This window comes from Coenobita brevimanus, chromosome 42, assembly GCF_032717465.1.
Source record: "Coenobita brevimanus isolate Jiangsu-jjx chromosome 42, ASM3271746v2, whole genome shotgun sequence".
Taxonomy (NCBI): domain Eukaryota; kingdom Metazoa; phylum Arthropoda; class Malacostraca; order Decapoda; family Coenobitidae; genus Coenobita; species Coenobita brevimanus.
The window spans coordinates 1,094,765-1,166,853 of record NC_136995.1 but is presented as its reverse complement, the minus strand read 5'-3'; the positions used below and the strand labels follow the sequence as shown (position 1 = coordinate 1,166,853).

The 72,089-nt window shown below is 42.9% G+C and overlaps 2 protein-coding genes and 1 non-coding gene across 3 annotated transcripts; all 3 read left to right on the top strand.

The window, feature by feature from the left end:
- The first annotated feature begins 14,742 nt into the window (after positions 1-14,742).
- LOC145397624 (uncharacterized) lies at positions 14,743-45,693 on the top strand. The gene is made up of 12 exons (XM_080270664.1): positions 14,743-14,889; positions 18,958-19,382; positions 25,832-26,010; positions 27,791-28,058; positions 28,485-28,675; positions 29,009-29,187; positions 29,326-29,519; positions 30,949-31,093; positions 39,351-39,410; positions 40,939-41,049; positions 42,612-44,474; positions 44,835-45,693. Exons 1-12 carry the CDS (start codon positions 14,802-14,804, stop codon positions 44,837-44,839), a joined length of 3,708 nt encoding a protein of 1,235 aa, XP_080126790.1. The 5' UTR covers positions 14,743-14,801; the 3' UTR covers positions 44,840-45,693.
- An 11,138-nt stretch (positions 45,694-56,831) lies between these two features.
- Positions 56,832-70,322, top strand: LOC145397654 (serine/threonine-protein kinase Kist-like). The gene is made up of 9 exons (XM_080270693.1): positions 56,832-56,957; positions 59,510-59,628; positions 60,897-61,039; positions 65,207-65,354; positions 65,809-65,963; positions 66,887-67,023; positions 68,038-68,174; positions 68,273-68,442; positions 70,093-70,322. The coding sequence occupies exons 1-9, from the start codon at positions 56,832-56,834 to the stop codon at positions 70,320-70,322; spliced, it is 1,365 nt and encodes a 454-aa protein (XP_080126819.1).
- Positions 65,454-65,572, top strand: LOC145397704 (5S ribosomal RNA). The gene has a single exon (XR_013897019.1). It is a non-coding gene; the product is annotated as a 5S ribosomal RNA (ribosomal RNA).
- Positions 70,323-72,089: the final 1,767 nt, after the last annotated feature.

Below are 72,089 nucleotides of genomic sequence, written 5' to 3'. Positions count from 1 at the left end.
TCCCCCCCTCATTTCCCCCTCACTCTCCCTCCTGTCCCCCTCCCTGCCTCCTCCTCTCTCTCTCTCTCTCCTCTCCTTCCCCTCCTGTTCTCCCTCTCCCCTCCCCCCCCCTCAGCCTCACTAGGCCTACAAGCGGCATAGTAACAACAGATTCACTGGGATTGACCTCCTGTCTTTATCTCCCCCCCATCCCCCCATCCCCCCATCTCTCCATCCCTCCATCTCCCCATCCCTCCTTCCCCCATCCCTCCGTCCCCCCATCCCTCCATCCCTCCATCTCCCCCATCCCCCCATCTCTCCATCCCTCCATCTCCCCCATCCCTCCTTTCCTCCTCTCCTCCATCTCTCCATCCATCCCTTCTTCCTTCCTTCACCTTCCCTCTGTCTATCTATCCATCCCTTCTTCCTTCCCTCACCTTCCCTCCATCTATCCCTCCCTCTCTCCTTCCTTCCTTCCCTCACCTTTCCTCCATCTATCTATCCATCCCTTCTTCCTTCCCTCACCTTTCCTTCCTCAGTCTTTGATTCCAGGCTTCCTTCCCTCCCTCCCTCTTCATTCATTCCTCCCTTCCCTCCCTCTCCATCCATTCCTCCCTTCCCTCCCTCTAGTCTTCCTTCTTTCCTTCCCTCCCTTCCCTCCCTCTAGTCTTCCTTCTTTCCTTCCCTCCCTCTAGTCTTCCTTCTTTCCTTCCCTCCCTTCAATCTTCCTTCTTTCCTTTCTTCCCTTCTCCCTTCTTCCTTCCCTCACCCTTCCTTCCCCAGTCTTTTACTCCAACCTTCCAGCCTTCCTTCCCTCCCTCTTCATTCATTCCTCCCTTCCCTCCCTCCCTCTTCATTCATTCCTCCCTTCCCTTCCCTCCCCTCCCTCTGGTCTTCCTTCTTTCCTTCCCTCCCTTCAGCCTTCCTTCCTTCCCTTTTTCAAGTCTTCCTTCATTTGCCTCGTTCTGACCTTCCTTAATTCTCCTTCACCCTCCTTCCTAAGTTCCTTCCTTCCCTTTTTTCCTTCCATCCATACTTCCTTCTTTCGTTTTTCTAGTATTCCATCATTTCACCTGTGTGTGTGTGTGTGTGTGTGTGTGTGTGTGTGTGTGTGTGTGAGAGAGAGAGATAGAGAGAGAGGGGGAGGGAGGTGAGTGTTAAGTTAATGACTACCCTTATCATCACTAATAAGTGTTTGGTCACTGTTAATGAGCCGTAATATTACCCTACCCTCTAATTACTCTCTAATTACCTCCACTCACCTCTTTGTGTAGTGTAGTAGTAGTAGTGGTGGGGGGGTTGAGAGGTAGGTAGGAAGGTAGGTGAGTGGGTGTTGGTAGGTAGGTAGGTAGGTTGATGAGTGGTTGGTGGTTGGTAAGTACGTAGGTAGGAAGGTAGGTGAGTGGGTATTGGTAGGTAGGTGAGTGGTTGGTAGGAAGGTAGGTAGGAAGGTAGGTGAGTGGGTATTGGTAGGTAGGTAGGGAGGTGAATGGGTGGTGGTAGGTAGGTAAGTAGGTACCGTAGGTGAGTGGGTGTAGGTAGGGAGGTGAGTGGGTATAGGTAGGTAGGTAGGTAGGTGAGTGGGTGTTGGTAGGTAGGTAGGCAGGTGAGTGGTTGGCGATTGGTAGGTAGGAAGGTAGGTGAGTGGGTGGTGGTAAGTAGGTAGGCAGATAGGAAGGTAGGTGAAGTGGGTGATGGTAGGTAGGTGAGTGGATGTAGGTAAGTAGGTAGATGAGTGGGTGGTGATAGGTAAGTAGGAAAGTAAGTGGGTGGTGGTAGGTAGGTAAGTAGATAGGTGAGTGGGTGGTGATAGGTGGGTGAGTGGATGGAGAAGAAGAAGAAGAGAGGAGAGGAAAGATTTTAGTAATTATAATAAAAAATCCAGTAATGATAAATTGGTAAGGCTAAGGTGAATAAAGAAATAATAAGCTGACTAATGCAACAGTAAATAAATAAAGTGAATCACGACACTAAAGGTAATGATTCAGTAAGTTTGATGTGACTTTAACTTTCAATCTCTCTACCTGGAATGCTAATTTATAACATTTAACACTAGAATATGGTGCTAGTCACGAAGAAGTGCTACGGAAAGGGTGTAGAGCCGTAGCATTATCTTGTTCTACCACTGACCTTTGCGCTGCCAAAGGACGAAAATGTGGGCCAGTTTAAGGTGAATGAACTATAGTGCTGGTAGTGAGAGAGAGGGAGAGAGAAAGTAAACAAAAGGTCGTTCCTGATATACTGTACCTTACCTGTGCTGGAGATAGGAGGGAAGGAGAGAGGAAAGTTTTCTCTCCTTCCCCTCCCTCCCTCCCGTTTCCTTCCTTTCTCTCCCTCGTTTTTCTCGTTGCTTTCCCTTCCCCTCCCTTCCCTTCCCTTCCTTGCTTCTTTTCCCTCCCTGTCTCCTCCTCCTCCTCCTTTCCCTTCCCTTCGCTTCCCTTCCTTGCTTCTTTTCCCTGCCTGTCTCCTCCTCCTTCTCCTTTCGCTTCCCTTCCCTTCCCTTCCCTTCCCTTCCCTTCCCTTCCTTGCTTCTTTTCCCTCCCTGTCTCCTCCTCCTCCTCCTTCTCCTCCTCCTGCTCCCTTCCTTTCCCTTCCCCTCCCCTGCTCTCCCTTCCCTTCCCTTCCCTTCCTTTCCCTTCCCTTCCTTGCTTCTCTTCCCTCCCTGTCTCCTCCTCCTTCTCCTTTCCCTTCCCTTCCCTTCCTTGCTTCTTTTCCCTCCCTGTCCCCTCCTCCTCCTCCTCCTCCTCCTCCTCCTCCGTCCTTCCCCTTTCCTTCCTTTCTCTCCCTCATTTTTCTTACTGCCTTCCCTTCCTTTCCTTTCCCTCCTCCTCCTCCTCCTCCTCCGTGACGTCAGGCAGCGTTGTCACCAGTCATGTCTCCCAGGTTATAAAACATTGAACCTCCAACTGTTTTCACTCAGCCGCCAAACAAAGCCCAGAGCCCTGACATAGCGAAAAACCTCACCTGTGTTGATGCTGTGCAGGGAAAACACTGACACGCGCTGAGTAGGAGAGTGTTCGTGTTCTTTAGTTCATTCATCCGTGTTCTCTAGTTCATTTAAAAGCGTCCGTGTTCTCTAGTTCATTCATCCGTGTTCTCTAGTTCATTTAAAAGAGTCCCTGTTCTCTAGTTCATTTATCCGTGTTTTCTAGTTCATTTATCCGTATTCTCTAGTTCATTTATCCGTGTTTTCTAGTTCATTTATCCGTATTCTCTAGTTCATTTATCCGTGTTTTCTAGTTCATTCATCCGTGTTTTCTAGTTCATTCATCCGTGTTCTCTAGTTCATTCATCCGTGTTCTCTAGTTCATTCATCCGTGTTTTCTTGTTCATTCATCCTTGTTTTCTAGTTCATTTATCCGTGTTCTCTAGTTCATGTATCCGTGTTCTGTAGTTCATTCATCCGTGTTCTGTAGTTCATTCATCCGTGTTTTCTAGTTCATTCATCCGTGTTTTCTAGTTCATTCATCTGTGTTTTCTAGTTCATTTATCCGTGTTCAGTAATTCATTCATCCGTGTTTTCTAGTTCATTCACCTTAAGCTTATGGAGATTCTCGTCCTTTTGCACTTATATTTCTGTCTGTCAATTGCCAGACGCCTGAATTTCGTAAGGGGTGGCTACAGTCAGATCACCTCCACGTCACCTTGTCCTCTGTCATTTGGCTGCCCTCCCTCCATCTCATCCTTGGTCTCCTCCTCCTTCCTCTTTTTCCCACTTCAGATCAGTAATGCTCGCTTCCACGTCACCCTTTCCTGTCATTTGGCTGCCCTCCCTCTTCTCTCCACGCCACCACTCCATCTCATCCTTGGTCTCCCCCTCATATTTCAAGACGTGTTAGGGAAGTAAAAGTTTTGTGTTTTCTTTAGTTGATTCACTGTAACTTGGCTGAGATTTTCGTCCTTTTGTAGCTTATTTCATGTAGCTCAGTCGCAGAAAGACAATGCTACGGCTCTAAATCCTTTCCATAGCGGTTCTTCGTGACTAGCACCATGTTTTAGTGCAATACTCGTCCTTAAGGAGTCAATACTAGAGTTTTCTCACGTAGCTCAGTGGCAGAAAATGACAGTGCTCTAGGTCATTATTATAAATACTAGTAGTAGTAGTGGTTGTCATAGGATATTATCGTTGTTATTAGTATTAGTAGTGGTAGTAGTATGATATTATTATTATTATTAGTGTTAGTATTAGTAGTAGTAGTAGTAGTAGTAGTAGCAGCAGCAGCAATGAGGAGTAATAGTAAGTGTAGTAGTAGTAGTGGTTGTCATAGGATATTATCGTTGTTATTATTAGTAGTAGTGGTAGTAGTATGATATTATTATTATTATTAGTGTTAGTAGTAGTAGTAGTAGTAGTAGCAAAGAGGAGTAATAGTAAGTGTAGTGTAGTGGTAAGGTAACCATCATCATCATAGCTCTTATGTTGTTAATTCTATGTGCCATTTTTTCCTGTACACTACTGGTTGTCTGTGTGTGCCAGTGCTGCCCTGGTGGTACACAGGTCTCACTCTCTGCACTGTGACAGAACTGGTCTAAATTACTGGGGTGGTGTAGGAGTGCCTCACACCAGTTTAGGCCGGTGTGGGTTATCGGGCCGGTGTGGACAGCCTACATCGGTATAAAAACTCACCATGATGCCGCCAATTGTACTCAGGGGCAGTGGAGGCGGCTGGCGATCCCGTAACACATCTTCCATACCGACCTATTCTGCATGTAACATCCCAGTGTCCTCCTGTATAACGGAAGCATTGTCGTTACTAAAACTATAAATCACGTATATATAAGAGAATGTTCATAAACCACGTAAGTATAAGTGAACTGAACGTGTATTAAAGAAGATAAATCGCTAAGGGAGAGGCACCACGAATCCCCCACTGCACCCATGAATACAGCTCTAAAAGTAGTGTGACAAGGCTAAATTTCACACACAAGTGGGATATAACACCACGTACAGTTGGCATCATATCAACGTGGTACAGCGTCAGTGTGTAGCAGAGGTAGTGAAATGACAGAGGCCCCTATGTCAGTTAAGCAAGCTCCCTGACACCTCCTCCGTAGCGATTTATTGAGAATTTAATCACATGCATGTTGGTGGCACTGACATGATTGAAGGTGTTAAAATATTTATTGAAGTGACCTGTATTGGGTGTTAAGCAAGCTCCCTAACACCTCTTCCTTAGCGATTTTTTATTTATTTATTTACGTATTTTGTATATGGCTGTTTAACCTTTTCAACGTTCTCTCTCTCTCTCTCTCTCTCTCTCTCTCTCTCTCTCTCTCTCTCTCTCTCTCTCCTTTCTTCCTTCCTCACTTAACGTGGTCTAGATTTTCGTCATTTTTCAGCATAATTCACGTAGCTAAGTGGCAGAAAGGGCAGTGCTACGGCTCTACATCCCTTTCCATAGCGCTTCTTCGTGACTAGCATCATGATCTTGTGCTATTCACTCGGTACAGCTCAGCATGCAAGATTGAGAGACGGCAATTTTAGGCCAAGTTCGAGTAAAAAGAGTATAGCAGTGTGTTGTAGTGTTAATCCCCTGTCACATCTCAGGAGGTAGGATGGAGAGATGGCAGTTTTACGCCAAGTTAAAGCGAACAGGGTAGAGGTTGGTCAAGTTTGTGTTGGTGAGATGGAAATGCCTCGAAGATTACTGAGAACCGCAGAGAGAGAGAGAGGGCGCTTTATGTATGTGTACTGGTGTTCAAAAATAACTTACGGTTCGAATATTTTTTTTTTTTTTTTTTGAGGTGAGGGGAGTAAAAGATCATTATATCTCCCCTTCCTCTCCCTCTCTCCCTTCCTTCTTCTCTGTGCTTGTCTTTAGCGGACGGAATAGTTTTGCTAGTTACAACCTTCCCTGTACCACGCAGCCACGAAAGAAGCAATAGGTTAGTTGCTGTTGACTTTCCTATATACTCTTTTATACACCACTTCTCTCCCTCCCTCCCTCCCTCCACCACTTCTCTCCCTCCCTTCCTCCACTTCTCTCCCTCCCTTCCTCCACTTCTCTCCCTCCCTCCACCACTTTTCCCTCCCTCCACCACATCTCTCCCTCCCTCCATTTATCACTTCTTTCCCTCGCACCCTCTTCATTATTTTTCCTCCCCTCTACCACTTCCCTCTTCACCTTCTATCTCCCTCGCCTCCACCACTTCCCTCTCCACCTTCTTCCCCCCCTCGCCTCCACCACTTCCCTCTCCACCTTGTCCCTCCCTCCCCTCCACCATTTCCCTTCCTCCCCTCCATCATTTCCCTCTCCACCACTTCCCCTCCCTCCCACCCCACCACCTTCTCCCTCCCTCCCACCCCACCACTTTCTCCCTCCCCCTCCCTCCCTCCCACCCCTCCGTCTCTCCCCTTCCCCACCTAATGTAGGCCTATGGAGATAAGAAGACCCTCTGATGATATTAATCCCCCCTCCTCTCTCTCTCTCTCTGTCTCTCTCTCACACACACACACACACACACACACACACACACACACACACACACACACACACACACACACACACACACTGATATATACTGCACAGTATATTAGTTATGTTAAGAGCGAAGAAATTTAAGTTATCGTACAGAGAGAGAGAGAGAGAGAGAGAGAGAGAGAGAGAGAGAGAGACTCGGTTAGGATGTCACTATATTTTGCAATCATCATCATCTCTATTTCCTACTCTTGTCATCGCCATAATAATAATCATAATAATAATAATAATAATAATAATCCATCCATCCATTATCCAATCCTACTTTGCCCCATTAGAAGCATAAGAGCCCGGGGCTAGGCAAGTTGGTCCTGACATTTAAGATGAGATTGACCAGCCCCACTCATCCCTGAGTGGCATTACTTGAGCAGTCAACCCCAACCACCCCTTGGATATAAACCTTCACCGGCTAAATCCAATTGAAGCGTCGTTATTACCCACTAAACCACCAGGCGCCAAAATTTGGTTATATGGTTACCACCCAGCGTAGTAAGGTTTCCTGGTGTACAGGAAACCATTTGGCTTGTCACTCAGTGTAGAGTCACCCACAGGCAGAAGGAACAGGAAGGAATGAAGGAAAGAGAGACAGAAGAGGGAGTGTAAAGTCAGCCGTAGACAGAAGGACGAAGAAAAATGAAGGAAAGACAGAACAGGAAGGAAGGAAAAGAGGGAGGAGGGGAAAGGGCAGACACCTGAGAGCAGCATTACATCGAGTGAGTGGATGGTGAGCGTCCCCACCTACCACTATATAATAATAATAATAATAATAATAATAATAATATTATTATTATTATTATTATTATTATTATTATTATATAGCCCCGGGTATTTTTTTTTTTTTCAGTCGCATCTTATCTCTCTTCTATCGCTACCTCAGTGGTCACTGCTCCTCTGAACTGTCTGCTTGCATTCCTCCACCTCTACGACGGGCGCGTAGCATCCTCTAGCAGCAAACTCTCATCCCTTTTCTATCCAACTGTCTAATGCAAGGGTTAACTGTTACTCCCAGTCCTTCATTTATGCAACAGGTCAACTTTGGAACTGTCTCCCTCTGTCTGTATTTCCCACTTCCTATGATCTCCAGTCTTTCAAACGCAGTGTGTCCAGGCATCTCGTAATTAACGGATCTTGAACTTGGCTGTCTTTTATATTTTGTTCTTTTCTTGGAAGGAACGGTTTATGGGCGTCTGGCCTTCGATTCCTTCTTCCATGCATAAAAGAAAAAAAAAATGTCTTTATTGTCTGCGTGTCAGTCCGTTAACAACTTCACGCGAAAACTACTGGTGCGATTTTGACTAGAATTGCAGGGATGATGGGCTATGACCTTCAGATCACCTAGTTAAATTTTGGGCCAAATTGGGCCAAGGCCCAGGCTGTAGGCCCCAAAAATGTAAAAAAAAAAAAAAAAAGAGAGAGAGAGAGAGAGAGACGGATAACTCCTTTCAAATTCGTCATATCAACATGAAATCAAAACCTAAAGGTGCATCTTTCAAGTCTGCATCCTATAACATGCCTCAGTACATCAGGGGGGTCAATCTCCACTTAGCGGTAGCAGGGTCAGTGTCAGGTGGGTCGGGCCTAGAATTTCAAGTGGACATAAATTCGTCAATTTTCACCTGATTTACTCCAAATCTGATACGTGACATCTTTGACTAGATATCCTGTTGTGTTTATACGTCAGCACTAAAATGACTGCCGGGGACGGGTTTGCTGTGCCTTGGCACCGATTCTTGTTACTATTGATTATTATTATCATCATCATCTCTGTGTACCACTTATCCTTATTATTATTATTATTATTATTATTACTACTACTATTATTACTACTACTACTACTACTACTCGTATTATTATTGTTATTGTTGTTGTCATCATCATCATCATCATCATCATCATATTCTCTATGTCCCACTCTTATCATCAACACCACCATTATCATCGGCTATTCTTGCTACTCTTTCTCCCGCCATCCGTTCTCTTACTCCCTGTTATAATCATCATCATCATCACCACCACCACCACCATCATCATCATCATCATCATCATCATCACCACCACCACCACCACCACCACCACCACCACCACCATCATCACCACCACCACCACCACCACCACCACCACCACCACCACCACCACCACCATCATCACCACCACCACCACCATCATCATCACCACCACCATCATCATCATCATCATCATCATCATCATCATCATCATCATCATCATCATCGTCTATTCTTGCTACACTCTCTTCCGCCATCCGTTCTCTTACTTCCTGTTGTAATCGTCATCATCATCATCATCATCATCATCATCATCATCATCATCATCATCTTCCTCTCCAGACCCACCCAAACCAGTCTGAACTCCCTGAAGGCAAGAGAGAGGGAAGGAGGGAGGAGAGAGGGGGAGGAGGAGGGGGAGGGGAGGGGAAGGGAGAAGCGAAGGGTCAAATCTCTCCTCCCTTCTCATCTCTCTCTCTCTCTCTCTCTCTCTCTCTCTCTCTCTCTCTCTCTCTCTCTCATCTTTATTACGAAGTTGTGCATGACATTCGCCGAGCCTTTGTCTTGAGGTAGGAATGAGTCTTCTTGGTTACTAGCCAAATCCACCGTATAATCTGACAACACTTGGTTTGGGATCTTTGTCATATGAAAATTAATGCCTATTACTACACCACCACCACTACTACTACTACTACTACTACTACTACTACTACTACTACTACTACTACTACTACTACTACTAACTTGCTACCACTATCATCAGTATCACCTACTACCATTACCACACTACCACCACCACCACCACCCCAATCACCACCATCCCAACCACAGCCACCACACCACCACGACCATCACTACAACTGCGACCACCGCCAGCATCACCACAACTACCCCAAGTACCACAACTGCATCATGATCATGCAACACAGCTGGTTTAAATGGCTATTAATGGAGAGAGAGAGAGAGAGAGAGAGTGTGTGTGTGTGTGTGTGTGTGTGTGTGTGTGTGTGTGTGTGTGTGTGTGTGTGTGTGTGTGTGTGTGTGACCTGTTCATTACGCTGGTGTGCGTTCATGTGTAACCCCGCATGTGTATAAATGTGTGTGTGTGTGTGTGTGTGTGTGTGTGTGTGTGTGTGTGTGTGTGTGTGTGTAAAGTCAGCATAATACCGCCAGTAAAGCATTTCTCTCTCTCTCTCTCTCTCTCTCTCTCTCTCTCTCTCTCTCAGTACGTCCAAGAAGTAACAAGATACATGATACATGTATGTGACTTGAAAATAGAGAGAGAAAGAGAAAGAGAGAGAGATAGTGGACAGTTCTTTGGCTCAAGAGTTGGGCGCGTCCCCCTCACATGGCTCTTAGCCAATACTACACACACACACACACACACACACACACACACACACACACACACACACTACATACGTACATGTGGACATGGTTATATCCTTACGGGTATAATTACACTGTCGAACATGCATGGATACGTGCGTTAATACATGCATTCACTAGCATGTATGGATATATACATACATTAAAATTGCTGTACACACACGGGTACACACACCTATCCATACCCTTCCATGCATGCCTACATACATGCTTACATACGTACTTACCAGTACAAGCGTGCCTATACAGTGAACACACTTTCATAAATAAAAAAATATGCATTTACGTTTAGGTTACCTACATACATAAAGTACATACAGTAAGAAGGAAATAGAGGAGGGGGAGGCACATACAGCACTAAAACACACATGTAAAAACACAGTATTCGCGCGCACACACACACACACACACACACACACACACTAGTGTAATGACCTCTCCATAAGTGCAGTGGTAAACCAGACGCCCCGTCATTACAAGTGCAGTGGGAGAGGAGACGAGAGGAGAGGACAAGACTGAAGTGGAAGAGACGAGAGAGGAAAGGAGAGAAGTGGAAGAGAAGAGGAGGTGAGAGGGGAAGGAAGAGGAGAGGAGACATGGAGCAGAAAAGAAGGGAAAGGTGGGGAGAAGGGGAAGGAGTGGAGAGGAGATGGGTGAAGAAGAGAGGGAGGAGGAGAGGAGTGAAGCAAAGAGGGAGGAGGAGGAGGAGGAGGGGAGAGGTGGAGGGAAGGTTAAGGAGAGGAGAGGGGAATGGAAGGAAGGACGAAGATTAAAGAAAGGAGAGGAGAGAAGGATGGTTGAAGGAGAAGAGGGAAGAAAAGAGAAGAAGAAAGATTAAGTTTGAAGAAGAGAGAAGAAAGGAGTAGAACGAAATCGATGGAGAGAAAAGAAGAGACAATGAGGAAAAGGAAAGTTGAAAAAGAGAGGTGAAGCGAGAATGTGCAGAGTAAGAGAAACGAACAGGAGAAGAGAGAAGAAGGGAAAGGGAGAAGTAAAAATGAGGAAAGAGTAAAGGAGAGAGATTGAGATGGATGGAAGAAAGAAAGTATGAGAGATGTGAGGAAATGAAAGGAGGGGATGATTATATGGAGAAATGAGGAGAAGAGAAAGAGAAAATAAGGAAGAAAAGGAGAAAAATCATAGTGGAGGAGGAATTTTAGAGAGAGAGACAGACAGACAGACAGAGTGTAGGAGGGAAGGAAACTGCAACTCATGTACAAAGACAACACTGCTTGGAGAGAGAGAGAGAGAGAGAGTGTGGTGGAGGGATTGAAACTGCAACTCATGTGCAAAGACAACACAGTGCCTGGAGAGAGAGAGAGAGAGAGAGAGAGGATGCAAACTTAAGGTGTTTTAATTAGATAGGAAGGCCATAGGAATTAGAAGGTTGGCAGGTAGGCATAGAGACAGGCAGGCAAGCAAGCAAGTAAGGAGGCAAGGAAGCAGGCAAGCAAGGAGGCAGGCAGGCAAGCAAGTAAGGAGGCAAGGAAGCAAGCAAGCAAGGAGGCAGACAAGCAAATTCAAGCAGGCAGACTGGGAAGCAGGCAAGCAGAGAGCAGAGTCATACTGAGGGGGGAGTTAAGTGAAAAAATAGCCTGAGCTGAACCCTCCCGTACTGCATACATTGGTTCAAAAATAGACAGTGCGTGTGTGTGTGTGTGTGTGTGTGAGAGAGAGAGAGAGGGGGGGGGGAGTTTGCTGAAGGAAGGAATAATTGAAAGACTAAACAAGAGAAATCACTTAGAGAAATAAGTCTTATGTAGAGGAGATGGAGGGGTGGAGTTGATGCTGTATAGAAATAGAGCTTATGCTGGTAGTAGTAATAGTAGTATCTCTCTCTCTCTCTCTCTCTCTCTCTCTCTGTCTCCCACACACACACACACACACACACACACTTCATTCTAACCTAAAACAGATTCCAAACCCCTTTCAGGTCATTTGATGTCCACATATAGTCAGTGTAGAGGGATCAGTTGAACAGTAACTTGGGTGACTCATTCCTTCCCCATAACTGAGGCTCATTGAATTTCATGCAACCACGACTGAGCATTTAAGTTGTGAGACTGGCCCAGCCCCATCAAGTGAAGACAGACTTTGTAGACCACTAGACCTCCTATTAGTAACACACCGAAGAACCAGGAAGCAATCAGAGCCCTCTTAGTAACATACCGATGAACTAGGAAGCAGTCAGAGAGCCTGTTAGTAACACACCGAAGAACTTGGAAGCAATCAGAGAGCACATACTGACTCCAGCACCAGTAAAATGTAAGATATACTGCAGTAATTTGCCCATCCTACAACTGCGTCAATGGTATCACATAGTCAGTTAATTCACCAGTCTATTGTCTGCCCTGTTATTGAATCTCAGAGATTGTATACCTCTGCTGATGCCAGTGAAGTTTTTCATTTATTCCTGCATGTGGAATCACCTCAAAATCTAATACTCTTCCTTGACCCACTGCCCTCCTACTTATCCACCAAATTTCTGTGAAGTCCAATAACAATTTTTTTTAGATATCTTTTGCACAGTGAGGCATACAGACAGACATGGATGAATGCATAACCACCTCCAGCAGTACAGTATACACACACCACTTGCAGAAACAAACTGCTAGTGGAGAGGTACAGGGCAGCATTCTTAATTCACAAAGTACAGCTTCTTGGAGTGAGTTTGTGTAATATCCACCACTAATTCTGGGTAATGTTTGTTTATACTGTGATTGCTGTGGGTTATGGGGCGCCCTCTTGCACCACTCTCATGTGTTGTAGTGAGGGTGAGGCTGGGCTGGGCTGGGGATGGGGAGGAGCATTCTTCACTTGTCATGTGACAGGCAATTGTACTGTCGTTGGCATGTTTTCATCTGATGGGACTGGGCTTTTGTCACTTCCAGATTACTTTGTTCTGGTTGTCTGAAATATGATGAGCCTTGGTTATGAGGTAGGGATGAGTCTCTTTGATTGCTATAGTTCTTTCACTTTAATTTGGCCCAGGGTTGTATCCTTTTACAGCTTGTCACATAACTCATTGGCAGAAGAAGACAATGTTATGGCTCTATATTCTTTCCACAGCACTTCTTTGTGACTGTCATCATATTCTAGTGTTTATTATTGCACTTCAACGTTGAAGAAGGAGAGATGGCAGTTTTAGGCCAAGTGAGAGTGAAGGCATCCCTTTCCAGTATGTATTTCTGTATCATGAATCACACCACCATCATCTCTGTCGTTACCATCCTGTAGTTGGTTTCTTGTCATGAGACAGAACTGGGCACTCTTACATCATGAATACCAATCCGTGATTGTGTAAAATTTGTTGGACCCTAGTTATGAAGTAGGAGTGGGTCTCCTTGATTGCTAGCTGAAAGGGGTTAAGGATCTTTGTCAGGGTAGAGTAAATGTACTCAGTTATACCCACCTGCATGCCTATGACAAGAGCATCATCATTATCATCATCATCATCATCATCATCATCAAAGACATCATCATTGTCATCATCATCATCATCACCATCATTTCCCATGAGTCGCACATGACAGTCAGTGCTCTTATGACTCACACAAGATTATTGATTTCTTTCGCACATATCCCCCTCTCCATCCGTTTACACACGCATGCACCCTTTTTCCATCACATCTTTACCCCTACATACTTATGCAGTCTTTTTCTTCTGCATCTTCATTATTGACACATTCATTGTCTTCCTCACATATCACCAGCTCTGTCCTGCACTCTTTGAAGTGATACTCAGTGCCTTGGAAATTAAATTGGTTCGTTGCTTGCCCATGAATCGGCTTGTGAGTTGCTGGGAAGGGCTGGATCTCAGGTTAGTTGTGAGAGAGAGAGATATATATATGTGTGTGTGTGTGTGTGTGTGTGTGTGTGTGTGTTGGAGGAAAGGCAGTGTGTGAGAGAGAGAGAGAGAGAGAGAGAGCATAAATATAAGTAGTGAGGGAGGGTGTGAGGTAAGAGGGAAGCCATAGAGTAGGTGTGATGAGTCGAGGTACTTCACGTACACAGCATCTTTACTCTTCCATCAGCTCTTTGTTCTTCATCTTTACCTGTTTCATTTTATCGTGGCCTAAAATTGCTGTCTCTCCATCTTGACTGAGTTGTAGCAATGGATGATCACTAGAATTTGATACTGGTCATGAAGAAATGCTGTGGGAAGGATGCACAGCCATTGCAGTGTCTTTTTCTGTCACCTAAAGTTGTCTTCTCTCCATGACAAATGCTGAGCTATATCAGGCGATTAAATGATGGTGTTAGTCACGAAGATGTGCTGTGGAATGGGTGCATACTTTTAGTATTGTCTCATTTTGACACTAAGCTGCAGGAAATCACTTACAGAAGGATGAGAGTCTTCACCAATTTAAAGTCAGTGAACTACTTATTGCAGTAGTGGATTCTGTCTACCATGTGACAGATAAACTTTCACACTCTGTACTCTAGCAGTATATCTTCTTTACTTTCAGACACCCATAATTTTATTTAGCATTTTCTCTGCTGTCTGACACTTATGATTTTACCAAGCTGAACCAAATTGGCCAATGTCAGCCTACAATGTTTGACTAGCTGATAGGTGGTATGATGTGTGTAAGAATGGATGTTTATATGTTTGAGTTGGAGTTAGGATTTTGGTGGATTGAATGATGTGTGAATGAGAGCGTGGTTCATTTATTTTGGCAGATTTGGTTAGTTTCTCTTCCTGTCGGGTATTTCTTCCACTTTGGACCCTACTTCACCCCATCCATCAGTGGGAAGAGTGGTCTGGATGGGAATGACGGCGATGATGATTATGGCGACGACAACGATGATGATGATGGAAGATGTTGATGGTGGTGGAGGTGGTGGTATTACCAGAGTTACTGAGCGTACTGTTGTTTTGTTTCAGTGGTGCAGGAGTGAGAGAACCAGCAGTGGAGGCTTTTATGGAGAGAGTATCAGCGGGCCAACGATGGGTAAACTCAGCCACCGCAACAACACCAGTGCCACTGGCAGTAGAACCGGCGCCCAGAGCTCCACTCGACGCAGGCTAATGAAGGGTCAGTTTAGTTTATTGGCTTTTGTACACTTCTTCGTTAATTTTACAGGTGATTCCCACATTCTTCTGTCACAGGTTAATGGAGAGTTAGTTCATCGTGCTGATAGGTCATCCTCACTTCTCAGCAGAGGAGGACCAGTTAATTTTATTGGTTTACTTATGGCACTCTTCCATTTTACTGGTAACCTTGTCCACACTTCTTCTTGATATGGACAAATAGAGGGTCAGTTACTCTTCTCGGCTGTTGTACAGTACACCTGTAAAGTAAACTCCCAATTATCTGGCGCTGCATTATCTGGCATACGACTTTATCCGATATAGCCAGTGGCTGAATTAAAATGGTATCTGGCAGTAATCATAAACTCTTTGACATATCTTGCATGAAGGACCCTTTCTTCTGGTTAAAAGTACATTATTATCTGGCATGAGACAGTTGTCATCAAACATCCAGTCATAATCACACACACAAAAAAAAAAGAAAAGAAAGAAATACACAAATAGAATGCGGTTATACTGTACTGTAATATGAAAGTGGTGGAATGTTGAGGGACGGAGGGAGGGAGGGTTGATGGTTGGTGGGCCTCGCTGCTCACATGATTTTGGTGGTGGGAAAGTGGGGAGGTGCAGTGGTAGGGAGTAAAAGAATTTTGATTGGCTTGGGTAGGGGAGGGAGAATTGTGACGCAGATTTTTCATTGGCTGGCAGCAGGTAGGTGGATGTTCTCTTACTGTCCATTGTATTCCTCTGTTGCTTTGGTGCCGATATACAAATGAGCCAACATTGCACTCCAAGAGCTGTAGTCTTAAACTGTGGGCAGGAGTTCACCTTGCCCTATACATATCTTTTGGTAATGTTAACGCACGAAAGGGAGACCGTTCCCTGGCAAACAGGAGAGTATGACCATAGCATAGCACTGGAATCCGCAGGGAGCCCCATAGCACCCCTTCGCATGCCCCATTGTCATGTTATAGTAGACTTGTGCAAAGAAAACTAGGTAGAATTTGAAAGACCATATGGTGTGTGTGATGGGAATTTTAATTTAATGGTAAAAATATCGTGTAAAGAAAAATAAGTGTTCAGTATTTTTATCGTTTTAAAACACTTCACCACTTCTCCAGAGTTGGTTAATTTACCATGAGACGAAAACAAAGATGAGATACTGTATTCACTTCCATTTTATTTTTCAATATTTCAACCAAGCTTTTTATCAGATATGGTGCATGATACTTTTATAATTAGTTTGATTAGTTTCATGAAATGATTCCTGCATAACAAAATGGCCGAATACTACCTAAACAGATGAGTTGTGCACAGCCAGTTAGTGTGAATTACAAAGTCTTAAGTTTGCATTTGGTAAACTTTTACATGTCTGCACTATTTTGTTTTTGCATGACAGTACTGCGTATTTTTCTGATGTATTTTGATGTGATTTGAATGAATTTGACCTTTATTATTGGTGCTCATGATTGGTTTTCAAATCCCCCTCCCCTCAAGTGTCATGGGGGACTGGTGGGATTTTGGAGTTCTGGGTGGGAAAAATGGCAAAAAGAAGCTTTTGGGGCAGAAATATAGCCAAAATCATTATGACCAGCCAGAGTGTACTTGTAGGATTATTACTGACCGAGTGAGTCTCTTTGAAGTTGTCTGACACCGAATTGTTCCTATGGTACAGGTTTTCCAAAGCCTGTATGCATACTCCTATGCAGAGTAGTCTAGAACAAATGCCAGTCTTTAATATTAAAAGAGGTAAGAATTGCTAACATTAGGAGATTACCTCGAATGTGAATCTTAGAAACTTTTTTTTTTTTTTTTTTTTTTTTTTAAATCAGGGCTACCAACGGTTTGCCACGCCTAACAAAAGGGTGTGCTCTCACGCTTTCAAGATTACCACTTACATTGAAGATGTGAGCTTCCACTTTGAGTGGGATGTGGGAAGGGAAGGGACTTTTGTTTAATCCGGCATTTTAACAGTAATGTATCCAGCAGGCCTTTGGTTCTATTATGCCAGATAATAGGAGTTTACTGTACAGTACTGAGTTTTAATTTATTGATGGTGTTAACGTCCTCTGATTACAGGCTAATAAAGGGCTGCTGCTTTTTTATGATTTACGTTATTGGTTTCTTTTACTGTTTGTCCTTACTTCATCTTGATGCAGTCTAATGAAGAGTTAGTTGCTCTTGGTTTGTATAGTACTCAGTTTATTGTGCATAGAATAGCAATATTCAGCATCCTCCACTAGCAGGCAAAGCCATGAGTAACTGAAAGATCCTTAAGTAAAGGTGAACGGATGTCTCTGTCTTATCAAATGACACCATGCTTCCTGTAAAAGAATCTTCCTTTTAAAGTTGGCCACTGTACAGCTGATGTTTTCCACTGACTGGAAGCTAAGCCAAGTGCTAAAACCAGCTAATTACTTACCAACAGTCAGGTGACACAAACTCCAAAATAAGTTGAAATTGATGGTTAGTTCACAGTGGGATTATGTTGAAGTTTTTGGAAAATGACAGACATTACAGGCAGGGGCTGATTTACATGGAGGCTAATGAGGCTGAAGCCTCAGGCCCCAAGCTTGTAGGGGACCCTCCAGTAGTGAACAGGTTAACCCTTTGAGATTCTGATGATGCTTTTTGGCATCATTTCTAGTCCATCATCATCATCATTTAACCTCATAGATTCCGATGATGAATTTATTTTGTCATTTTAAGATACATTTGTAAAATATTCACCATAAATTGGATTTACGCGTCATAACAAAGAGACTTGGGCACGATGTCGCGGAATGCTTGCTCTGAGTGTGGCGGCAAGTGCACGCATGGTATGACTCATGGCTTTGTCATTATAAATGTCATTGTAATATACTGTATATAATTATAATACAGTATATCATGGTAATATGTCATTGTAATATATATCATTGTAAAGGTAATTTATTTTAGTTTTCCATGATTTAAACCAGATTTAAGTATCTTTATTTTTTTTTTCCCCAAATATTTTTTAATGGCAAGGTATAAAAATTTGTGTTTTTGCATAACTTCAGCCTGTCATTTTGACTTTATTCCTTTGTTTTCCTTTTTTAAATATATAACGATAAAGTACAGCTATTAAGCTTCAAAATAACACCACAACCAACATCCTGTTGCGAAAAGTGTATTTACACTGACCGATAAAAGAAAAAGATCGTGAAGCAAATATGCTGCTGAGAATCATAAAAATTGTGCATCTTTTTCCTTGTGCATTACTGTGCAATCAAATGCAGAAATTACCATAATCTGTATACCATTGTAAAGATTATTAATTGTAGTTGTGCGTGGTTTAAACCAGATTTATGTACCTTTTTTTTTTTTTCTGAATATTTTTCTTTGGTTAGGTATAAAATTTTTGGTTTTCGCTTAACTTCAACTCGTCATTTTGACATTATTTTTTTGGTTTTCTTTTTTTTTTAACATACTGCGATAAAGTACAACTATTCAGCTTTAAAATGACACCAGAACCAACATTCTATCATGAAAAGTGTAGTTACACAGAGCAATCAAAGGAAAATATCAAGGCGTGAAGATGTGGGTCATCGCGAGAGTGGCTGACTGCAGTACAGACATAATCTGCCTGGCCCAGAAACCTGATAGGGTTAATGAAGGCTGTATCTCATCTCTTCACCTCAAAAAATTTCCCATGAACTGAATAATATAATACAGAAATATCAGAATAGAAAAGTATGACATTGAATTGGAGGGGTTAAGGATGCTTATAGACAGTGCAAGAAACTAATGAAATATTTTAAAAGTTAGAAATGTTTAATGACTAAAGGAAATGAATTATGAGGGATTTGTAAAGCTGAGGATGTTTAGTGACATCAGCAAACTAATGAAGGATTTTTACAGCTATGGATGTGTAATGACTGAAGGAAATAAAGTAATGAAAGGGTTTTAAAAGTTAGGGAAGTGTAGTAATAAACAAATATGCTAATGAAGAATTTTAAAAGGTTGGGATGTATAGCTACAGAAAGGAAAATTAATGAAGGAATTTTTGAGTTAGGGATGTTTGACTGAAGGCAGCAAACTAATCATCCAGGGTTGTGCGGATCCCCAGTGTCGTCTGGCGGGGGATCGAGAAAACCCCGTGGGAGGCTGGCCCCGCCTCCACCCCCACAGTCCATGGTGCTGGATGAGGACTCAGGCTTTGGGGGAGATCAGTCGCTGGACTCCGAGCCGTCGTCACATTCACCTCCGGCACACTCACCCATGGCATTCTCATCAACATCCACACCACAGCCTGTGTCACTGTCACTAGCAGGGCTGTCACCAGCATCACAGCTGGTGCCATCATCACTTTCGTTGTCATCTACGCCTCTGTCATCCACGGGATCACTGTCATCATCTACATCACTTTCCCCACTGTCAATGTCATCGCCCCTGTCGCTGCCATCGCTGGGGGCGTCCAGTGGCCTCACCACCCTGTCATCCATCCTGCCTTCCCTTGCCATGGTGCCACAGGCTGTAAGTATTTATTGTATTGCAGTTCCATTTTACAGCTTTAACCTCTTAATTCTGTTTAATTCTGACTCTGGCAAGGACCTGTGTGTCACAGGAAGGTGGGTACTTGCTTGTGGTCAGAGGGTCTGCATGACTAGACCAAAGTAGCACAACAACAGCAAGAATCCCTTGATTCAGGTGATTTAATTTTCATTTTACTCAGGCATGGTGCTGGAGAGGTTGCCTACATGTGGTGGCACGAATATAATTGGGCAGTGGAGCAGTCCAGTTATACAAACATCCCTCATCTCACTCCCTGTACCTCAAAAGGAGGGCAGTTGGCTTTGGGAAGAGGGTATTTTCAGCCTGAAGTCCAGTGGGATCACATTCATATGAACCTGGGAGTACATCAGCTGCTGTCCTACTGCTACTCTGACTAACACCAGACAGTTTTAATGAAGCTCAAATGTGGCTGTAATTGTGAAGAGGTTGTTGAAGGTATTCTCCAACCCCTCTCATTCCAAACATCTTCCCTAGAAATAAAGAAAATGGGCTTAAAAAAAAAAAAGATAGAATCAGGGGGTCGACTCTCATTATACTTCCACATAATCTTGCATCTACACACTCGTACTGTGGATGCGCTTTTTTCCCCAACGCTTCCCCAACTCTGATTCATTCTTCAGCTGAGGGGAATTAAGCACTTCCATGGTGACATATTATAATACAACATCTTATTCTTGCTAATTTCGCATGATTTTATTAAGCTTTGGAAGGATCTCTTCAGCAAGGAGATTATTGAAGGCTGCACTTGTACTCCTTTTACTCTAATTTGGCCTAAAATTTCCTTCTCTTCATCTTGAATTCTTAGATGATGCAATAGATTAACACAGGAATGAGATCCAGCTCTTGAATAAGTGCTGTGAAAAGGATGTAGAGACGTAGTGTTGTCTTTTTCAGGCACTAAGCTACATGAAGTAAGTTGCAGGACAAAAATTTAGGCCAAGTTAAGATGACAGGATGGTAATATCTCCATCTCAAAATATATCTTCAGAACTGAGTAAAATTGCTCAAGTATAGCAAGATTACGATGGAATATACGTGGGTGGAGTAAACGAGTTAAGAAGAGAATAAAGAATGCAAAAACTAAGTTGCAGGTCAAAATGATTTAAGAAAGAGGGTAAAAAATGCAAAAACTAAGTTGCAAGACAAGGTAGCATTTTGCAGAAAGTGGGACTGGATGTGGTTGTGTAGGTAATGTTAGACTATAGTATGCAGTCGAAAGGTAACAGAGATTCTCTTGCTCTTTTTCTCTTCTTTTCAGCTTTGACATTCTGCATAAAAAATAACAGTAGAAAATTGTTGTAGAAATTCTGTCTCTTCCTTTCTCTTCTTTTCAGCATTAATATTTTGCTTCTACTAATCATTTTGCACAAAATATAAGAATGGGGCTGTGTGTATGATATATTGGGTGGTTTGTATGCTTTCTTCTGCAGTGCCATTCCATCTTCTATTTGATTTTCAACAGTAATAGCAGGTGCACTGTATGGTACATGTACAGAAATGTAAGTAGTGTAAATTCAAGGAAATGACAGTGTGAACCATTTTTAAATTTTTGCTTTACCTTACCTGTACATTAACTTGCCACTAAAGAGTGTTTGCTAATTTAAGATTTTCCAGTTCTGGAAATGTGAATATTACCATAACTAAAACCAGCTCAAAACGCTGCATGCAGTAATGTTTTTTTTAGTTGTATATTGCTGTGTGAAATGGTATACCCATTGATTTGTAATCATATAAAAATTCCTTTAAATTGTTTTCTGTCAAAGATGCCCAAACCAGAAGTGAGGAATTGCACTGTTGTGTTTTCCAGTTTAATAGAAATGAAAATGCAGATTTGCACACTTGCAGTTCAAGGTTGTAGAGTGTGGGTTACTGTACATGTTTAGCAAGAAGGCTTATAGCACAAGCATTCAACACTGTTAGCAAACAGACATGATGGAGGTGGATGCATGTAAGTATGAATGGGGCAAAAGAACATCCTCACTCTGCTTATACTGTATCTGACCACTGGTGTTTGTGGGTTGTGTTGCAGAAACTGTTGCTAGTCAGTTTGTTGCAAGGTGGAAGTGGTGTAGGCAGCAGCCTGCAACCCTCCACATCCCCAACTGGTGGGGGCAGCTCCCCCCAGTCACCAGGTCCTGGCACTGGTCAGCCTGAGAGCCCCAAACCTGCCTCGCCGACTCCCGGCACAGGTCATGAGGACCAGGATACCCCTGGCACCTCCACTGCTGAGCTGTCACCAGCCAGCCCCATCTCCCCCTCTGCCCGTCTCACTGAACCCTCGGGACACCCCAAGGTACGCACTCCTACCCTTGCTCTTACCTCACCTCACCCAGTGCCCTGCCCTGCCATACCTAACCCTGCTCCACCTCACCCAGTGCCCTGCCCTGCCATACCTAACCCTGCTCCACCTCACCCAGTGCCCTGCCCTGCCATACCTAACCCTGCTCCACCTCACCCAGTGCCTTGCCCTGCCATACCTAACCCTGCTCCACCTCACCCAGTGCCTTGCCCTGCCATACCTAACCCTGCTCCACCTCACCCAGTGCCCTGCCCTGCCATACCTAACCCTGCTCCACCTCACCCAGTGCCCTGCCCTGCCATACCTAACCCTGCTCCACCTCACCCAGTGCCCTGCCCTGCCATACCTAACCCTGCTCCACCTCACCCAGTGCCCTGCCCTGCCCCACCTCACCCCATACCTTACCCTGCCCTGCCCTACCTAATCCTGCCCCACCTCACCCCATTCCCTGCCCTGCCCTACCTCACTCCATGCCCTTCCCTGCCCATCCCAACCCAGCCCAGCCCTTCATGCCCTGCTTAACTCCATGCCCTGCCTTACTCTGCCCTGCTCGCCCCATCTTCTCTCATACCTTGCCCTTCCTTGTCCGGTTCCTACAGCCTCCCTTCTAGTCATAGTCCCAGCCCCAAGACCAGTTATATTTGTCACCCAGGCCATATATCCTGTCCTCATGTCCTGACAAATGCCACTTCACTAAGGACTTAACAGATATTTTCCCACATGTATATTGCCTTTAACTCCCATGTATCATGTGATATATAATTTGTATTGTACCTTTGCTGCCACAAGATGATTTTTTATTTAACTTGGGACAAAGCTCTGGTATTGAAGGCTGTATTAGTCTGTTCCAATTCAGAAATTCTCACCCTAAGCTGAGTAAAAACAGCTGGAAGTGGCTAGAACAGAATAAGAGATACATTTATGGAGTCAATGGGTTAAAATTATAGTCCATCTTAGTTTGGTGTAGATTTTCTCTTTTTTTGCAGTTCCTTTCTTGTAGTTCAGTGGCAGAATAAGATAATGCTGTGGCGCCACATCTTTCCCATGATGCCTCTTTGTGACTAGCACCATATTCTAGTGTTAAACCCTTGTAGCTCAGCATTCAAGATGGAGAGATGGTACTTTTACGCCTAGTTAAAGTGAATAAGGTTTAGGTATTGGTTTGGCTGCAAAGATAGTGTGATCTTGCTTTCAGCAGTCTTACAATCTATCTACTATTGTAACTATACTCTTTTTACTTTAACTTTTTCTAAAATTGCCATCTCAGAATTTTGCTTACTGTGTTGTAATAATAAATTAACACTGGAATGTTATGCTAGTCACCAAGAAGTGTTAGAAGAGGATGTAGAGCCATAGCATTGTCTTTTTCCACTTTGGAGCTATGTGAAATAAGCCGCAAAAAAACAAAGATCTGGCCCAAATGGTGGTGAAAGAACTTTAGGATTAGCTATCTGTGAGTGGGACAAGAATGATGGGAAGATTTTGCATTCTCACTTCTTTTTGTCCTCCATGCAAAAACAGTTCTGAGTTACACTACAACATTGGCAGTGATGAAAACCCTACACCTGGTGGCACTGTGCACTCTGGATGGAGTAGCAGTGGCATCCACCTGGGAGCTAGACCTCAGTTTTGATTGGTGACTAGTGTTGAAGAGGGACACCTTCCTGTGGTGTCACTAATACACCTGGCTGGCTTCATTGCCCAGTTATATAAATGTCCTTTAGCCTGCTTTCTGTCCACTGAAAGGAGGGTGATGGATTGCAGAAGGGCAACCTCAGCCTGCAGTCCGCTGGGTTCATATCCAGTTGAACCTGGAACCAGAACAACAGTAACAATTGGTTTTGGCCTTGCCTCACCCTTTCCGTAAAATTTTCATGCATGCAAAATTCTCTGTGGGGTAGTGGTGCATATTGGAGCTTATTTCACTTTCTTTCTTTCTTTTTTTTTTTCCACAACTCTTTTATTAGATAATACTTTCTCTGAATGATTTGCTACCTTATTTTGCACTTAGCATTTTACGTTTTTTTTTTTTTACACTATTTGCATTCATCTGTTTTCATGCAAGGCTGTTTATATGATTTATATTTTGTGTTTCAAATGTTGACTTAGTGTGTTATGACTGAGGGGGTCCTATTGTTAGTTTGTTATCACATGATGGAACTGGGCCACACCCTCAGTATAAGTACTAAGTTGTGCTTGCATGAAGTTTGCTGAGCCATGCGTATGTGAGAGGAGTGAGTCTCCTTGGTTGTTAGTCAGATCAACTGTCTGATCTGATTGCAGATAAATGATGTATACATATTGTACATTTTGAAAGGAAGTGTTCCATGCTTGTAAGGGTCAACATTATCATATATATTTATTTTTTTATGTATTATTTTTTAACTACATATGTTCATGACACTTCATTGTACACCCACCAGCTTCTTGTTGTTCTTGTCAGAAGTTTTATTTATTAAAATGTTCTGTACTTTTTGTACTTGGTAAAGTACACAGAGTGTATATGTTTTTATAAAATGAAGGAAAACCTTGGGGAAACCGGAAAATCTATCTGTCTGTTTAACTGTAGACAGACTCCTCAATCTTGTTAGGGGTGGTCATAAACAAATTACCTTTATGCCACTCTGCCATTTGGCTACCCTCCCTCCATCTCAAAACCCCATCTGTTATATATCTCTCCACTCCATCCCTCCATCTCATCCTTGATCTTACCCTCCCCCTCCCCTCTTCCACCTTCCTCACATAAACTTCTAGTCAGCCTCTCATTCTCTGTCCTCTGCACATGGCCTAACTACATCAGAGGATTGAATGGAAAATAGAAGGTATTAGTGTTTGGGGGATGTAGGAATTGCTGTGTTCTTTGCATTGCTGAGGAAATATTAGCAATACACACTTTGTGAGAATCGCAAAAAAGGCTGTTATTTCAGCTTGTGTTTATGGATTAAGCGTGTGGTAGTCGTTGTTGTAATGGACTGTAAGTGACTAAACTTATCTGCCTGATTTTGTATTGTTGTGGTAGATGGGGGTGCTCACTATCCACTCACTCGATGTAGTGCTGCTTTCTGGTGTCTGCCCTTTCCTCTCCTCCATCCTTCTTTCCTTCCTTCCTCTTCTGTCTTTCTTTCCTTCATTCTTTCCTCGTCCATCTGTCTACGAGTGACTTTACACTCCCTCTTCTGTCTTTCTTTCCTTCATTCTTTCCTCTTCCTTCTGCTTGTGGGTAACTCTACACTGAGTGACAAGCTAAATGGATTCCTGTACACCGGGAAACCATTTACTATGCTGGGTGGTAGCCATGTAACCAAATTTTGGCACCTGGTGGTTTAGTGGGTAATTATGGGGCTTCAGTCGGATCGAGCCGGTGAAGGTTTATATCCAAGGGGTGGTTGGGGTTGATTGCTCACGTAATGCCACTCGGATGAGTGAGGCTGGTCACTCTCATCTTAAATGTCAAGACCAACTTGCCTAGCCCCGGGCTTCTACGCTCCTCATGGGCCAACGTAGGATTTGATGATGAATGACTGAATGTTCGTGATGAAGTGTGACAAAACTATCTGCTTGATTTTGTGTGGTTGTTGTGGCCCCAGGATCAGGTGTATGTAAATCCAGTGGACTGCAGGCTGAAGTTGCCCAGTTCTTGTAGTCCACCATCCTCCTTTTGGGGGATAGGAAAGGAAATGAGGAAAGTTTGTATAATCAGTCAGATCCACCACCTGCTTGTATCAGTGTCACCACATCAGGCATTGCTCTGCAGCACCCTGATCTTGTGTGGTGATCATTTACAGCAGCAGTACATAACATAAATTGGGAACTATTTTCAAAGGATTTTCGATTGGTTTGCAAAATAATAAAATTTTAACCTAAGTGAACCAACTATAGCGTGAAAATATTATGCTCCTGCTGCTGCTGACGATGATGTGAATGTTGCATCTTCATCAGGCCATGGAGCTGTGCCATACCTGAAAGAAGAATCTGGGCCATTTAAGGTAAAGGAATTTTAGTGTGAAATGGTGATGATGATGATGTGAGTGCTGCATATTCAGCAGGTTAACAAACTACTGTATAGTGTGAATTGATTTTGTTGATGGTGATGCAAGTGTTGGCTCCTCAGCCTGTTGTGGAGAAGCCACGGGCAACCCCAAAGGCCAAGCCTTTGCCTGGCCTGGTTGAGCTCGGGGGTGAGGAGGCCCAGGAGCTGCCCACGTCATCGGTGTCAGCCCTGTCATCGTCTGTGCCACCCCTCGTGTCCTTCAGAGATGTCTCCCTACTCTCGTCCCTACACACTTTCAAGTGAGTCATCTGTACCAGAGCTATATGTTTGGCAGACGATATATATTTCTCACACTCCCATCTTTCCTTTGGTAAGCCTCTTCACACCTAAGGTAGAAACTTTGATGCGGATGATGAAAAAATAGTTTTGTCTGCAAGGATTTAATGCAGCTTGAAGTAATAAGATTGAATATGTTGTGTTTTGCATTGTTTTTGATTGTGCCTCTAAACTTTTTTAACTTGGGCATCAGAGGTTATTTATTTATTTTTTTTCCCGTGATGCAGCGGCTGTTAACTCTTTAGATCTGGTGACATCCTTTGTAGTTTACTTTTGCTGCTGCTAGAGCTAACTCCATCAGTTCAAAAACTGTTCAAAGTTAAATAAAATTGTGACTTTCCTTTCAGATTGTGACTGTCCTTTCCTCTCTTCCTTCCTTCTTTCCATCCTTCCTCTTCTGTCTTTCTTTTCTTCTTTCGTTCTTCTTCTGTCTGAAGGTGACTCTACACTGAGTGACAAGCCAATGGTTTCCTGTACACCAGGAATACACCAGGAAACCATTTACTATGCTGGATGGTAACCATATAATCAGACTTTGGCATGTGGTGGTTTAGTGGGTAATTAAGGCTCTCCAGCTGGATTGAGCCTGTGTAGATGTATATCCAAGGGTTGTTTGGGGTTTATTGCTCACGTAATACCACTGACGGATGGGTGAGGCCGGTCACTCATCTTAAATGCCAGGACCAAATTACCTAGCCCCGGGCTCCTATACTTCTCATGGGGCAACACAGGATTAGATGATGATGATAGGAAATAAAATCATATAAAATCAAATCAAACCAAAGGATGTCATGCTTCTTCATGTGGAATCCCTGTAGGGTAAAACGGGGTAATTTCGCCGTGAATGGGGTTTCTGCTAAACACAAGCCACCATAATGGAATATTGACATTTTTGTTGCTGTAACAGTACATTCAGCCCATCTGTTAAGGATACCTTTAATCATTTTGAAAAAAACTGAATTTTGGCCCATGCCACAGATTTTTGAAGGAAAAAAAAAAAAATGTCTTGCAACAAAATAACCATGTCGGGCGGGGTAATTTTGCCTCGACCTGCCATATTTGTTATTATTATTGACATAATTATAATTGTTATTATTGCTACAGTACCACACAGCCTACCGTACACAATTAATTACAATTAGGCTTAGGTAGTGTAGGCAGCCGATACAGTAGGGCTTATGCCATGTGTTGGGTGAACTTTATGTCAATGGCATCCATCAGTGTTTTACTGATTGTTTCATGGTTGGTAAGTTGGTCAGGGGGATTCCCATGCCACAAGCACATGGTTGGGTACTGTTTTGTGTGTGTGTGTGTGTGTACACGCACGCTTGTGTGTGTTGTGTGAACAATGCACGCAGTTCTGAACCACTTGTAGCCTGAAACATGTAAATAATAGGTAAATAGAATGTTTTTTTTTCCAGTTTTTATAATGCAGTAAATGCTGAAAATTTTCAGTAAACAATTTCATTTCTCCAACACAATTTTTTGCACAGTGAATCAAAACTTCCCATGACCTTGTTAGGTCGGCATTCCTCTGAACATAAACCCAAGAGAAGTCGAATCCATGCAGTGGTTTGGAGCTATGGGCCTTTGAACCGGAATTGTTGGCATCGCGGCTAAATTACCCCGTTTTAGCGTGTAGGGATTGACCATGATATTGTAAATGTTTCGTATGGACTTGAAAGCAGAAAATACCAAAAGCCTAGATTATACAAAAATGTGATTGTATATGATTGTATACAGGGGCAGCAACAATGGTAGCAACCCATTGTTGTGTGTGGAGAATGGTGGAGGGAAGACTTGTGGGCGTGGGGGCAAGGCAGGGGGTAGACCTGGTGTGCCCCCCAACCCTCCACCCCTCAGTGCCCAGCTGTCAGCGCGGTCGTCAGATGGCACGGTGGAGCTGCGATTGGAGAGGCAGCCTGAGGAACAGCATCGCGCCCGCTACCAGACTGAGGGATCACGTGGCGCAGTCAAAGATCGGACGGGTGCTGGCCATCCCACAGTCAAGGTCAGCTTTCATATCACCTCTCATACTCTTTTAACTTATTACTGCTTTATAATGCTACCATTCATTCAGTTAATATGCTTCTTTTTTTTCCAGTGCTTTATATTCTGCATTGATAAAAAAAGGTAAAATAATAGACCAAAGCATCTTAGAACAGTGCACCTTAACTTGGCCCAGATTTTCATCCTTGTGCAGCGTCTTTCATGCAGTTCAGTGACAAAAAGAATACTACAGTTCTACATCTTTTCCATAATACTTCTTTGTGAATTGCATCATATTTTGTTGTTAATCTGTTGTTTCAGTTCAGCATTCAAGGTGGAGATAAGACATTTTTATGCGAAGTTAGTCAGAATATTGTCGTAATTTGTGACATTACAACCAGTACCTTTGTTTCTCCTCAGCTGATCTATCTTGGTTTGTACCTTACAGCTGTTGGGGTATAACAAGAGGACAACACTGCAGGTATTTGTTGGCAGTGACACAGGGAGATGCGGCCCACACATGTTCTACCAGGTGTGTCGTGTCACAGGCAAGAATTCCACCCCGTGCCGGGAGAGGCGGGTAGAAGGCACTGCCGTCATAGAAACCGTTCTGGACCCAGACTCTGAGATGACCATGAGGTGAGATGAAGTACAGTAAGCTTACATGGCAGAGACAGTGTTATTAGTACAGAACTCATGTTGTATATATTACTGTTTGTCCAGCCCTGTACTCCTAACATTACAGTACATTGTAGTTAATTTCATGTCAGTATGTTATTCATTCTTTCCCTGTTTTCTGGATCCTACCTCACCCCATCATTAGGTGGGAAAAGGAGGTCAGTATGATGGTGGTGGTGGTCATAATGATGATGATGATGATCTTTATGATAATGATGGCAATGGTGATAGTAGATCAGGATAATAATGGTGGTGGTGATGGTGGTGGTAGTGATGATGTGATGCTGTTGACAGCTGTGACTGCGTGGGCATTCTGAAGGAGCGCAATGTGGATGTGGAGCACCGGTTCAAGGCGGCGGTGTCAAGGGGTCGCAAGAAGAGCACCAAGTGTCGCCTCGTGTTCCGCACCTTTGTCACTCTCGCCTCGGGTGCCATTGAGACACTCCAGGTGGTCTCACAGCCCATCGCATGCAGTGAGTGCAGTTCATAAATGAATCCTCCAGTCTGACCATACGTGGCTATTGGTGGAATTGCAAAGGTTTGGAGTCTGTCAGGTTAGAGTAAATGCACTGTAATAGGTATGACCACCATTTGCCTCTTGGTTCGTACAGCACAACCGCCCGGCGTACCTGAAATATGCCGCAAGTCATTGAGCCACTGCAGTGTTGAGGGTGGTGAGGAGCTGTTCATCTTGGGCAAGAACTTCCTGAAGGATGCAATGGTGGTGTTTCAGCATCGCATTGACACCAAGACTCAGCCCATCTGGGAGGAGAAGGTTCTGCCTGACAAAGACACCTTGCAGCCTGTGAGTTAACTGTACCATTTTCCTGTAATGAGCAGTGACTTTCATTTAATTTCATTTATAAAGGCTCCAGCATGCTTGTGTATGTTGGCCTTGATTACCTAATGTCAGCCAGCCTTGGTCACTTAATGGTGGCTCTCCATGTTGCTTAGTCTCCAGCAGTCTTGTTATTCAGTCTCATATCCCTAAGGCCACAAGTATGACCTCATTCTAAGTCTTTTTTAAGCAAATTTCTTAGGTGTTTGTGTGGATGTACTAGAAAGCATGAGGAGAAATACTCTGAGGTGTTGGGCCATGTGGAGATAATGGATTTTTTTAGTTTGCATCTGAACAGCTATATTTTGCATTGCATTACTCCAGACCTCAGTTATAACGATAGCATACTAGAATTATAATTTAACTTTTAATCAATGTCTTTCAAGTAAACTACCTTTTACAGAGCACTCAGCAGCTTGTAAGTCAAATTTCATTGTTTTGATACCTTTAAGGAATTATATTCTATGTAACTATTTGACTGTAACTAATGTATATGATTGTTAATGATTACTTATAGTGTAGTAATATGTAAAAGGGTAAAATGAGGTATAATTTGTAAATCCATCCATCCATCATCCAATCCTACATTGCCCCATGAGGAGCGTAGGAGCCCGGGGCTAGGCAATTGGTCCCGACATTTAAGATGAGAGTGATAAAATTATTGATATTTAAATGTGTACCAAGAATCATTTACAATACTGTAGATGTACTGAAGGTTAAAATTGGCACTCTCTAATATTTTTTTCTTGGAAGGAACAGTGTGTGGGCTCCTGGCCTTTGGTTCCTTCATCCTTCCATTAAAAAGAAAAAAAGAAAAGAAAAAATGGATACAGTGTATTTCAGAAATCAGGTCTTGATTAACCTACTTATCAACAGAGCATTTTTAAATTTCGTTTTTGCTGTTTTTGATCTGATTTAGCATAAGGACAACCTGTATTTCAGAAGTGCTAATGGCTGCTTGTGTTGCGGACTCTTCCATTTAGGATAGGGAGTTCTCTGTTTATGAGGTGTTCATTTTTAGTGTGGCAGACAGTTTTATTTAGTATAGGAACACTTCTGTTTATGAAAAGGTCTGTACTTTTGTGACTGACTGTTTCATTTAGCACAGGGAAAGCTTTTGGTAATGGAGTTGTTAATACTTGTGTAGCAGACTGTTGCATTTAGCACAGGGAAGACCTTTGTTTATGAAGGTGCTAATAAAGTTCCATTTAGCATAGGGACACTGTTGATGAAGGTGTTAATAAAGTTCCATTTAGCATAGGGACACTGTTGATGAAGGTGTTAATAAAGTTCCATTTAGCATAGGGACACTGTTGATGAAGGTGTTAATAAAGTTCCATTTAGCATAGGGACACTGTTGATGAAGGTGTTAATTGGTACTTGTGTGTGTCACCAGATCCACCTGGTGGTGAAGGTGCCAAAGTACTGCAACCAGAGCATCACAGAGGAGGTGGCGGTGGATGTGATGGTGTGCTCTGGGGGTCGCACCTCTGAGCCTCACAGCCTCACCTACCGGCCCACACCCCCGATCGCCAAGAGGGGTGAGTAGAGAGGGTGCTTGTCCAGAGCCCTCGCCTCCCCCACACCCTTACTCCCCCCTTGCTTGACATCATCCGTGCTGGCCCATTCAAGGGAAGGGAGAGGATCCGGTTTTGTTAATTTGTTTGTTACTGTCCTCACGCTGGATGCTACTTGAGTCACTTGAGTTATTTGAATTTATTTGCAAACACAACAAAGCAAGCTCTTCATCTGTCCTCCCCTTCTCCCCACTTTTCAACGTTTGTCTCATCTTCTCTGTCTGCCTGTCCGTCAGTCTCTTATTCTCCTCCATCTCTCATCTTTCCCTTTTCAGTCTGCCTTCAGTGCTGTCCCTATTTCCCAATCCCATGGTAGCTTGTCATAAATTTTGTACACAACCTTTATTCACCTTACTGAAGAGCAAATACTTTGAAAGAGTCAATTCATTACTTGGAGTTAACTTGTCATGCAGTCAATAAAAAAAACATTATTCAAGAAAGTAACTTGTCAGAATGAAACACCTTCTCTTCCCATGATTATCTGCTTGATCCAATGTAGAGTGACCCTGTACCTGGGCTCTGCTGTGATGAGCGCTTGAGTAGCCCCTGTTGTAAGCCAAATCTTGTGTTCACATTGTTGTTGCATTTTTATAAGCATCAGGCAGGTAGGCCGGCTTCATTAATCACCAGCACATGTATTATTCTCCCCCCGTCCCACCTTCCTCAGCCTTGCCATTGTAGCATCAACCAAAACTGGGCACGAGACTGCCCATATGGCACACCCACTCGATGGGAAATTGGACCTTTTGTTTTTATGGGAAGCACATCTATAAAGCAAAAGCCAGGCAAAAGTATCCCATATATTTGTACATGTATATGTAAAAAAAAAAAAAGAAAATGAAAAAGAAAAAAAAAAGAAAAAAGAATTGAGGCAGCAGGTGTTTGTGGTGTTATGGCTACCAGTCTGTGCTCACTTGGTTGCCATAGCCCACCTACACCCTCTATGTAAGGGCAGACTGCTAGTTCATAGTGCATCATTGTGCCAACTTACCTATGACAACTTTGCCGCCAGTTTGGTCAACGGTTCATCTCCGCTGTCTGCAATTTGTCACTGTGTTAGTGTTACAGTGTTGCTTCTGTTTGTATTCCTTGTCTTGATCTCATGTGTGGAAGTGTGGTCATATACTCCACCCGAAAATGTTATCGACAAATCACTCAGAGAAACTGGGGACAAAGTTGCATAGTCTGCCCTTCCCCCCCAAAGGTGAGAGAGCTGCACCACTTGGCTGAGTGTGGGCAGGTGGCTGAGGAGGGTTGGGAAGGTGGGAGGTGGGGAGGGGGGTCACTAACAACCCCCTCTCTCTCTGCGCCTGGTGTGGATGCAGACCAAGTGAGGCTGCACCCTCACCAGATGGGGCCAACACATGCACTTGTCTTACCTCCCTTGTCTCACTCCTCCAACATTCAGTCATTGCCTAGTCTCTCAAGAGAGAAGGTTCATATCTGTTTGAAGTAAAAGGCTTTGATTTGCATTGTAACTTTACACTGTACTAGTGTCAGTGTTCCCCTTCAGTGATGAAGCATGTGTTGCCTTTTGTCTATGATCACCATGGGCTTCCTCAACTACACTCAGAAGGGTGCTTGCCCTGCTAGCGGGCGGGAGGGCGGCGGCGTGGGTCCGGTCTGCCCGCACCCCACACCCTCCGCCCACTCTGCGCCCGCTACTTTCACCATGGTATGTGCGGCGTTGAGGGAGCCCCCGGGGAAGCATGTATGTTGGACTCTGAATGGGGGGAGCTAGTGCAATGGAACCACCCCTGCCTCAGCCTTCAGTAGCCATCTAGGTCTGTGCGAGGTGCTGTGATGCTTACACAATACCTCGTACTCATTGTAAGGAATTTTTTTATCGTTTATTTTTATTCAGCATTGCATCCTTAATAGTGGTACTCAAGTAACTAACTCTTAGATATTTAGTAAGCAGTTAGAGGCAGCCCTGGATTGCCCTACTGCACTGGTTCCCTGCATACAGAGTCCTTCATTCAGTGCCTCCCCTCCCCCCCACTATCATCATATAAACAAAAATCCCCCCAAAATGCGGTACCTCTCTGTTAGTCACATAGGTGTCGCCTGCTCAAACTCTTGAGATTGGCGTGGCGCGGCAGGCGGCTTATGGTGGCAGCGTCGCCGGCAGTGGTCGCGTAAGTGCCGGGGGGACCTTCCCAGCAGGTGGTGTCGCTAGCTTGCCGCTCTCACTACCTCACTCACCTCACACCCTCCCTCACCCTTCACACCCCACTCATTCACTTGTTAGTCTAGCCATTTGTTTTGTCATATCATATAGGTATTGTACTGACAACTCACTCCTTCACTCATAAACTGAAGCAGTCACATTTCACTGATCTACTCACAAAACTTCACTCCCAACCTTATCGTTCCCTACATAACAGCCCTCCTGTTAACATCCTTCCATTCCACTGCATTTGAGATTATGTTTTCTCTCCTTTACACATGTTTTCATATTAGTGCCTCATTTCTCATGCAGTTAATTTCCAGTTAATCCTCATTCATTAATAAACAGTGCAATATATCACACTCAAACTTGAATTTATTTGTAGCACTTTTCTTGTGTTCACAGTAATTTTTTTTTTTTTTTTTTTTTTTTTATTAAATGCTTCAGAAAACATAATTCACCCATTCATATTGTATCATCCACCCTTTCTATCACCCACTTATTATGGCAGAGGGACAGCCTATATTTAATGTTCAAAAAACACATTAATTGTTTGTTTCATACTTAATATAAGTGTGATATAATGATACTGGAACTACTTAATACTGACTAAAGGTAGCTCAGAGTTCAAACAATTAGCGCAGATCAGTAAGAGTATCATTATCATACATATTAAGTGTAATGTGATGTAATTTGTAAGTTTTAATGCATAAGAAGTATTATTGATCCCCTGTTAGTGTTTGCCCAACCATCATCATTGTAACAATCACACTGTCTTTGTTACCACCACCACCACGACCACCACCACCACCACCACCACCACCACAGTCACCATATTTATTGTTGAGCTGCCACCACTGCACTGACAGCCTACTTTCCTTCTCCATGCCCTTCAGTCCCCCATCTCTTTGTCTTTCTCTCAAATTAGTCCCCCTCCCCCCTTTCTCTTTCTCTCTCTTGCAGTCATTTACTCCCTCTCCTGGTTCTTTCTTTTGTTGTTAGTGGGAGCTTTGTTTCTTTGTTTGTTGTTGTGCTGTGGCCCCAGGCTCATCTGGAAGCTAGCCCAGTGGACTGCAGACTGAAGTTGCCCTTCTCCTGCATTTCATCATTTTCCTTTCAGGGGATAGGGAAAGGGCTAAGGGATACTTGTATAACCAGGCCTTAGCCGCAAGAAGACATCCATCTGTAGCACTGAGATCTTTGTTTTCACTTTCGGTTTACTCTCCAGTGGCCACTCCCCATCCCTCCTGTCCTGGTATTTATGTTATTATACGCCCAGTGGCTTTATTTGACCCTTGTTCCTGCCATTTCTCTTCTTCCCATCCCACTCTCTTCATCCCTGTGCATTCATAATATATCTTCTCCCTCTCCCCATTCTTCCCATTTCATCTGCTCTTCTTTTTCACTCTCCCTCTCCCTCCATTCTTCATTTTTTCATTCCTCCCTCCTTACCCTTTTCTCCCTATCTGTTCAGGTTTTCCCTTTCCTTCTCTGTCCCTCATTTTTTTTTTTTCCCCCTCCCTCCTCTCACTTTTGCTATTCCATGTCCACATCTTTTTACCAGTTCCTTTCACACACACTTCTCCCCTCCTCCTGTCCCTTTTCTCTTCCCCCTCACTTTCCCTCTTCCTTCCTCTCCTCATTCATTTTTCTTCTGTTTCCCTTCTCTTCCCCTCTCTTTTCCATTTCTTTTCCTTCTCTTGCCTCATCCCCTATTCCTCTTTCCCTATCTTCCCTTCCCTTCCATCTTCTCCCCTTCCCTTTCATTTGCCATCTTCTCTGTTTTTACTGTTCCCCCTTCTGCCCTCTCCCTTTGCCATTCTCTCTCCTCTCTCCTTTTTCTTACATACCCTTTCCCTTTTCTCCTCCCTTCCACCCACTCTTCGTCTCTCCATCTCTCCCCTCATATCCAGACATAGCAGTCTCCATACAGTTGCATCTCAGCTACAGTATGCCTGCCCAGTCTACCATTCCTTTTATCCTTTTTAGAGTGGCTGCCTTTATTGCCTGTCCAGTGCTTTGTTTATATATACAGGGTGGTCCATAAATTGCACCCTCCTGTCTTGTGTGTTTTGGGGACAGCTGAGTCTGCTGGTGTGAGGAGCAGGCATGAAGTTACTGATCATCCATGCAGTAATTGGACTTAAAGAAGCAGACGCGAAAAAGAACAAAAAGGATTATGGGAAGTAGAAAAACGATGCAGGGTGGAGAATGATAATGCCGAGCCGTCCCCGCAACACACAAGAACCGAGCTGTATAATATATGGACCAACCTGTATATATCTCTTTATACTTGTGGCTGTTGCATACTCTTTCCCTTGCCACATACATTTCAGTCTATTGGAGAAGCTGTATGGATCGCAGCAGACAGCACGCATTTTCTCTGGTGATGGCCTTGTTTTTCTCCACCTTCTTCACTCTTAACTCCCTCACTACGATAGCATCATTTTCTGTTTTTGTCTTACCATCTCCACGCTGTTTTATATAACTTGAGTTAATGCATCTCATACCAAAGGGGTTAATGAAGGCTATCTAACTTCAGCCAGTTAATGAAGGCCATATACTGGACCCTACTGTACGATTGGGTTATGTTCATGGAATACACGTTGGATGCCAACCGATCGTACAGTACATGTAGGGATCGTAGCAGTTATATATGTGCAGATACAGTAGTGACATGAATAAAAAAACATGGTGATCCATAGGAGATCGTAGAAATCATAAAAGCGAAAATAGTGATCATGTAATAAAGGGAGTGCTGAAATGAATAAGAACGTACAGTGAGCCCTTATGTTAAGCGCGATTTGGGCTTGTGAATTTACCTTTTGCAGGAAAACCCAAAATTTCCAAGAGCTTGATTCTCACGATCAAGAATTCACCTTTCGCGTTAATATATTGGGCGCCGGTGGGCAAGGCAATCGTCAGCTGTTGTCTGCCATGTTGTTTTCACAGTTCCTGCCAGCTGTGAGACTGTTTGTGTGGTGCGCAGGTAGTGATCACAGCTGCAGTCACCTTTTTTGCCTTTCCCTTTGTTCAGCTGTTGTTCTGGTATGGTCTACCTGTACTGTATTATGTCTTCCTCTTCACTCATTGGAGGATCAGATAATAGTGGTGACAGTGATATACTGGGAAGTTCAAAGGATGAAGGCAAGAAGAGAAAAGAACGTCGTGGGTATCGAGTCAGTGTGAAGAAGAAAAAGTACAGTATTCAGTAGAGGAATAGGATGAAGATTTTTCAGGCCGGTGATTTATTTAATGTTTCTTAAACTTTTTATCATATGCATATGATTGTCAGTTATTCTGGTATCCTGTTTTATGAGAACTGTATTTCAAAAGAGTGAGAAAAAGAATGACTTTGGGAGGGGCTTTAGAACCAGTAAATTTTTTTAGCACTGAATTAACACTTTTCAGTTCGTGAAATTCAGGTTTCGTGCCAGCCTCATGGTACCAGTTGGATGCGAATCGTAGGGGCTCACTGTATAAGCAAATTATTGCATAACAGTTGATTGTTAAAAAAAAAAAAAAATTGCAAAGGTTGATGGACTTGCTTGCAGAAGGTACTGTGACTTTGTGAACCACAAAAATCACTAGAAAATTGCCAGGAAATAAGCCAAAGCTGCAAGAGTATTGCCTAAGGTCTATAAAGATCCCAAAGAAGCACTAATAAGTATCCCAGATCTGGCCTTAAAATGGCTAAATTGGCAACCCTACATGAGGCATTCCAGGAAACAATTTACTGAGTGTTCCGACGCTTGAGGGAGAAAAACACACTTGAGGGAGAGAAAAAACACATTTGAGGGAGAGAAAAAACACACTTCAGGGAGAGAAAAAACACACTTGAGGGAGAGGAAAACACACTTGAGGGAGAAAAACACACGAGAGAAAAAAAATGAGGGAGGAAAAAACACTCTTGAGGGAGAGAGAAATGCACTTGAAGGGGAAAAGCACCCAAGAAAAACCCACTTGAGAGAGAAAAAACACAAAAGGTGAGAAAACCACACATGGGAGGGAAGAACATACTCTGAGGAGAGAATACACACTTGAGGGGGAGAAAAAGCACACCTGAGGAAGAGAAAATCACTTAAGGGAGAGAAAAACTGGGTCAATGTTTATCAAAGCTCATAATGATATACATTGCACAGTCTCCTGTATACTGTAATTGTAATATTTTTTTGTGATGCTGGAAAGGGATGCCTCCTTACGGTGGCACTGAAATTACTGGGCTGTGGAGTTGTGTTTCTGCACAAGTGTTCTTCACCTCACTCCTTATCCTTTGAAAGGAGAATAGTGGCCTGCAGGACGAACGCAAGTTGGGTTCACCATCAGATGAGCCTGGGGTCATAACTGATTCTGTTCCAATTCATTCTTTCATTGAGCTTTGGTAGAGGTGAATATATTCATTTCTAAGAGGAAAGGAAAATGGTTGGAGAAAAAGAGGGGATAAAACTATATTTTATCATACTGGCATTAAGTGATTTGAGTCCTGGAACACCTCATCTTGGAGTAGGAACAGTCTTGGGTTCTGAACAACCTCTCATGAACTCTTTCGGTATGATGCCATGTCGTATTTTATTCCTGTAACCAATGGATGATTTGTTTCAGCTTATATGACCTCCTGTAGTGAAGTGGTTAAGACTAGATTCCAAGGCTGTCCTCGATATTGCCATTGTTTGGGTTCTTGCTGTGTGTGTTTCCTCTATACCTTGTTAGTTTTTTTGTCTGTATACTGTGTGTGCGTGTGGGTATATTTGTGTGTGCGTGTGTGTGCTGTCTATTTTACTTCTCTGGCTGTCAGTGAGCGTGAAAACAAATCTCATCAGGATTCATTATTTCATCCCCACCAACATTACTTTCATCCCCATTTTTGTCCCCAGCATTAGATAAGACCATAGATTATCACAATGAAAATTGTTCAACTAAATGATGATTATAACCATTATCAGTTGGCAATGGAGAATCATTATCCCAGGGCTGTTTTGTCATATATCATATAATAGTACTGCATTGGCTTTCATATTTTGGTTATGTTTGTCTTTTAATATAATGAATTATGTTTACATTTCACTTCTTGCCTTTTGTGAATGGCATGCCCATCCAAGCAAGCATGTTAGAGGAATGAATGAACTTGTCACATACAGGAAGGAAACTGCAACTCATGATGTTCTCTTGTTCTCTGGAACAGGTCACATCGGCGAGACAGAACAACAGCACCGTGGGCGTTTGTTCACTGCCTTATTCAGTTTGTTCACTGCCTTGTTCACTGTCTCACGTGTGCTGTTGACTGTGGTGTGTGTGAGAGGTGTGGCAGCCCCAGTGTGTCAGTCTTGCTGTTTTGTGTGATGTTTGAAGCTTGGTTGGTCTGTGAGTGTTACTTTTCCATATCCAGGGGAGATGCAGGAAAAAAAAAAAAAAAAAAAAGAAAGAAAGAAAAAAAGAAAAAGAAACACTGGAATGCTCATTTTATTCTGTGCTGTTTTTCAGGACCGGCTGGAAGGGGAACAGGATTAATATAAATTCAAACGTGAGACATGTCCAAGCACAGTGACACCATCGCCTCCCAGTCATATCTTATCTTGCTATATTTATTTATTTATTTATTTATTTATTTATTTTTTGAGTACCCCAGTCTTGTGTAACATCTGCAAAATAAATATTAGTTTACTTCACTTTAAATAGCTACAATCCTCTTAAAGTAATTCCTGAAGTAATTCCACATAATTGAACTGTAATTACGTACTGAAGCAGTAAATTCATGTTGATCATTGTCCAGCAGTTGTAAGAAGTTTTAAATCATCCTTGATTTACATTATGCAGGAGTAGATATTGGTATACATATCAGCATCTAATTAAGGTATATAAATAAATAAGGAGACTAATTGCCCTGTTATTGGTGAAGTAGCCCAAGAATGTACTGTAATTTTGTAGAGTAATAGTAAAGCTGTTGTTGTTGAGTGGTGTAGGTGGACAAGGGAGGTGTATTGGTGGCCTGTGGCTGGGTATGCAACACTGTGTGGTCTGAGTCCTCACTAATAGAACCCCTCTCTTAAACAGAACTGCCTCAAATGATTGACAATTGGGAAGACAAGCCTCTGCCTAAAGGAGTATCCCCTTGTAAGTATATTATTTTCTTTATCAAAAGATACAGAAGCAATATAGTAATAAGAATAATGTAATAATAATAATAATAATAAAAATAATAATAATCAGATCCTTTATTGCTCATAAGTGTCAGTTTTTCCACAGGATTTCACTAGCACTCCTTAAACATTAGCACATTTACTGTTAGAGGAGTTGTGACACCACTTTATCAAGGTACAAAGGATCATCTTCACTTTGCAGTACAGTATCACACCCTGACATGCCAGTAGATGTCTCAGTAATTTACCAAGATACTTTGGTTTACCAAGGATAAGAACCTTGAAAGTTATGGTGATTGAGGTAGGTCATTGTCCAGGAAAAACAGCCTATATTTACCAAGGCATTGGCAAAGATCACGTGATTACTGTATCATCAACTCTCTCTCTCTCGTGTGTGTGTGTGTGTGTGTGTGTGTGTGTGCGCGTGTGCGTGTGTGTGTGTGTGTGTGTGCGTGCGCGTGTGTGTGTGTGTGTGTGTGTGTAGATCCCCTGACGCCTGGTGCGGGGTTGACGGTGTCACGGGAGGATAATTAGTGTGCGCTCCATGGTGTCCACGTGTGCTCGTATTCTGAGCATATATGGGGCAGTGCATGGCTGGTATTGAGAGTTGCCACCTGCCCCTATTTTCCATACAAATTTCAATCACCTACTCCTCGTGGGGCAGTTTTGGTACGCCTTTGAAAATCGCGTTCATTTGAGGCCTGTCGCTTTCGACTCTGGTAAGTCCCAAAGGAAGCCTATTGCTCTCAACGGGTTAAGGCGGGTAGACTGTGGTACTGGGTGAGCCGGTGGCTCAGTCAGTTGAGAGGTGGCCTGCAGTCCTACCGGACCCAGGTTGAAATCCCTGCTGGTGCAGGGAACAGTTTAAGGATTTGATTTTCATTAAATCAAACTTTACTGATCTACCAGTACACCCACCGACGTGTCATAAAAATACCCCCGCTAATACCAATACACCTTTCCTGTATAAGACAGCCCTAGCATGTATTCAAAATGTACAGTGGCTCTTAGTGCCTAAGTGGTGACATGTAGAGGTTTATGGTATGTAGGAGGACTACTGGGCCTTGGGAGCAGGCTGTGAAGCCTGTGCCGAGAGTCGGGGGGGAAAAAAAAAAAAAAAAAAAAAAAGAAGGTGGGGAATGGAGATTGCTGGAGTTAGGGGTCAGAGAGAGGATGAAGTTGATTGGATGAATTTTGTATGGAAGAGGGTGTGTTGAGGGTTTGGCACCCATTTTGCAACTTGATAGTCATTGGATTGACTCTGATAGTTATTATGATGTTTCTGTGTGGATGATCACACCTTACTCTGAAATGGAGTGAGGATTCCTTGGGCTTGAATGGTAAGTAAATGAATATGTGGTCTGTTTCATTGATATGGTACTGATTACTACCCCCTCTGTCATGTTTTTCTTGTTTCTTGCATTCTAGACTGTGTATTACTTCATCTTTGGGTGAGGTCAGGATAATGGTTATGATGATGATGATGATGGTATCTGTTTCAGATGCCTTGCAGCTGAACCGACACTACACGGAGACTGGGATGTTACCATCTCCTCTTCCAGACTTTCAGCCAACTGCTTCCCCCTCACAACCCCAACTCAGCACCACGCAAGGTATGCACTTCTTCACTGTGTTCTTCACCATCTTACTTCTCCACAGGTATTCTTCCTTTGTAATTGGAAGCATAGCCCACACTTGAAATGCACTGCCATCATACCCACCACAGGTACACTTCTACAGTGGCACTGATATAGCCAGGTGCTGGCTGATTATACAAACATTCCATTCTGATGAGGAGCAGACACCTGGTATTTTAGCTTACCCTGGGTGGAACAGAACAGCTACTGCATCCACCCACCCGGGAGCCAAACCTCATTATATTTCCATGCACCTCACCACGGCAAAGATCCTGGTCTGACCTAGATGAGATGCTGTCTGCCACAAGGAGGAGCAAGACCCATTGGAATGTACAGACTGTATTGTGCCTGTAGGACAGTTACACTGAAACAGTTGCTTACCTGTGGTTGATGAGTCTGCTTATCAGACAGACCAGAGTTAAACACCACTGCCAGCAACAACAACAACAGCAAAAATGTGCCTCAATTCCTACCCTCTCCCCTGAAACAGGGATGGTAGAGTATGGATGGAGTGCAGCTTTACCCTGCAGTCCTTTGGCCACATTTTCAGATGAGCCTGGGGCCACAACATCCTGTCTTACCATCTGTTTTGTAGTCAGAGCCAGTGCTAGGGCATAGGCTTAGGATCTGGGGGGCTTGGGTGGTGAGTGAATTGTGTGGCTTATTCAGTTGAACAGATTTTTATTCTTATTTTTATTTTATTTATTTATGTATTTATATATATATTTATATATTTTTTCTCCTGGATCCTACGTCACCCCATATCTGGGTGGGAAAAGAAATTACGAGAATAGTACAGCAGTTTGGTAATATTTGCACCAAGAAGTAGAATTGAAATGAGTTATTAACAGAATGGAAAGTGAATACAGTGTCAGAAGACATGGCAGCTCAGTGGTAGAGCATCTGACTCGAGACCGAAGAGTCGTGAGTTTACACCGTGCCCGGGTGAGCTGCCATGTGGGGAGAGGTAGCGCTGTCCTGCCACCTAGCTGGTTGTAGCAGCCGTGGCTCAGTGGGTTAGAGCGCTGTGACCGAAGGGCCAGAGGTTTGAGTCCACCCAAGGGTTATTGGTAGACATCAGGTAAGGCATCTGGTCATAAAGTGCTACACGCTCCAAAACCTAAGTCTTCTACTCAGGGGCAATGCCTGAGCTCTTATCGACAAATGGGTCACGGCGTAAAAAAAAAAAAAAAAGTGTTGTAGAATTTCAAATGGAGTAATTCATTAGTTTTCACATTAGCCTCTTGCATCACATTGGTTTTTAAGATGACCAGTTACCAAATATTGTATTGATTTATGGTGACAGTAACCTGAACTTTAACTTGGCCTAAAATTGTCATCTCTCCATCTTTAGTGCTGAGCTGTAAGAGTAGATTAACATCAGAGTATGATGCAGGTTACAAAAAAAATTTGATGGAAAGGCTGTAGAGCCATAGCTTTGACACATTCTGCCATTGAGGTATATGAAATCAGTTGCAAAATGATAAAAGTCTGTGCCAAGTTAAGGTGAATAAACTATAACATCTTGTATCCCGCAGTATGCAGTCCTGTGGCACCATCGTCAGTGAAAACATCACGGGTGTTGCTCAGTGCCACTAAAAAACTGGCCGGCCAAGGATCTCGAGTTGCACCGCTCAGCCCTCGCCCCACCCAAATCCAAGCCCAAGCCCAGGCCCAGGCCCAGGCCCAGGCCCAAGCCCAGGCCCAGGCTCAAGCCCAAGCCCAGGCCCAGGCCCAAGCCCAGGCCCAAGTCCAAGCCCAAGCCCAAGCTCAAGCCCAGGCCCAAGTCCAAGCTCAAGCCCAAGCCCAAGCCCAAGCCCAAGCTGCAGCCCAAGATCACACCCCAGCTGTACCCCAGCCAGCAGCCCCTGTGGAGGGAAGCCTTGGGGAGTTAAAACAAGAAGATGGTGCAAATGGTGGGGTGACCCTGGAGGGAGTGGTGGAAATGTTGAAAGTGGTTCAGAAGTTCCCTTCTGGCTCAGTCATTCACACTTTGGTTCTGCAGTTGGTGGAGCGTCTTATCCAGAACATGAAGGACAATTTGCCACAACAGGCCAAAGTTCAGCAGCCATCCTATGAATCTTCTAATGCATCATCATATCCTGCTCAGACCCCAGAGAGAATCTTGCCTGCACTCATACCGTGCCAAGATAAAACACAGAAGTTCATGGGTCAGGCTGTTTCGACACAGCCTCAGATGCCCATTCTTCCATCATCATCTGGCAGCACCCTGTCCCTGCCTATGGCCACTCCTGTAAGTTTGTTGCCAGTGACAGTTCTGCCGGGACTGCCCACAACAGTGTGTGCCAGCCCTAAGATAGCCAGAGTAGCCCCAGTGGCTCCTGTCGCCCCCACTACAGTTGTGTCCTCCCCTGCCTTGACTCGTGCAGTTAGGGTGTGTGTTGCCGAGGAGCCGCCTCTCAAGAAGCCCAGGGAGGAGACCGGCTCAGTGGCAATACCTGGAGATTATCAGCTGCTGCGAGCGCCTCAGTGTTCCACAGTTGCATCTACCACAGTGTTGCCACATAAGCTGACCACCAGCACCCGGGACACACTGGCCACCCCAACCACCAGGCAGGAGGAACTGTCTGCACCACACCAGGTGATATCCACACCTCTCCTGCCCTCACACCAGCTGGCCCCAGCTCCACTCACCTCCACTCTCCATACTGTTTACCAGCCACTGCTTCATAACCTGACATCCACAGCTGCCCCTGCCCCTGCCCCTGTCCCCCAAGATGCCATCACACAGTCACCACAGCAGCTGCACACACAACCACACTCAGACACATCCAGCCTGGGGCTGCAGCAGAGTCAGAATAGCAGTCTTACTGCAGTGCAGACCAGCCCTCAGTCCACTTTGGTTCCACATCACACTACACAGCAGACCCTGACAATGCAGCAGCAGACAGGACAGCAGACTGTGGGAGGGCAAACAGGCAGCCAGGGCAGCTTGTCTGTGCAACAGAATGTTCAGCAGGCAAGTGAGGGGACCCACGGTGTTGGCATGGCAGGCAGTAGCAGCACTCAGAGCAGCACTTCACCAGCGCAGGTGTCTGACCCATTGCTCTCTCAGGCCCCCCTGTGTCCCATGCTGCCCCCAGCACCCTCCACCACCACCCAGGAGAGCCTGCCAGTCCCCACCTGCACTGTGTCATCCTCAGCCCTCACCCGCTCCGACCCGCTGCTCTCACAGTCCAGCCCTGTCATGGAGGCTAGAGCCACCTTGCCCAGTGCCAGAAGTGAAGCAGCTGGGGTAAGGGCACAGGGAGGCACAGACCCCCTCATGACCTCAGCACCAACTACCACTCAAGTCTCCATGCAGAGTGAAGTCACATCTGCCATCAACCTCTCAGAGACAGAGCTCCTCAACTACTTTGACCCAAATTGTTTTGACAATGGTGAGTGCCAGTGAGGAGACTTTGTACTGTATTCTAAGTGGTATATAAGGGTTTATGGCACCTCTTCCTTAGCACTTTATTTTGCATATTACTCCTTAACAGTCCTCTGGATGTTTTTATATAATTTTAATGTCAAATAGTGCACATCAGTAACATAAAGGAAGATGCTGAAGTGCAATATTCACAATATATTGCCAAGGAAGAGGTGTTTAAAGTCACTTAGAATACAACCTTGTGTTTTACTTATACAGTTTTGTCCTTATGATACAATTACTGAGTTCCTTCTCAGCCTTCAGGTTTCAGTTTATTAAACTGTAGTAGTTATTCTGCAATTACTGATTAATCATTTTCTTTCCTCAGTGTGAAGGTGGCTTCAGTCATAACTGCTGGTGCCAATGCATTTCCTGGAGCCACAAGGAGAGAGGCTGGGTTGTTGAGACTGTTGTGTGCAGTCAGCAACCAGTAATTTGCTAGGGTGACTCTCCACCCTCTGCTCCCGCCATTGCAGGGAGTTTTAACCACAAGCTTCGTGGCTTATATGTCTGTTTTTATGACTGTGCCATGTCGGTGTACAAGTGTCAAGCGTATTTAAAACCTTTCGTGTTTTCTCACACTGCGGTAAGTTATGGAGGTTCGTACAGTTATTTTTATAGGTACTTATGTCAAGATTATAATCGCCTGTTTTTATACTTCTTTTTGTGTCAGTGTGTAGTCAAGAATTGATATTTTAAGTTGATAGGATATTGTTGTGATGGAAGGCTGGGTGCAGTAGGTCGTAAGCTGCTGTACACACTTTCTGGAAGCTGATATATCCTGATTTATTTTATGTGATAGTCTAATGTAGCAGACACAGAGATACTGTATATGGATTTAGATATAAGATTGTTTAAACAGAAATTTGTTAATGGTGATCTTTCCTGGATTCCATCATGCAAAATGACTTGTGCAGATCCATTGCTTTTATGTTTACATCGTAAGGGATGGCAGTGTTAAACAAGGCAAGAAGTGGGACAGAGTCACATCACTTCTGTCAAAGCTCAGGAGCATTTTTTCCCCCATAAATGAATGAAAATTTTGGGTCATGTAGAGATCATCAGATATATATTGTTTCAGTATTGGCCAAGGTGAGAAGTTATACATAAACAACCAGCAGTAAGTGTATATGATGGTTATTACATGTTATATTATCTTAGCCCCTTAAAGCCAGTGATGTGTTTTATTGATGAATTATTGCTGTCTTTATGCAGTTTTATTTAGCTTTTGGGAGGCCCTTTGTACCGAAGGGGTGAATTAAGATTATTTGCAAGAGATTGAGCAACTTCGGTGAGCTGCCATTAGGTGACCAAGCAGCAGGTATGTTAAAGCCTTATAAACTAATGATATCCAGCCTCCCTTGTTTGAAGTGTCTCTGAATCTAAATAATATTGTCCTTAGAGAGCAAGAATAAAACCCATAAGATGTCATTGTAGTGAGGGGGTAAATTGTTCATAGAAATACTAAAACATGTGGGAGTAGGTGGACCCACTTGTCTCTTAGGTAACATCAGCATCTGAGGCATCTCCCAACAGGTTATTTAGTGCCAGGTGTCATTATCTCGTGAATCCAGCGTATGTGAATGGATTTATTTCTAAGGCGTTTATAGGTAAATACGTTAACATCAGTACGAATTAGTGAGTTAGGTGTAAAGTTGAGTAAGTCTTGTCAGTGTTGATGATACAGTGAGCTATATTTTGTTCATTGATGCACAATGCATTTCAGTACACTATAGTAATGTTTTTGGAACTAATGTACACCCAAGTACACTATGGGAGTGACTTTGGAACTAAATTACACCCAAGTACACCATAGAAATTACTTTGAAACTAAATTACACCTAAGTACTCTGGAACTAAATTACTCAAACCAGTGTTAATAATTTTAAGTTTTTAATAGTTTATAGTTTTGCTCAAACTGTAACACATAATAATGGAGACTGGTGTACCATAAGATAATTGCCAGTTTTCCCTCTTCAACCTGCATTCATTAAAGACAGTTATACATAGACAGTGTTCAAGTGAGTTCTGTTGAGGTATATACAGAAGACAATGCATTTATATTGTTCATATTCTCATCACATAGGGGGGCTCCCTGATACCTCTTCCTTACCAGTTAACTTCTGCATATAACTTACTGATATCGTCCTTTGTGTTAAGTATGCAGTCAGTGTTGGTGTTCAAGAGATGAAACAAAAGATTCAAGAGTATTATACTTGTTTTACAGTGACTTGGCCTAAAATTGTCATTTCTCCATCTTGACTGTCCTATTTTAATAATAGAGTAATACTAGAATATGATGCCAGTCACAAAGAAGTGCTGTGGAAAGGATGTAGATAGAGTCATATTATTGTCTTTCTGCCACTGAGCTATGTACGGTAACCTATATATGGACTAAAATTTGGGCCAAATTAGTATAAAAAAGATACAGGAAGGAATGGTATGCAAAGTAGATCAGTAAGGAAGAGTGTAGGTTATTCTCGTATATATTATTTATGTCGTCGGTGTTGGCATTAAGAAGACAAACAAAGACATAAAGAGCATACAAGAGAATTAGTAAGGTATAATATGCAAAATGAATCACTAAGGAAGAATTGTTAAGAGGGCCTTCCATGCTGATGAGGGTAGGGGCTTCAGTGTTGTTGTGATGGGTTGGTGACATTAGTATTAACCTGTACATTTGCTGTGATGATGGTCGGTCTAGAGTACGAGCTAGGGTGTTAACTTTTAAGCCAGGCCGCAGTCCTGTTTCCTGAAGACATTGCATGTTCCTTGTGAGGATGACGCTTCTTCTCCACCAAGTTGTTCTTCTGTACACTTGATTGAGATGAGTGGATGTGGTTGGACAGAATACAGAGGAGTCTTTAATACATTTTCCCACCAAGTTGTTATTGTTCTAACTTCTTGGTTAAGAATGATGCATGTATTCAACCAAACTGTTTTTAATTATTCTCGGTTGAAATGAGTATTTATAATTGGGTGGAATTTTTTTTTTTTTTTTTTTTTTTTTTTTTATGCATCTTTTCCACCAAACATCTTAATTGACTTCTTGCCTGAGAATAATGCATGATAATGCATGAATGCCACCAAGCTTTTATTACAACTCTTGGTTGGGATGAGTGTTAGTGATTGTTTTGGCAAAATGCTGTAGAGGATTTTGTTGAAGGTCATTGTATTCAGTAGTGTTATCTGTTGGTGGGTCTATATCAGGTGCAGCTGTTTCAGTTTGCAGTAAATATGGTGCTTATTAAAAAATGTACAGTTAACATATACAGAATCCTCCTCTTTATCATATATTGTAGAAAACGTTGATGCATTTCTTTTTTACCCAGTGACTGCTATTTACAAAGTTAGCATTATATTACAGCAGCAGAATTTAACTATGCCCCAGAAACCTAGGTAAAGAAATAGAACTTCACAATTAACATGTAGGTAGAGGAGAAAGAGCTTTTTGCATTACTTAAAATAATGGTGGATGATTTATTCAGCTCAAACATGATGAAGTCAGAGGATTAAGTCATTGATTTTAAGAATTGATGTATACAAAGGTGCCACCAATATTTTATGACAGTGGTGCAAAAGACCTATACTCTATTCACTTTAACTAAGCATAGAAATGCCATCTTTCCACCTTGAAAGTTCAGCTGTTGCAATTAATTAACACTAAAATAAGTTCAGCGGTTGCAATTAATTAACACTAAAATATGATGATGATCACAAAAAAGTGTTATGGAAATGATGTTGAGCTGGAGCATTGTCTTTTTCTGCCACAGAGGTACAGGATTTTGGCAGCAGAAAGGACAACAATCTCTGTCTAGTTGAAATGAATGCACTATAGGTAGTGTGGCTGTTGTAGGATCTGTGGTCTTCAGGGACTTGAATGGGCAGTACAAATTAATGTCTGTGCAATATCTATTTGGTGTAGTTATTCTTGTGTGCTGAAGTTTTAACCCCTTCAGTTCCATGATGCATTTGTTTTATTCTTGCTGTCTTCTGACCTTTCAATTCTTTTTAGGAATGGTTAGAAAATTAGGGCTGGTTTAGGCACTTGGTGTAGTTTCCATTCCATAGTGACATTGATGAGGAGCCTACATGTGGTGGCACTGTGACCCTGGGTGGAGAAGTTGTGGCATCCATCTGGGAATCTAGCCTCCTCACATTTCCTTACACCATGCTGTAGGGAAGGACTCTCTCTGACCCTGGTTAGGTGCTGCGTACCACAAGGGGGCACATGATCCTAACATGTTGTATGCACTGTACTATACCTGTAGGATGGTCCTACAGAAACAGTTGCATACCTGTGGCTGAAGGGTCTGCTTGGCCAGACAGATCAGTGTGAAGCAACAACAACATTCAGTCCATAGAAAAGAACAGATGAGTTGTACCCTAGCCAGCCTTAGTATGAGAATTCCTTAAGACGAACCATGGCATCATATTTATGTATGGTTGAAAAGATTTCTTGAACTGAAGGTATTAGATTCATCCTCCATCAATACATTAAAGCAGTTTTCTCCTTTGATGAGGGAGGGGAGGGAAGTTGGAGATACCAAGAGTGAAACAAAATGCATGATGGGACTGAAGTTGAAGTGGATTTATTATAGATCTTAACCACTGACTGACTGCTAGTGGGTCAGGTTGTATTATTCTGTACTCTTTTACGTAGCTAATGTGTACTGTTATGAAGCCTATATTTGATCTTGAGTAGCTTTTAAAATTAGATTCTCACCTTTTTTTTTTTTTTAAGACTTCAAATTAGGTTGATATTTTTCCATGAAGTGCCAATGCTATGTGCTTTCAGCTGGTACAATATTTTTCCTTCTTTCTTAATAGAAGTTTGTAGATCAGTAATTTTTAGCATCTGTGATGAAGGAAGTGTGTCGTTGTTATGGTGATGATGTGGACGCTGTAACCTTAACATTAGTGCCAGTTTTATCAGTTTTACACTGATTAATGGTGGTGGAGAGGGAAGCTTGCATGCAGTGGCAGTGAGATAACAGAGTTGCTTTGCCACTCAGTTATACAGAGGTCTCTCATCTTCCTTCCTATCCCAGGAAGTGAGGATGATGGGCTGCAGGAGGAGAACATCTTCAGCCTGCAGTCCACTGGGTTCACATTCATTTGAGGCTGGGGTTGCAACTTCTACTACACTATATTAATCCTTTGAATCCAGTGACATATAAAGCCCCTTGAATCATGTGACATTTACTGTATTTGTTTCTTCTTGCTACAGTTTCCAGATTATTTTATTAAGCTTAGGTAAGGCCTCTTACACTGAAAGAACTAACCCCTTAAATTTTGGATGGAGTACTGGTGCTGTCATGCCTATTTTCCAGGTGGTTATGAGTTGTTCCTCACCTCCAGTCTATCTGGATGAGCAGAGCCATCAACCACAGGTAAACAACTGCTTCAGTGGGGCCATCCTACAAGTACAGTACAGTACATTCACCATGTTAGGGATTCATTGGTTCCTTGTGTAGATACTGGGGTTCTCTCCCACACTGAGGTGCAGGGAAGTATGAGGGTGGTTTGCCCCCAGGTGGACGACACAGTTGTTCTACCCAGGGTGTGCAGTGCTCCTTGTCAGCACCAGGATTCCTTAAGCATGAGGACAGGAATACCCCAGTGTTAGATGTGGCCATGCCCTAAGAATCCCTGTAATCATAGGGTTAAGGAAGAGTGTATTTTACCTTTGCAATGTGGACATTTGCCCCAACTGAATTAAATAATCTGAAGAGTAGCGAGATAGAAAAAAAAAAAAAATGGTTTAACTGATGTGCTTTGTGAGGACTTGGTCAGATCCAGTCCTCTCAAACCATTCTCTCTCATTATGACTCAGTTATATTCTAAGTGGCTTTGGGAGTTTTGTAACCCTTCTTCCTTGGTAATTTACTATGCAAATTATGCCACAATACCTTCTTTGGTGTTATTGATGTACTCTGTCGGTAGGAAAAATACATAACGAAGAAGAGGGTATTAAGGTGCAGTGGGCTTAATGAATTGCTAAAAATAATGAAATAAATAAGTGCATGACCCCCTGTGCCACTTAAAATATATGCCATTGAATTATCCTTGAAAACTGTGGTAGTGTTTGGTTCCTGGGTGCTTTATGTTATTAGTACCTACTTGGATATGTTATTATATTAAGCCCTTCAAACATTTAGGCCACCATAGCTATACTCTTTTCACTTTAACATGGCCAAAAATTAATGTCTCTCCATCTTGAATGCTGAGCTGTAACAAGCATGTAACATTAGAACATACCGCTAGTCATGAACAGTGCTATGGAAAATATGTTGGCCGTAGTATGGTTTTATTCGGCCACTGAACTATGGTAAAAGAAGCTACAAAATGATGAAAATCTGCCAAGTTAAGGTGAGAGGACTATAGTAAGTGACGAGCGTGTGTTGGGAGGCCATTATGCTGCCTTTTGCACAATTCTCGGTCAGTGTAGTGACTTTAGTTAATGGTCTTCCCCTTGTCGGTTGTGTGGCAGGTGTGATTGAGATATCCACTCTCCACCTCTAATGTCAGCATTAATATCCATATGCTGTACTTCAGCTGACAATGAAACATTGTTGTATTCATACGTACAGTCGCATTTGTGTTGATTTTAATTGTTTGATACATCACACTATTTACCTCGGGTACATTAGAGAAATGTATCCTCAGTAATAAGAAACATGGTAGTAATGTTATGGTGTGACTTTAACATTTGAAGCAGAAGTGGGTGGACCAACATATTCACTAGGTTTTATAAGGACTGGTTGGGTTGGCCATGAGGCATTGTGTGGAGCATAAGGTGTGTTGAGAGTATGGTGGCACGATGCTGGTCACCTCATCAGATGAGTATTATATGGCACCAGCAGCTCCGCAGTTGAATGCTGAGTGTCAGCCACACTACAAATTTAGATAAAAGTTTAATTTTTTGGTATTCAACATATTTTGACAGTACAGTAGTGTATTTTCATATACTTTTGTATAGCTGTGTATGGTCTGTGGCTTTTGCCATCCATGTTTTGTACAACACTGTGCAATTACTTACTGCTTTGACAAGTTGTCTTCTCTGAGGCATAATGTGTACTGTAGGAATGTCTGCTTGGTATAGCTGGTTTACATTCACCTGACAGAAAACTGCTGCCTCTCCATATCCAATTTTGACCTGTTATAGGAAATGGGAAGTAAAATAACCTACTTGCTATGACATGTGTTAGGGAAGTGATGTATGCATGTAGTATCATATTATTCTGTCATAAAATAACAAATAATTGGCTAAAAGAGATTGCAAATCTGTCAGGTAGGATCAAACTGACTATAGTGTTTCTCAGTGTGGGTAGGTTATGTCACATCATTTATCCCACTGACCTGCACTCCTCTCACCTGATAGAGGACCAACACACTTGGACCATGATCTTGGGAACAACTTATGGCTTGTGTGAAATAGTTTTACGTTGAAAGAAAACGAATTCTCTTGCACCATAATTTTATGAAGCTGTTTATGTAAATTATAGATAAGAATGCTGTTGTGTAATATACAGACATGACTTCACATTTCACACAAGTTCCTCCCCACTTGGACACTTCCATTTTAAATGTGATGTGGACCAAGAAGTCTTCATGAATACACATAGTGACAATACTTCTGCAACCAACCTTTTGAATTCATCTAGTAATTACTGATGTTCAACTTCATGAAGACAAGTGTTCATTTGCTTATGTTGGTAGATTCTTATAAAAATGTATAAGTGGCTTTACAGCTATTGAAATTGTGCATTTTATTGAATAAAAGATGATAATCAACTTGTCCCTGCTTACATTTATGTTTTGGAAGGCTTGCCATGGACTGGCTTAGAGTGAAAGAAGTCATTGGCTGTCGGTTTGGTAGTGGGAATGTGGAACAGGTCAAGGGCCTTGCCAAATGTTACAGATCAGTTTGTGAGTTGTCCAAGAACAGCACCGCCGTGATCAAACCACACAAGTAGTAAGGCTGAAAGACCAGTGAGGTAATTATATGAAGAGATACCAAGCTTGACTGAGCATCAGTTTCTGAGGGACATCTTTCTTGGTCTGATTGCAGCCAAGTGTCGGGACTGAGTAGTCTAGCCCCGGCCCCCTACATTCTTCTAGCTGCACTCTTGATGAGGGAAAGGAGGACTGGATGATGGAAGTGATAGATGATAAGAAGTGCCTTAGTGTGTTTGTGCGAGCCTGCGAAGGAATGAAGATTGTGGGAGCTTGAATGTGTGATAGAATGCGAGCCATTCAAGCAGGTAGTTTTTTGGTTAGTTTCTAATTTTTTAACCCCCTCCCCCCTATCACCCAACTTAACCCAGTCCTTGGATGGGAAAAAAGTCTGGAAGACGATTAAAATATGAAATAAAAGTTACGAAACTATTACTTGCAAGTAGATAGTACTTGAATGGGCATGATGATTAAAGCAAGATTTGTGAGGAAAATTAACCATGTATTCAGCATAGGGCCTACCGTACTTGGAAACAACCATAATCTGTGTTTGTGTGTAACTGTTTCGGTATATTGCCTGTGTATCTGTATTTTTGCCTCCATGTTAATCTCTTCAAGGTCACGACCCTGAAAACGACTCATTAAATACGGAGAGGAACCTGACGAAGGCTTGGGTATGAATGGCATGCTATCCCGTTAACATATTTATTGACTGGATGTTTCTATGTCTCCTTTCTGCAAAGTCAAGATTTTCAAGTCAACCATCTGAGCATCATATGAGGATACTCTTTGACCGAAAGCATGGGCCGCGGTGGGTGTTGGTGGACAGGGACACAGGCTGACCTTTTCCCTCCTTGTTTGGTCGAAAGATCGAGATATGGCCAGATTACACTTCCTTCGTGTAAAACAAACGAATTTTCGATGAAGGATCAATTGTAAAATTGTCTTGATTGGTTCTTTTGGCGAGAGGCAGTCAAAATTCAGAATTAGTGTTAAACTTGCATCAAAACAGCTAAGACGTTGCTAAACACGACATACTCCAAAACATTGCGAGAAAGCGTTGGAATAAGAAAAAAAAATTAGCACTCTGTACCTTTTACAATATTGCAATTCATTTAAGTGTCAGGTGGCGCAAAATAAATACTGCTAAATGTAGCAAGACGCGCTAAGCTGGTTGCGCTGGCGAGGGGTCAAACCGAGGTTATAAATAGGCTGAGAACATTAATTTGGCAGGCAGTCAGCAAGAATCATCTCGGCGAGAAAGGTGTGTATCTCATAAATTATTTTCATTGTCTTGTATTGATGTATGCATGTTTCATTGTAAATTATTATCTTACATTAAGTGATATGTTAAATTAGCATTTATTATCTCTACGATTAACTTGGACTTGTTTCATGCATGTCGTAATTCAAACTTTTCTTCGTATCCTGTAGAATAAGTTTTTAATTGAAATGTTTGTTGTTGGAAAAATATATCCATGTTCATCTAAATGTGATGGTGGGTCTTGCCACAACCTTTAGCATGCAGTGTTATATAGTCTGGTTACAAAGTGCATAGGCTATAGCGTACAAAATATATGATGAATCATGCCACACCCCTCATTAAATACCACTGAGATGTACTGAGACGTGATTAATAAAGTATTTAGAGAAAATACTACATTTTGTGTGTGTGTGTGTGTGTGTGTGTGTGTGTGTGTGTGTGTGTGTGTGTGTGTGTGTGTGTAATCTTATAGGTAATGAAGATAATGCTTATAGTAAGAATATTGGTTCAGATTCAGGATATTTCATGGATAATGTAAGTTAACATTTTCTCATTGGAATACCACGAAATATGCTCAGTCAGCGTACTGTTGTGGGTTCCTGTATTTATCAGTAAAATCCACAATATGATGATGCAGTGCTTGTGATGCAGGCGCGCCACAAATTGCAAAAGAAACGAGGCCATCTCGAGAGAATTTCCAATAATCATAAGTGCACCTCTACAAAGTACAAAGGAAACCAAACAGCGACAGACCTTATGGTCCTTTCGAGGCTGTTTGTTACAGAGTAGACTATGATTACGAGATCTAACTCTACATGCTGAAGGATAAGGATAATAAAGCAAGAAGGCTTTCCCCGCCTCCAAACCCTCTGTGGTCATATGTTACCTGAGTATTCTCAAACACGTTTCATAGTTAAGAAAGCTAGTACTACCGTTTGCTGTGCTAGAATGAAGCTGTCTATTATGACCAACCAAAGTTGATCGTGCTCGTAGCCTTTATAGCCTACAGTATTCGTCATTAATATCAGGAGGAGCCGGAAGCAGACCTTTATGAGCTGAATCAGCCTTTTCATTGTAAGGTATTCCACCAAGGGAAGGAATATCTGTTGAGTACATCACAGTCTGTAGGAGTGTTATACAGTAATTCATATAGAGCTTCCTGTCTACAAGAAAATAAAGTTAAAAGGTGTAGGTGGATCGAGGCAAACGCCATGAGGCGCTTAGACGCAGTGCTTGTCTCCGTAACACGCCTTTGAGCCTGTGGCAGTTTTTCCACCCAGTATTCTGGGATACAAGTTGAGGCCACAGTAGCTCAGTGGTAGCGCCCGCGCTTCATGACCGTAGGGTTGGCAGTTTGAGTCCACACCAATGTTGCGCTATTCTGGTGAGAAATGTAGCAGTCTCTCCAAGGATCTCTCCTTGCAGAGCTATATGGTCCATTGGTCCTAGTTCGAAAAAGTCACCGTGGGATACTGAGTTACCTATTCTACGTGTTATCCAATGTACTCTACCTGCCAAAGCACAAAGGTCAAAACAGTAACTACCCTTGGATGAAGATATTACACAAGTTCCTGCCATGTGGAGTTGCATGGAGAGACAGACTGAAGGAGGTGAAGGAACGTTGTGGTGTGGATGTGACAGAAAGCGTTAGGAGGAATAACATTTAGGTGGTTTGGGCCGTTTGGCCATGTGGAGACGATGAAGAGCGAGACAAGCGAGGAGAGTGTATGTGAAAGAAGTGGAGGAGGGGGAGAGGGAGGGGGAAGGCGAGGATGAGATGGCGGGATGGAGTGGAGAGGTGTATGAGAAAGGGGGCCCCTGCTCCTGTTCTCCACTCTGCTGCTGATTCTGCAATGGTCGCTGATGCGTGGGGTGCTCATTTTAGTATCGTTAGTCGTGGCTCCCACTTAACTTCCAGATTTCCGTACTCTTCGCTCAGTTACTGAACAAGTCTTGCTCAGTCTACGTTTGTCCCCTGCAGAATCCTATAATGCGCCTTTCAGAGTTGTGTAACGTTGTCCGCTCTTGTGGGGATACGTGTGCAGGCCTTGACGGGATCCATTACAAGATGCTCAAACTTCTTTCTTTGACCGCTTTACGTTTCCTCATGTCACTGTAATAATGAAGATCTGGAATGAGGGAACGTTCCCATAAGCTTGGAGCGTTGTCCTGATTGTTCATTTCCTTAAACCCTTCAAAGTTGGTCACCTGCAGGATTATCATCCGATTGCTTTGACGAGTTGTCTTTACAAATTAGTGCTAGAACGCATGGTCAATGTTCGGCTGATGTGGAGCTTAAAATCCCGGCAACTTCCATCCCCTGTTCAGTTTGGTTTCCGTAAATCTCATAGCACTCTGGACCCTCTGGTCTGGTTAGAAACGTTTAATCGGTCTGCATTTTTACGTCGTGAAACCGTTTGTGCAGTCTTCTTGATCTTGGAAAAACCAATGACACTACGTGGAAGTATCATATACTCCGTACCTTTCGTTCTTTCGGTATCGTTGGTAATTAAGGGGTTTTTGTTCAAAAGCTTTTAGCCAGTCGTACGTTTCATGTCTGTATTGGTAAAACCTTATCTGTTTCATTTCGGCAGTTTGAAGGTGTCCCTCCTCATATGTTGATGATTTTGAGATCTATGCTGCTGGTTCTGATCTGGTTGTCCTTAAGCGGTTGCAGGTTGGGCAACTGCTCATAGCTTTAAATTCTCTCCTTCCAAGACTTGTGCTGTTTCCTTTACTCGTTGTCACACTACCCCTCAGCCACCTCTCTTCCTATATGGTATGCCCTTCCCATATATAGATAGGCCTTCATTTACATTATTAGGGACTGTTTTTGACTTAGTTGACGTGGAATGTTCACATTTCGTCGTTGAGGCCCAGTGGTGAGTCTGGGGATCCGTGCCCTGCAGCCAGCTCTCCGACGACGCCCCTTGCTGTCGGACTCCCTAAGGAAGGGACGCCGCAGGCAGCCCCTGACGGCGGCTCAGCCCGAGCTAGACCGCAGCCCTGTCACCCAGGGGCGCTCCCAGGACTCAGGGGCATGACCTCCCCAGCCCCATCAGCAAACAGTCCTCCTCCAGGAGCGGGCGCAAACAAGCGTGCATGCTCGCCCTGTTCGGCCCCAGTCCCGAGGGGCCGACCTTCACTCCGAGGTCCCACCAGGAAAAGGCCTCCCTCCACACCGCCCAGCAGTCCACTCCGGACGACCCGGCCCCGGGCAGTAGTCCCGTGCCTCCTGCGGGAAGGCACACCTGACATGACCCCTCCCACACCTGGATGACACCTGAGACAAGCCGAAGTCCCCCAGCAGCCCAACCGGAGTCCTCCTGTCTTTTGTGTGTTTAATCTGTACAGTGTGTTGTATTGATATTGTATTAAGTACTGTGTCGACTTTAAGGCAATATACGTGTAAGGTTGGTTGACCCGAGTTTTTATGCCCTGTTCCTCGAGTTCCATGCTCTAGAGGACAAGAAGTTGACCTGAGAACACGTAGCATAACAAAATACAATGCTCATATCTTTTTCATAGCACCTCTTCAGGACGAGCATCATGTTCCGAGCTTAAATTAAACCGTAACTTGATCTAGGAAAAAAAAAAAAAAAAAGTAAAGGAATAAAGGCATCATGACGCACGTAACCGAAAGAGAATAAGCCGAAACGAAGGCTTATCCGAAACTACCATGAGGTGATGGGCACCTGAAAATCAAAACAACGAAGAGTTTCATAGTATTCCTTGACAAAAAAGAGAAAATAACACCGATATCAACACTCATGACCAATTAAGCATCCACTGAGGTAATTATCCCGAACAACACTGCCTTATGAAATTGGCTGAGTATGGTATTTCATGAGGGAACTGGAGCATTCGCTCACCTTATATATTGTCATGATAGCAAAAAGTTCGAAGACCCTACCGTATGATAAGACAATGAGTCTTTTTTGTTACTAGTCAGACCAGACTTCCAGGAATTCTGACTTCCAATCTGACTACATTTAGTCATCAACTATGAAATTGATACTCCTCCAGTCAGATAACACTCAGGCTAGCCATCAGTTATGATATGGGAATGAGTCTCCATTACTAGTCAAACTAGCCCTGCAATACAATCACATTTAAACAGCAATATTGATAAGGCAGTGAGTCTCCTTAGGTACTTGTTGGATCAATTCACTAATCTGATCACTTAGCATCTGTATGGGAATGAGTCTACTGTCAAATCAGCCCCTGATTACAACTAGCCATCAACCATGGCATGGGAATGAGTCTCCTTAGTTACTAGTTAAACCAGCCCTGCAATATAATCACATTTAGGCCAGCCACCATTTATGATATGAGAATAAGTCTCCTTAGTTACCGTGCTGGTTAAACCAGAGTTAAACTGGCTCTCCAATTTGACTACACCTAGTCATCAACTTAGCCAAATAGGGGTTATATATGGTTAGTACTTGGATGGGTGACCACCTGGGAACACCAGATGCTGTTGGCATCCCTACATGTCAAGTGGGGTTGGTGGAGGATTAGTGCCCCTCCCTGTAAAACAATTAACTCTAAGCCCTTGGCCACCCCGTCTGGGATACATGGCGTCTGGCAATGAATGAATGAATGAATATCTTTGTCAGGTGAAAAGATTATTATTAGTAGTAGTAGTAGTAGTAGTATTTTAAATTTTTATTTTTTTTAACAAATATACATTAGGATAGGATAGGTTTGCTAGAATGTACTGTATTTGGGCTGGGCTAGGGATGAAAAAGTCAGTTATGGTATTACTGTTATTGTTACCCTATTATTATTTTTTATTATTATTATTTTTTTTTTAGACCAAATCAGTGGGGGATCTTCTTAGTTATTATTATTACTCATTACCATATTACTGTATTATTATTTATTTCACATTTTTAGACCAGTTATGTAAGGATCTTCTCAATGACTTTTTCATTACAAATGCTTCACTAAGAACTGAGTATATAAGGAAGTGAGGGAGATGACTCACCTCTTAGCCATGTCCATTATCGCATCTGCGTGTAAGTAATCTGACCTAACCCCAACCAACCCAGTTTAATCCAACCTAATCTAATATACGGTACTGGTAATACAACCCAGCCTAATCTAACCCAACATAACCTGACCCAGTGTAATCTTATGTAGCCCTGCTTCACAAGACCTTATCTAATTTTAATGTGTATGGGACATTGGACAGCACTATGAGCTGTAGAATTCCTCCCCTCCTATCTTATTTACTAAGTACCAGGCAAATCACTGTGATGGAAAATTCATAGGGAATAGCCTCTCCAATTCAATCTGAAAATATCAAAAAACACATTTTAAAATGTATGTGATCATCAAAAACATTTGCAACACATAAGAATCCATCAGAAAAAGCAGAAATCAAAAGACAAATGAAGGGTTCAGTGTAAGTAAGGAAAAAAAAAATCCACTTACCATAATAGCTATATAGCCTACTGGTTTAGTTTCTGTACTTCATATTTTGACGGAATAGGTGATACTTAACTAAATTTACCCAAACCCAACCTGTAAGCGCAGTGTTGTTCCAAGTATTTATGTATCTATAGATACCGGTATTTCATCTTCCCCTGTCTCACATTTTTGTCTTTTTGCAGCTTTCACATAGCTCAGTTGAAGAAAAGTGCAGTACTGTACTACAGTTCTACATCTTATTCACAACACTTTGTGACTAGCTCCATTGTTAAGTGTTAGTCTGTTGCTACAACTTGGCATTCAAATTGATGAGAGGTTAGTGAGATATTGATGTATTACTGCAGGTGTGTCATGTCATGATGAATGAAGAACTAGACACACAGTGTAAGGAGCTTCCCCAGGGGTTAAAACTGGTGACGGACTTTGGGATCTTCACTGTGCAAGGTGGCCTGGCTGTTGGCAGGTGAGTGTCCAGATTTACCCTTTTAATGTGCGGGAGAAGACACCTTCATATGCTGTCACTTATAGAGTTTCCAGTTATACAAATGTCTGACAAACCTCTCTCTCAACAGCCACTGACTGGAGGTGTCCCAACTGAATTTACCTAGCTAAGGTTGAATCAGGACATCACCCAGCCAGCCTTAGTTACCAGCTTAGATTTGGGCTGGATGGAATAACAGATGACACTCCTCGGTCCTAAAGCACCTAATGTGTAGTGGGGTCCTCTTTCGAGACTGGGGCTTAGTGCAATGAAGAGAGGCAGGACACAAAAACTTCAGGCAATAACCTTTACACATATATTACCACAGTCAGACACAGGACAAAAACAGCAGGTATTACAATATATGACAAAGAAATAAAACCTTAACTAGGATATTAGTATCTCGCAGGATTCTGGCTTAACTAATACTGATGCCAGTACAGTAATTTTAATGCACAGGTGTACAGGGAACACAGGCGCACGTGGGAGCGCGGGGAGAGAGGCTCACACGGAGGGGGAGAGGGAAAGGACTCGCAACGGGTCAGAACAGAGTTATAGTAATATTGGGAGAGGGTAAGTATTATTGATTCAAACTTGGTATCATCTGATAGCAAAGGGGTTTTGACATTTGATTCTATACCTCGTTTACGTTCACACTAGTTGCTGGGAGGGGATTCTTTAGAAGGCGAGGGAGTGGAGGGCACTGGGATTTCACTGTGTTTACGGTAATACAAACGGGAGAATATTATTAACACTTTCTCTACTGTTTTCTTATAACAAAGGACATGGGTGTATTTTTACTACAGAGGATCACTTGGGGAAATAGTCTTACTGGTTTTCTACAAGGGCGTCACTTGTGAGTCCGATTCACCAGAACTTAATTTCCGTGCCCGTCCTTACTCATCCACCCGTGATTTCACTCGCCCCGATATTTAACATAGATTAAGTCACTGTATCGCTGTAACACTGAAGCAGTGAGAGTATAGCTGACAATTTTAGGCTAGGTTAAAGCAAAGACAACATATAGGCGGCAATTTTAGGCTAGGTTAAAGCAGAGAGAGTGTATAGGTGACAATTTTAGGCCAGGTGAGGCAAAATGAGTATAGGTGACAAGTTTAGGCCAGGTTGAAGTGAAATGAGTATAAGTGACAATTTTAGACCAGGTGAAGCAAAGAGAGTATAGATGGCAGTTCAAGGCCAGTTATGGTGAAGAGAATGCAGTATTGACTCAGTGTGTCTGTTGCCTTCAGGTGTTGTGAGGTGTATGAGGGTGAGGATGCTACGGGTGACAGTGTGGCTGTGAAGGTGTTCCGGCGCCATCAGGAGTACCGCGGTGCACTACAGAGAGAGATTCACTTCCTCACCACCCTCGCTGAACCAGGAGCACACTTGGGTAAGGACTGAGAAAGAGACAGAGATACACTTCCTTGCCACCTTTGATGAGAGAGAGAGAGAAAGAGAGAGAGGTACACCTTCTCACCACCCATGGAGAGAGAGAGAGAGACTGACTTCTTCACCCCTTTCACCAAACCAAAAGTGTACCTAGGTAAGGACTGGGGGACTTGTTAACAGCTCGCTGCAATCAGTATTGTTCTTTCACTGTAACTTGGCCCAGATTTCCATCCTGTAGCAGCTTACGTCACATGAATCAGTGACAGATTAAGATAGTCCAGCATTAATTGAAAGTTATAACACAGGATTCAAGATGATGACAATTTTAGTATCGTATAGTGCATTCACACTAACACAACAGAGACCCCTGACCCCTCTCAGCTCAATTAATGGCTGAATGCAGTCAGATTGGAGGATGGATTTGAATGATAGCCTAGGAGACCCAGTCTTCCCTCTTTCATATACCTTTCCACTTCATCCCTCCATCTCATCCTTGGCCTCCCCCTCCCTCTTCCCCCTTCCACCTCACTCACATACACATTCGTCGTTAGTCTCTCGCTCTCCATCCTCTCCTCATGTCCATACCACCTCAGTGTATTTCTCCTAACGCTGTCTACCACATCCACACCACAGTGCTTCTTCACTTCCTCATCAGTCAGTCTCTCTCTCCACATAACTCCACATGCTCCTCTCAAATAACTCATTTCTACTGCTCTTTCTCTTGACTTGTGTCCTTACAACAAGGTCCAAGCTTCACTTCCATATATTAGTGTTGGTATCACAATACTCTCAGCCAACAACTTTTTTGCAACCATGCTCACTTCCTTGGTTCTTATCACTGCTTTCAAAGAACTAGCAACCTTTCATCCTCGTTGTACCCTTTCAACCATTTCACCCTCCAAATTTCCATTCATACTCATTGCACTACCCAGGTACTTAAATGCATTCACATTTTCCATTTCCTCGTCATCCAGCATCACTGTATATCCAGTGACCTCATTTCTTTCGAAGACCATAACTTTACTTTTCCTCACATTCACCTTTAAATTCCGTTTCCTACACTTCCCGACTCATTCACTAAGCCTTCTAGCTCCCCCTCGTCTTCACTTAACAATGCGGAATCATCTGCAAACAACAGTACAGGGAATTTTCAAATGCTGCCCTCACTCATTAGGGCTGCTCCAACATCCACCGTCCCACCTTGTATCTCTTTTATAACCCCATCCATATACAGATTGAACAGCCATGGAGACATGACATCCCTGTTTCAATCAAGTATTCAGGTAGAAAAATTCACTCAGTTCACACTCCACACACACTGCAGCCTTAGCCCTCTTTTGCATACTCTTCACGGCATTCAACAACTTCCCATTTACTCCATGTATTCTTAATATTTTCCACATCCCTTGTCTATCCACTCTGTCATATGCTTTCTCCAAATCCATGAAGCCTGCATACAACTTCTTTTCCCTCCCTAGAAACTTTTCCACTAAAGATCTAAGAATGAAAATCTGATCTACTCAACTTCTTCCCTTCCTAAAATCTCCTTGTTCTTCACCTGCTAATTCCTCAGTTATTTCCCTGACTCTGTCAGTAAGTATCCTACCATACATTCTTCTTATTACACTAAGAAGACAACTGCCCCTGTGATTAACACACACTTCTTTTTCCCATTTTTCTTTGTACAAGGGAATAATTATGCCTGACTTCCAATCCTCTGGGACTTCACCTTCCTCGCAGGTCAATCTGCACATCTTCCATATCCATTCTACTACTATCGTTCCAACATGCTTCAGCATTTTACCACCACTCCATGAATTCCTGGGTCTTTCCCCATGTTGACTTTCTTCATTCCTTCCACAACTTCCGTCCTACTGATTTTTTCCTCTTCTCACCTCCCTCCTTCTCCCATCCATTCCCCAGCCCTCCTTCTCCCATCCCTTCTCCCGCCACGTACGGTATACTTGCATTCCTTTCGTTCTTTTTGTATAACAGTTCCTGAAAGTGTTCTCTCCATTTGCACACTTTTTCTCCCTTCTCCATCGACAAACTACCATTTCATCTTCCACTCCCCGACTAACATCTTTATCACCCTGTCTAACTCTCTTTACCTTTTTCCAGAACATTTTCTTTCATTCCCTCCACTTAACATTCAGATTCCTTCCAAATTCTTCATCCATTCTCTTCTTACTCGCTCTTACTAATCTCTTCACCTCTCTTCCTCTCTACATATAACTCTCTCTTCCGTCTCTCAACTTCCTCCACACCCGAGCTTCCCATCCACTCTCTACAGTATATGCTTTCTTCTTTTGTGCCACAGCCTCTCTCACCTCTTCATTCCACCATGTTGTTCCTTGTATCCCCTTTCATCTTCGCTTCACCCCACACACCACCTCATGTGCCGCACAAATTTTTTCTGTGAATATCTTGCACACACCTAGCACCTCCTTCATCTGCTCCTGATCATATTTACCCAATTGCTCCTCCACTTCTCTCTTATATCCTACCTTTTTTTCATCCTCTTGCAGCCTTTCAACCTTCCTTGCGTGACCCACTTTTTCCTACCCGTCCCTCCTTCTATTCCTCAATTGCATGTGAACCTTGACTTTCACCACCACTGTGTCATGATCAGAAAGTCCACTCCCCCAACCTCTATGCTCTTGCATCCATTACACACCTTCTCATTCTGTCACCCACACACACATAATCAGTCATTGCCTTTCATTCACTCAGTTCATCACCCACCCTTCTCATCATTCGCTACGTGTACCTTTGTATCATTTTGTGCCTAAAGAGGGTATTGGCTGTCACTAACCCCCTCCCTGCAAGAATTCCACTAGAACACTGCCCTTCTCATCCACGTTTGCAGGCACACCCCACTCACCAACTACTCTGTCCACCTTCACATTCCCTACTTTTCTATTCATATCTCCAACGAAAAACACTCTTTCATTCCATTCAAACTTTTCCACACATACTTCCACATTTGCCCAGAACTCTTTTCACTTCTCTTGCATGATCTTGCATTGAGGTATACACACACTCAGTCGCCCACATTTGTAGTCCTACTTTCAATCTTACACAGTCCTTGAGCTAACTGATCCATGCTTTCATATATTCCCCATCTGGCTCATGCACACGACAATACATACTCCTTCTTTTGCCTTCTCATTCTCACCTACTCCTGCACATATTCCCCATCCATCCTCCCACTCTCTTGCATTCTCACCTTGCCATTTAGTCTGTTTTGTGTGTGTGTGTGTGTGTGTATGTGTGTGTGTGTCCAACTCTGGGCATAGGCTTAACAGCCTGCAGTCAAGGCCCAATAGTCCTCCTACATACGTACACCTCTACATGTCACCACTTCGGTGCTAACACCCACCGTCCATATTGAATACATGCTAGCGCTGTCTCATACAGGACTGGTGTATTGGTATTAGCGGGGGTATTTTTACGACATGTCGGTGGGTCTTCTGGTAGATCAGTATAAGTCTGATTTTTATTAATTTCAATCCTCAAACTGTTCCCTGCCCCAGTCAGGATTTGAACCTGGGTCTGGTAGGTCTGGAGGCCACCTCTCTACCTCAAGTTTATTCGCCCACCTTACATTCCATGTTGCAAACATGGTCCTGGTCCAAGCTTCCTGTTTGGATATTGCTGCCGTATATTTTCTTCCCCAATGCAGCATTTTTAATGAGCAGTACTAAGTCAGGTGAAAATGTAATGCTTATGTTTTCTTCCGCAGTTGGGCAAGCAGGACAAGTCTGGTAATAATAATAGGTCTGTGAAGTGTTGAGAAGAGGGATGAGACTGGATTATCAGTGATGTGGTGAAAAGAGGTAGAGTGAGATGGTTTGGGCATGTGAAGATGGAGGATGATAACTGAGTGTAGAGGGTGAGAGGCATGAATACTGAGGGTAGAGTTGTGAGAGGCACACTGAAAAAGTCTTGGGATGTTATACAGTGTGATTTCAGGGATAAGAGACTGAAAAGAGAGGCTGCTAGAGATTGAGCAGCATGGAAAGGTATCATTTAATGACTAAGTCTGATACATGCAAGTGTGTTGGAGCCTCATTAAATGAAACGAAGTGAATTTTGTTCCTCAGTGCGCCAGTTTGCGCATTTACAAATTCAGGCAAAAATAAACAGACAATATATTTTCCCTCAGTGTGGCATTTTGGGCAGACAGTGTGGGAGGGTCGAGACATCCTGGTACAAGAGCTGCTGGGTCCTACGCTTCGGCAGGTGTTGCTAGCACACCACCACTCCACTGCATCACCCTGGCTCACCACCACACTGGCCACCCACATCCTCAGGTATACCATCAGCATCTTAACATTCCCACACTACTGTACAACAAATGCTACTCTCTCACCACCATATTGGCTACCCACATCCTCAGGTAAATTATCATCATCAACGGCCATACCACGTTGAGTACACCGCTTCCCGTCCGATCAGCGAAGTTAAGCAACGTTGGGTCTGGTTAGTACTTGGATGGGTGACAGCCTGGGAACACCAGATGCTGTTGGCATAACGTTCTCCCTTCGTGTCAAGTGGGGTTGGTGGAGGATTAGTGCCCCTTCCTGTAAAACAATTAACTCTAAGCCCTTGGCCACCCCATTTGGGATACATGGCGTCTGGCAGTGAATGAAAAAATGAATGAATATTTTTCATTATCATCTCCATTAACCATACAATGTTTAGTGCCTCTTATCATCCAGCCACTGATGAAGATAATTATGATATTATACATGTGTTTTGGTACAGGGGTCTACATCACCTGCACAGTTCTGGTTGTGTACATGCTGACATCAAGCCACCCAATCTCCTGTGGGACCCTGGCACTGCGGTGTTCAAGTTGGTGGATCTGGGCCTTACCTACTCCACTGCTGAGTGCCTCAAGCATGCTGTCCAGAGTAAAGGTTTGCATAGTACTCCCTTGTTATGCAGTGTCTTGGTATATGATTATTTGCTTATATGGTAATTAAGAATTTAATTTTTTTTTTTTTTTTTTTTTTTTTTTTTTTTTTTTTTTTATACAATGTCTGTGATGTTTTATTTTGCATTGTACAATTTTTTTTCCCCACTTATATGATCTCGGCAATGCTAAATTCATCGTACTATCACTTTTCAAAACACATCCAATGCGTTAAGAGTGTAATGCTGTATGGTAGTGAGATGTGGATTGTAAAGGAAGAGGATATTTGCAGACCCAAACATACAGAAATGGCAGTGACTAGGTGGATGTGCAGTGCGTCCTTGATTGTGAGGCCTGGTTATAACGGAAGAGTTAAGAGGAAGGATGGAATTGGAGTGTATTGGTGGTGTGATCAGGAAAGGTAGATTGAGATGGTTTGGGCATGTGGAGAAGATGGGGGATGACATTTGGTTGCAGAAAGTGAGAAGTATTAAATGTTGGGGGTAGGGTTTCGAGAGGCAGACCGAAAATGACCTGGGACACGGTCATAGAATCATGGATAAGGGACTGAATAGGGAGCTTGCCAGAGATCGAGCAGCATGGAGAGCCACCATTACGTGACCAAGGCCAACGCTCACATGCATATTAGAGTCTTTATAAACGAAACCAAACGAGGGCATTCTGTTTTGTTTACTCACCTAATGTTTCCTGTAACCCAGGAAACATTTTACAGTGCTGAGTGGTATCCATATAACTAAATACTGTAACAGGGTGATGTGGAGAAGAGTGTTGTGGATGTCGTGGTTTTGTGTGTTGTATTGTAAGTTGTTGTTGAGATTTTGTAACCCATTTTTCTCAGTGATTTATTTTGTATAATTCACCACAGTTTTTTCTTTTATGTAAAAATAGCATAACATCTTTTGTCAGGCTATCAGGCACCCGAGAGTGTAGTATGGAATGTGAGGCTTGGAGGTACGATGAGACCTGGTGCCATCGATGCCTCTCTTCCACAACAGCCAGGGCCACCTGCTGACATATGGAGTGTTGGATGTATTGTAGCAGAGGTGAGTTTGGGCCAACTGCATCCGATGGCTTTGGAGGTGTCTTAGTGCCTCTTTTCTTTCCTTAGCGATTACTGTACACATTCTTTTTTTATTCTTCTGTTTATTGCCAGATGCCTTAATTCCTTAAAGTCTCATCACATACAAGTAGCCTTCATGTTACACTGTCCTCAACCAACTGGCTTGTATCCCTCCAAGAAGGTCTAAGCTTCACTTCTTTGTGTCATAGCAGGATCACCATACTATCTTGATTTTTTTTTTTTTTTTTTTTATAATAAATAATTTTCTGACTGAACTGGCAATATTTTATGTCCTTCATTCTTGGAACTTCCATTTTTACTCATCACACTGCATATATATACATATATTTAATAATAAGTAATTCCCTGACCAAACTGGCAATATCTCATGCACTTCATTCTTGGAACTTCCATTTTTACTCATCACACTACATACATACAGTATTTGAAGGCACTCACAGTCTCCATTTTCTGACCATCCAGCCCCCCCCACCCCAGTATCCTCATACATGTTGTTGCAGTACAGATTTGGTAATACAGTATTAACACATGATAAATATTGTATGGAAGGATATTAAGGTGTGATATGCAAAATAACTTTGGGGAAAATGAACTAAAAAGTCACTTGTGCCACCTACAGTACAGCCCATCATGTCAGGTGACCTACTGGTATATGGCATGGTGGGTGTAGCTTAGGCGAGATGAATTAATAGGGTGCCTTGTTTCATAGGGCCATGAATTGCTGAAATGGTATACTTCTCAACAGTTTCCAGCAACAGACAGGAAATAATTATAGTTGCATGTTGTGGCATTTTGTTTGAATAGATAATATGGTGTTGAACTCAGCTCCGATGATGACGACAATGATGACAATAAAGATGATTGATGACAGTGATGAGAGTGACTGTGATGATGATGATGTTGGTAAAGATGATGATAATGATGATAAAGATGATGGACTAAAGTGACAATGATGATTAGTTCCATATTGTTTCAGTGCCTGGTGGGTCATCAGGTGTTCCCACATAATTCTGGCCATGGTGATGTTGATGGTAAGCTACGTTCAATCCTCACTTCTGCTGCTGACCACTACCCCTTACCCTTCCTTATACAGGCATACACATTCATTGCCAGGTGAGTGAGGTTGCTGATGCTGATGATTATGAGAAAATAAGTGTGATGATGATGATGAGAAAAGAAGTCAGGGTTGAGGATTCTGATGATTGTTGCAGGTGCCTGAAAGAGCATCCAGATGATCGGCCATCAGCTGATGCATTATTGGATGATCCTTGGTTAAAGGAGGCTTGTCAGCCATCCTTCCATGACCTTCTTCTCCTACCCACCTCCGTCCTCAGGCTTCTCAACATCATGGATCCAGTGCCTAACTTGAACAGTGCACCAGGTAAACACAACCTGACACTTTCACAGAATTGATATATTGGTTTATATATTTAGTGTATTTACTTATCATTCTTGGTGACTTTCCTTTTACCCACCGTCATGTTCTGGACCCAATAGCTGACTTGAATACTGCACCAGGTAAACACAACTTAACCCTTTAAAAAATTATGTATTAGTTTACTTTATTATTTCAACCTGGTGCTGGGTGTTGTTGTTATAGAGTAACCTCAGTCTGTCTGGCTTGGACTCATAAGCCACAGGCAAGCTACAGCCCCTGCAGGGTCATCCTGTGCAGTGAACCGACGTTCCCTTTTGGTAGACAGCACATCATCACAGTGAGGCATGAGGAAGAGTTAATGGTCACCATAGTATGCTCCATATCACCCTGTCATATGGTTATAAACATTGAGTATGATTTCCTGGGCTATAGGAAACCATTTAGCTTGTCACTTAGTGTGGAGTCATCTGAAGAAGAAAGAATAATAAAAAGTGACAGGAAGGATGGGAGAAATGGGAAGAGAGGAGGGGAGACACAGAATATGAATGATAAAAGCAAAGGAAGACACAAGCAGCACTGCATCAAGTGTATGATGGTCACCACCACCTATCACCATTGGTGCTTCTGATGGACACCTTCCTGTGGTCTCACCAATATAATCAGGTTGCCCTCATGCCCTGTTGTACAAGTGTCCTTCAGCTCCTTCCCTACCCTCTGCAGGGAGGATGGTTAACTGTTGGAGAAACAGCTTCAGTCTGTAGTTTGCCACATTCTTATTCACATGAGCCTGGGGTTGCAACAGCAGTAACAATTCTCGCTACCTCCATTTGTTGTAGAGGTAGTAGTAGTAGCCCGAGGTTCATCTGAAACATGAACCCAGTGGACTGCAGGTGGAAATTGCCCCCTTACTGTAGCTCACCATCCTCCTTTCATGGATTGGGAAGCGATTGAGGGACATCTGTATAACTGGGGAGCTCCATTACCCAGTTATATCAGTGTTCCTGCATGAAAGCACCCCTCTCCAGCACCTTCCTACCTCCACACAGTTTGATTTAACTTAGGAAATACTTTACATTTTAAAGGCTTTAACAGAGGCTATATCCAAGCCCTCCAGTTTGAAAAGCCTCCCTTTAATTAAGTAAAATACAGTAGTTTGGTAACAGTAGGAGAAAACTATACTGATTTCACCCAAAATTGGTCCAGATGTTCATCTTTTTACAGCTTATTTCACATTGCTCATTGGTAGAAAAAGGCAGTACAGTGCTATGGCTCAACAAGTTTTCTATGGCATTTTTTTGTGATCAGCATCCTATTCTAGTGTTAATCTCTTGTTACAACTCAGCATTCAAGATGGAGAGATGGCAGTTTTAGGCCAAATTAGAGTAACCATCATCATCATCATCCAGTTCCACATCTCCCTATAGAAACAGGAGCGTAGAGGAACCAGGCTAGGCTACTCAGTCCTAGATTTTAAAGCAAGGATGACCAGCCTCACTTGCTCCTGAGTGGCATTTCAGTGAGCAGTAAACCTCAACCACCCCTCAAATGGAAACTGGTCGAGGCTTCAGCCAGTTGGAGCACCTTAGCCAGCTAGACAGCCAGGCGTCATTTGGTTAAATGATTACTACCCAGTGTAGTAAGTAAAGTAACGAGTAAAAATATCCACAGGCATAGAAGAGAGCCTGGCGGCGCTGTGTGGGCAGTATGGACAGACAGATGGACACCACCTGGATGTAAGCGGAGGAAAATTCTACATCAAGTACAAGAACTGGACCATGGCTGAAAATGCCCACACTGAGATCAATGGAATGGTGTTTAATGACAGGACGCTCGTTGCCACATTTTTTCCTCTTGTTAGCTGGCAGAAAAGATGCTTTTATTAGCACATGAAGTCTTAGGAAGTCATTTTTGTTTTGTACTTGCTGCTTCATCATCATCGTCATCACCATCATCAAGGTGGACATCCACATGGTGAGATCAACGACATGGGATTTAATAACAGGATGTCTGCTGCCACGTTTTAACCCCCTTGTTAACTGGCATGAGAAGCACTTTTATTAGCACCTTAAGCCTGAGGAAACCATTTTTATTTTGTTCATCATCATCACCATCATCAGGGTGAATATACAGACAGCGAGATCAGCAATATGGTGTTTTACGACTGGATGTTCATGGTCTTGTTTTATCTTCTTGTTAGCTGGCAGGAGAAAGGCTTTTATTAGCAACTTAACCCCCCCCCCTGCACTAATTCTTATCAACCTGATTACCTTCCCTGAGTCACTGTTTTAGAACTTTTTTCTTAATAAGTTGATTTTTTTGTCATCAGATCGAGTGTTTCTGAGCTCGAACTCTTCATCACCCTCATCTAGTGTAATTAATGCCTCTTCAGTGGGTGTCAGGGTGGCATTAAGTTACCAGAACCGTGAGAGGTAGCCAGGCGTGAATCTGCCATTGCTGGGCTGCAGTCGAGAATTAAATTACTAAATATGCCGTATTTGGCAATCGTGGTTTGGCAGGGCTTGGCAACAGATCTTGTGATGTAGAGGGAGCCTCAGCATTCCATCGAAACCACTGACACTTCCTTGTGCTTGAAATTATGCCGCTGAGACCTATCGCCTCATATGAGGTGATCATCGCAGCCAGGGGTGGCCTGCATATCTGAATTACTAAATATGTGGTAGTTGGCAAGTGTGGTATGGCAGGGCTTGGCAACACATCTGATGGCATAGAGGAAGAAGTAACCTTCCCATGGAAATTGCTGACGCTCCTTTGCCCTTGAAATTATGGTGCGGAGACCCATCGCCTCATATGAGGTGATCAGTGCAGCCAGGGGTGGCCTGCATATCGCCTCAGATGAGGCGATGAGCGCAGTGGGGGTTTAAAACTTCAGTAAGTCATTTTTGTTTAGTTCATTCTACGTGATCATCATTCTCGCTGTCGTCGTCATCATCAGGGTGAAGCTGATGATTGGGTGAAATGGAGATAGATCAGTGTTGTTGTTATGGCCCCAACTTTGGTGTACAAAATTAACTGTGCTGCACTAATGTGACAGTACGTAGTCTGTAATTGATGAGTACAAATTGTGTTCAAATTGTTGTACAGTATCATTATTTTGTGTACATCTGTACTAAGTTTACTTTAACTAGGCATTAATTTGATATGTAATTGATAGTACAAATTATGTTCAAATAAGTGTATCACTGTGTTTATTTTTATGTATATCTATACTCTGTTCACTTTAGCTATGCTTATTTTACCCTGCCTTAACCTAGATTTTCATCCTTGTATAGCTTACTTCACATGGCTTAATAGCAGAAAATGGCAGTAATGTGAATCTGCACTTTCTATAACACTTCTTGATTAGGACCATTTTCTATCATAAATCTGTTGTTACGACTCGGCATTCAAGATGGAGATACGGCAGTTTTAGGCCAAGTTAGAGTAAAAAGAGTATAGGCATAAATTTGCCACCTCCATCTTGAATGCTGAACTGTAACAAGAGAGTAACACCAGAATATGGTGCTGGTCTGGAAGAAGTGCCAGGATGTGGGTTACAGTATTGCCTTATTCTCCTACTGAGCTATGGCATGTAGGCTGCAAAAGGACAAAATTCTCTGCTTATACTTCATTCATTTTAACTAGGAAGTTTT

Excerpts from the sequence above, each read along its gene's own strand:
- LOC145397624 (XM_080270664.1), top strand. The coding sequence starts at position 14,802 with ATGGGTAAACTCAGCCACCGCAACAACACCAGTGCCACTGGCAGTAGA. Across the intron at positions 28,676-29,008 it reads GACTCTGAGATGACCATGAG|CTGTGACTGCGTGGGCATTC; the intron begins GTGAGATGAAGT and ends TGCTGTTGACAG. Across the intron at positions 29,520-30,948 it reads ACAAAGACACCTTGCAGCCT|ATCCACCTGGTGGTGAAGGT; the intron begins GTGAGTTAACTG and ends GTGTGTCACCAG.
- LOC145397654 (XM_080270693.1), top strand. The coding sequence starts at position 56,832 with ATGCTCGCCCTGTTCGGCCCCAGTCCCGAGGGGCCGACCTTCACTCCG. Across the intron at positions 65,964-66,886 it reads GCATGCTGTCCAGAGTAAAG|GCTATCAGGCACCCGAGAGT; the intron begins GTTTGCATAGTA and ends ATCTTTTGTCAG. Across the intron at positions 67,024-68,037 it reads TTGGATGTATTGTAGCAGAG|TGCCTGGTGGGTCATCAGGT; the intron begins GTGAGTTTGGGC and ends ATATTGTTTCAG.